Source organism: Aegilops tauschii, chromosome 3, assembly GCF_002575655.3.
Source record: "Aegilops tauschii subsp. strangulata cultivar AL8/78 chromosome 3, Aet v6.0, whole genome shotgun sequence".
Lineage (NCBI taxonomy): Eukaryota > Viridiplantae > Streptophyta > Magnoliopsida > Poales > Poaceae > Aegilops > Aegilops tauschii.
Window position 1 is genome coordinate 113,508,148 of NC_053037.3, and position 72,089 is coordinate 113,580,236.

At 45.4% G+C, this 72,089-nt stretch overlaps 1 pseudogene; it reads right to left on the reverse strand.

Annotated features, from left to right (window-relative positions):
• Window positions 1-30,235: 30,235 nt before the first annotated feature.
• LOC109749188 (uncharacterized) lies at window positions 30,236-32,142 on the reverse strand (annotated as a pseudogene).
• Between the last annotated feature and the right edge of the window lie 39,947 nt (window positions 32,143-72,089).

A 72,089-nucleotide genomic window follows, 5' to 3' on the forward strand; every position in this document is an offset into this window, starting at 1 on the left:
CCTCCATCGAGAGGGCCCGAACCTGGGTAAACATCGTGTCCCCCGCCTCCTGTTACCATCCGCCTTAGACGCACAGTTCGGGACCCCCTACCCGAGATCCGCCGGTTTTGACACCGACAACGCTCGTCACGCCGGATATACTAAAAGCAAATCCGGCCGGGCCGAACACAGCAAACAATACTCGTATGAACTGCGTCATGATATAGCCCGGCACAGAGGCGCCGCACACCCCCCATGCTTCACTGATGAAGTAATGGATCATGAATTCCCAGAATAATTTAAACCTGTGAACATTGAATCATATGATGGCACTACAGACCCCGCAGTATGGATAGAGGATTTCTTCCTCCACATTCACATGGCCAGCGGGGATGATCTACACGCCATCAAGTATCTCCCGCTAAAACTCAAAGGACCGGCTCGGCATTGGCTGAATAGCTTGCCAGCAAACTCCATCGGAAGTTGGGAGAACCTGGCAGACGCATTCCTGGACAACTTTCAGGGCATTTATGTGCGACCACCGGATGCTGACGATTTAAGTCACATAACACAACAACCCGGAGAGTCAGTCAGGAAACTCTGGACTCGGTTCCTAACTAAAAAGAACCAAGTTGTCGACTGTCCAGATGCCGAAGCCCTAGCGTCCTTTAAACATAACATCCGTGATGAGTGGCTCGCCAGACATCTCGGCCAAGAGAAGCCAAAATCCATGGCAGCCCTCACGACACTCATGACCCGCTTTTGCACGGGCGAAGATAGCTGGTTGGCCCGTGGCAACAACACAGCAAGCAACCCTGGCACATCAGAGGCCAGAGATAGCAACGGCAAACCCTGATGCAACAAACACAAGCGCCGCAAAAATGGTGAAAACGCCGAAGATACGGCAGTCAATGCCGGATTTAGTGGCTCTAAGTCCGGTCAGCGGAATGGGCCACTCAAAAATGACAATTTGGGTCCGTCCAGTCTGGACCGCATACTCGACCGCCCATGCCAAATCCATGGCACCCCAGGAACACTAGCCAATCATACCAACAGAGAATGCTGGGTCTTCAAACAAGCCGGCAGGTCAGGCGCCAATAACAAAGATAAGGGGTTCCAAAGCGATGATGGCGACGAGGAGCCCAGATCACCAAATACTGGAGGATAAAAGAAATTTCCCCCGCAAATCCAAACGGTGAACGTGGTAAAAAGCACTCCCAACCCGGACCGGATGCGCACCCTTAGGGATGTCGACTTAACGGAGCCAGTCGTCCCAAAATATAAACTAGGGCCGATCACCTTCAACCGCATGGATCGTCCGGTTAACAGGGCAATCCAGCCGCACTAGTCCTCGACCCAATAATTGACGGGTTCCACCTCACACGAGTCCTTATGGACGGAGGCAGCAGTCTAAACCTGCTTTGCCAGGACACAGTGCGCAAGATGGGCATATCCCTTTTTATCTCATTACTTGTACTCATACGCATCGACGTACTATTCAAATACAACATATGGATTTATATGACGCTTATCTGCTATTATTTCTTATTGAAATTCTTTTGTCAAGTGGCACCCGTACATCGCGATATGCCTTAAATATGCCAGGGGCTTCGTTTTACCCATAATACGGCAGTAAAGTCCGAACACCTTCATGGAAGTTCGGCACCCCGAACTTATAGCATTATATGCATCAGCTCCGAATCATGTCTTGGGTCAAATGTTGGGTTTGCCCGGCTCCCATGTTTTGCTGCCTTACGTTCCGCTATATTGGCTAAGGCGGCACAGGAAGAACTACTGCGATTGTGTCCCGGTTCTTCCGGACGAGCACCTCAGTAGAGAAAGCCGAAAACTGACTGTCATGATACGGCGAGAGCTGGTCAGCTATTCGAGAGGTTGTAAAATCTTTAAGGATTTCTCCCGCATAATGCAATAACCAATGCAGAGTGCGATGGATCGGCTTTTCTTCCGATCAGGTGCTTATAGAGCCCCTCGTGCGGTCTTCCGAACACCAGGGGCTGCGCCTACCTTCCTTTCCTAAAGCTCCTATGGCTAAGTGAGAGTGATAAAGCCCTATAGTCCGATTTCCTGGTTCGTTGTACTGAACACCTCCTTCGAAGGACCCAAACCTGGGATAAAGAGTGATCAGGTTTATCCCGAACACCCCCGTACGCAAAAGCCGACGACTGGCCAACTCTCAGGATTAATATATAAAACGGCCGCGCAGGAGGATAAACTTTCATATAACAGGCAATAAATAATAGAAATGACCTTGTTCAAACATTACAAAGGACAACATGATTTGCATTCATGGAAATATAACGTCCTTGGTGCATAGCTCCACTGCAAGGTAGGATCCTTTCAGGACACTTTCATAATATAATTCGGGCATGCGGTGCTCCTTCCCCTCTGGCGGTCCCTCGGTCATCAGCTTTTCAGCATCCATCTTCACCCAGTGCACCTTTGCACGGGCGAAGGCCATTCGCGCACCCTCTATACAGACCAACCGCTTGATGACATCAAGTCGAGGGCAGGCATTTACAAGCCGCTTCACGAGCCCGAAGTAGCTGCTTGGAATCGGCTCGGCAGGCCATAGCCGGATAATCAAATCCTTCATGGCTAGTTCCGCCGCCTTATGCAGTTCGATCAGCTGTTTCAGTTGATCGCCAAAAGGCACCGGATAATTCGGTGCCAGATACTGCGACCAGAAGAGCTTATCCGTAGTGTTCCTTTCTTCGGCTCGGTAGAATTGGGCGGCATCCGATATGCTGCGGGGCAGCTCCGCAAATACCCCTGGAGAAATCTGAATTCAAAATTAGAAACAGATTTTCTCCTCAAATACTTTCTTTACATGAAAAAAAGCCTTACCCGCCGCGATCTTACTTGCCTCTTGGATCTCCTGCAGGGTGCTTTGGGCTTCCCCCCGGGCATCGCTTGCGGCCTGATGAGCCTTGGTGAGTTCGGATTATTTCTCCGTTAAACTCTGCTCCAAGGCCTCGCATTTCTTCACGGCCTCTTGAAGCTCCTGCTCAGCTTCAATAACCCTGGCCTCGTGCTTCTCACGAAGAGCCTGCCTTGCGGCAGCCTTTCTTTCGGTCTCGGCCACAACCTTCTTAAGAGCCTCGACTTCGGTCATCATCCCTAGCGCAAATCATGAAACATATTTTATCATACTGGAAATTCGTTCGCAATAAACGCGAACAAGACTTGCGCATACCTTGTTTATCTCCCAACTGCCTTTTCAACTGGCCAAGTTCTTCTTTGGCCCGCTCCAGACTTCGATTCAGTCCGGTGACCTCCGCAGTATGAGAGGCAGCAGCCGCTACAGACGCCTGCTTATAAAAGAAGAGAGAGATATGTCATCAAGTGAGTCTTCCTACGAACATAAATTTGATCCTCTGTCCGGTTCTTTCTTTCACCGAACAGTGTATCAGGGGCTACTATCCATACCATGACACTCTTCGAAACCTCATAAAACATACCTCAAAGCCTCTCATAAGGCTGATATAGGCTTCATTCAGTCCACTCTCAGCAGACTGAATCTTCTCAATCACCGCACCCATAAGGGCACGATGTTCATCGACGATGGACGCGCTCTTCAGCGCCACCAACAAAGCATCCGGCACCTCTGGTTGGACAGAGATTGCCAGTGGAACAGGCACGCCTGCTTGATTCTGGAGCCGTGCTGGTCTCCAGAACTGCGTCCGGCTGAGGGCCGAATTCAAGATGGCCCCCGCCGTCGACTCCCATGGGAATCTTCTCCCCCCGTGTCTCCGGCCCCTGAAGTTTGACCTCCAGGCGCCGCCTTCACGATCTTTTCCTCCCCTCCTTGGCCGGGGTCCTTCTGGGATGAAGCCTCGGTGTTATTTACGTATTTGGGGGAAGGGGCCTTCGGGGGCGTCCCGCTCTCCATAGCATCCGAGCTCAGCAAATCCTCTGATGAGGATCGTTCGGTGCGGGACCTCGCCGGACTACAAAAAATATGGCTCAGGTTAAAGTACTATGCCATGATGAGTCTGGACGCATAAACGTGTTCGGATTTTATATACTCACGAGTTTACCAGGGGCTGGGCCCTGGGATCCCACGCCGTGCTGCTGTCGGCGGCAGTGGACTCTTCCGGAAAAGGAGCTTTTCCCCTTTTAGGCGACTCGGCCTCCAAGTGTACAGAGGCCGTCCTCTTCTTTCTTCCCCCCACTGGGGATTCGTCTTCCTCCTCCTCCTCATCCTCTTCGGAGGCAGAACGGGCATTGGAGCCTTCAGATATTGTGTCCGAAGTGCCGCGGCGACGAAGGCCGCCCCGGGTCTTTTTGGCCTCCTTCTCGGCCTTCCTCTTCGGCGCCTTGTAAGGTGCCGGGACCAGCATCTTTGTCAGAAGTGGGCCGGCCGGTTCTTCGGGCAGCGGGGCCGGACAGTGGATCCGCTCCGCCTTCTTCGTCCAGCCCTAGGAGAGTTGTGGAAAACACATTAAGCATTTCCCTTGGGTTATGCGGATAAAACATATGATGACTTAACGAGCTTGCAGGGCGGGACAGTTGGTGCCCGCGGTCCTCAGCTGAGTCCGGCCATGATTTGCCGGACTTGAGAAGCACCTTCCAGATGTCTTTGTGCGAGGAGCCAAAGAGCTCTCGTAGGGTCTGGTTCTTGGCCGGATCGAATTCCCATAGATTGCATGTCCGGTGTTGACAAGGCAGGATCCGGCGAACTAACATCACCTGGACTACATTGACAAGTTCGATGTTCTTGTCTTCCATATCTTTAACGCGCGTCTGGAGCACCGACAGTTCGTCGGACGAAGACCAGTTCAGGCCCTTCTTGGGCCAAGACGTAAGCCGCAAAGGGGCTCCGGATCGAAACTCAGGAGCAACGGCCCGTTCCGTGCCGCGCGGCTCAGTGATGTAGAACCACTGCTGTTGCCACTCTTTGATGGAATCATTAAAAGTACCTGTTGGCCATGTGACGTTGGGCATCTTGCTCACCATAGCGCCCCCACACTCAGCGTGCTCGCCACCCACTACCTTGGGCTTCACTTTAAAAATCTTCAGCCATAAGCCGAAGTGTGGCGAGATGCGGAGAAAAGCCTCGCACACGACAATGAATGTCGAGATATTGAGGAAGGAATTGGGGGATAGATCGTGAAAATCGATCCCATAATAATACATGATGCCGCGAACGAACGGGTGGAGGGGAAACCCTAGCCCGCGGACAAAGTGAGGGAGGAATACAACCCTCTCGTGGGATTCCGGAGTAGGGACGATCTGTCCCACCGTCGGGAGACATCGGCTAATTTTCTTGTCCAGATACCCGGCCTCCCGAAGCTTTTTGATATCCTTCTCCCGGACGGTAGAGGCCATCCACTTGCCTCCTGCTCCGGATCCGGACATTTTCGGAAGGCCTTTGTGGGCAGAGAAGACGAACGCTCGGGCGCTGGAGCTCGAGCAAAGGGGAATGGATCGGGAAGAAGAAAGCATGGGTGCGAAAGGGAGTCCTTATCCCCTTATAAAGGCAGCAGGGATTCTGCGCCTCCCCACTTGCCCGGTAAGCTCGCTTGTTCCCCAAGCGTCGTGGTCGATGGCGCGGTTGGGTTACCCACACCCGTATTGATGAGAATCCCGTGATAAGGGGACACGGTCTCTGCTTCGACAAGACGTGCCCAGAAAACTGCCTCGCGATATGTGCAGTGGCTGGTTGAGAAAAACGGTTTGAGTAATAACCGGGCCATGGCGTGGTTTCACGCTATGAAATTTGTTAGCAGATTAGATTTGTGGGATATTGTGCTCTCTACGGTGGTATGTGGATTTTGTTTTGCAGAGCCGGGCACGATCCTTGTGTTCAAAATCTTCTATGGAGTATTCGGAGGAGGAACCCGCCTTGCAATGCCGAAGACAATCTGCGCGCTGAACTCATCGTCATTGAAGCCTGGTTCAGGGGCTACTGAGGGAGTCCTGGATTAGGGGGTCCTCGGACTGCCGGACTATATACTTTGGCCGGACTGTTGGACTATGAAGATACAAGATTGAAGACTTTGTCCCATGTCCGGATGGGACTCTCCTTTGCGTGGAAGGCAAGCTTGGCAAATCGAATATGTAGATCTCCTCCCTTGTAACCGACTCTGTGTAACCCTAGCCCCCTCCAGTGTCTATATAAACCGGAGGGTCTAGTCCGTAGGACAAGAACAACCAGAATCATAGGCTAGCTTCTAGGGTTTAGCCTCTACGATCTCATGGTACATCAACTCTTGTAATACTCATATCATCAAGATCAATCAAGCAGGAAGTAGGGTATTACCTCCATCGAGAGGGCCCGAACCTGGGTAAACATTGTGTCCCCCTCCTCCTGTTACCATCCGCCTTAGACGCACAGTTTGGGACCCCCTACCCGAGATCCGCCGGTTTTGACACCGACACCCGTTGTCTCAGTTAAAATAGGAGATCACTGTTATCATGGTTTATGCGACATAGGTGCTAGAGTAAGTGCTATTCCTTACACCTTATATCAAGAAATTATGAATGACATAGCACCCGCAGAGATAGAAGACATAGATGTTACTATTAAACTTGCTAATGGAGATACGATTTCACCAATTGGGATTGTTAGAGATGTTGAAGTCTTGTGTGGGAAAATAAAATACCTTACTGATTTTCTTGTTCTTGGTTCCCCACAAGATGACTTCTGTCCCATTATCTTTGGTAGACCTTTCTTGAACGCCGTTAGTGCTAAAATAGATTGTAAGAAACAAACTGTCGGTGTCAATTTTGGTGATGAGTCTCATGAGTTTAATTTTTCCAAGTTTAGTAGAAAGCTTCATGAAAAAGAATTGCCTAGTAAGGATGAAATAATTGGTCTTGCTTCTATTGCCGTGCCTCCTATAGATCCTTTAGAACAATATTTGTTAAACCATGAAAATGATTTACATATGCATGAAAGAAATGAAATAGATAAGATTTTCTTTGAACAACGTCCTCTGCTCAAACACAATTTGCCTATTGAAACTCTAGGAGGTCCTCCTCCACCTAAAGGTGATCATGTGTTTGAATTAAAACAATTGCCAGACACTTTGAAATATGCTTATCTTGATGAAAAGATGATATATCCTGTTATTATTAGTGCTAACCTTTCAGGACATGAAGAAGAAAGATTATTGAAAGTTCTAAGGAAGCACCGAGCGGCTATTGGATATACTCTTGATGATTTAAAGGGCATTAGTCTCACTCTATGTCAGCACAAGATTAATATGGAACCTGATGCTAAACCCGTTGTTGATCACCAACGTCGGTTAAATCCGAAGATGAAAGAAGTGGTAAGAACGGAAATATTAAAACTTCTGGAAGCAGGTACAATTTATCCTATAGCTGATAGTAGGTGGGTAAGTCATGTTCATTGTGTTCCTAAAAAAGGAGGTATTACTTTTGTTCCTTATGATAAGAATGAACTTATTCCACAAAGAATTGTTATAGGCTAAAGAATGGTAATTGATTTTAGAAAATTAAACAAAGCAACTAGAAAAGATCATTACCCTCTGCCTTTTATTGATCAAATGCTAGAATGATTATCTAAGCACACACACTGTTGCTTCCTTGATGGATATTCTGGTTTTTCGCAAATACCTGTTTCTCAACCTGATCAAGAAAAAACCACTTTCACTTGTACCTTTGGAACTTATGCTTATAGACGTATCCCTTTCGGTTTATGCAATGCACCTGCTACCTTTCAAAGATGTATGACTGCTATATTCTCTGACTTTTGTGAAAAGATTGTTGAGGTTTTCATGGATGACTTCTCTGTTTATGGGAAGTCTTTTGATGAATGTTTAGGCAATCTTGATCGAGTTTTGCAGAGATGCGAGCAAACAAATCTTGTCTTGAATTGGGAGAAGTGCCACTTTATGGTTAATGATGGTATTGTTCTGGGCCATAAAAATTTTGAAAGAGGTATTGAAGTGGACAAAGCTAAGGTTGATGCAATTGACAAAATGCCATGTCCTAAAGATATCAAAGGTATTCGTAGTTTCCTAGGTCATGCTGGTTTCTATAGGAGATTTATCAAAGACTTCTCTAAATTTCTAGGCCTCTTACGAATCTTTTGCAAAAGGATGTTCCTTTTGTTTTTGATGATGATTGTTTAGAAGCCTTCAAAACACTCAAGAAAGCCTTAATTTCTGCACCTATTGTTCAACCACCTGATTGGAACTTGCCTTCTGAAATTATATGTGATGCTAGTGATTATGTTGTTGGTGTTGTTCTAGGACAAAGAGTTGACAAGAAACTGAATGTTATTCATTATGCTGGTAAAACTCTAGACAGTGCACAACGGATTATGCAACTATTGAAAAAGAATTTCTAGCAATGGTGTTTGCTTGTGATAGATTTAGATCATATATTATTGATTCAAAAGTAATTGTTCACACCGATCATGCTGCTATTAAATATCTTATGGAAAATAAAGATGTTCAACCTAGACTTATTCGATGGGTTCTCTTGCTACAAGAATTTGATTTACATATTACTGATAGGAAAGGAGCTGAGAACCCCGTAGTTGATAACTTGTCTAGGCTTGAAAATGTGCTTGATGACCCACTACCAATTGATGATAGTTTTCCTGTTGAACAGCTAGCTGCAATAAATGTTTCTCGTAACACTCGTTGGTATGCTGACTATGCTAATTACATTGTTGCTAAAAATTTACCACCTAGCTTTACTTACCAACAAAAGAAAAAATTCTTATATGGTTTAAGACATTACTTTTGGGATGACCCACATCTTTATAAAGAAGAAGTAGATGGTATTATTAGACGTTGTGTACCTGAGCATGAACAGGGGCAAATCCTACGGAAATGTCACTCCGAAGCTATAGAGGGCATCATGCTGGAGACAGAACTGCTCACAAGGTATTGCAGTCCGGATTTTATTGGCCTACTCTCTTCAAAGATGCCCGTAAGTTCGTCTTATCATGTGATGAATGTCAAAGAATAGGTAATATCGATAAGCGTCAATAAATGCCTATGAATTATTCACTTGTTGTTGAACCATTTGATGTTTGGGGATTTGATTACATGGGACCTTTTCCTTCCTCTAATGGGTATACACATATTTTGGTTGATGTTGATTATGTTACTAAATGGATAGAGGCTATTCGAACCAGTAGTGCTGATCACAAAACCTCTATTAAAAAGAGTCCTTTTGGAACACTCCAGAATCGGGAAAAATAGGAGGTACGTGATACGGTAAGTAAACGGACTCCAAAAAATTCGCAAAATTTTTTTTTGTCAGTTTTGGAATATTTAGAAAATTAGGAAAATAAGAACCTACCGGGAAAGTGACCCTGGCTTGCCAGGCACGCCCAGGTGGGTTGTGCCCACCTGGGGCACCTTCCGGACTCCGTTTTTCTCACGTTTGCTTGTTTCCCAAGATAAAAGATCTTTTTATACCCCCCGAACCTATTGACCACCGTATCGCGGAGAAATCTTCTGTTTTCTTTTCTTGTTGTTTCCTTGATAGATCTGAAAATATGTCATCCCAAGACTCTCAGTGTGAGAGCTATGTTGCTGATTTCATCGCAAACCCCAAGTCTTATGGGGATGCAGAGCACTATAGCTGGACCTCTGAGGAGGATGAAGACGAAACAGTTCCTCCCCGTTTCAAAAACGAAAGCATGGAGGCATTATGCAAGAGGATAATAAAGCTCGAGATGGAGAACTATGAGTTGAGAGTAGATAACTTTATCGTTCGGGGTAAGTTGGAGGAAAAGAAGGGCAAACTCTTTACTTCTTCATCACCACCACCTCCTTCTTCATCACCAAAAGAAAACTGAGTTTCGGGTATGGGCACTCCCCTTGGCTTCCGCCAAGCTTGGGGGAGGTGCCTCGGTATCGTATAATAATGCTTTTTGGAGTAATTCTAATGCCTTTTCTCTCATAATATGCAAGGTACACACAAAGAGGGAGAATTCCGGCAGCTGGAAATCTGGACCTGGAAAAGCTACGTCAGGCCACCTATTCTACACAACTCCAAACAAGCTGAAACTTTACACAGATTTATTATGGAATATTCGAATAATACTGGATCAAATAAGTACCAGAGGGGGCCCACCAGGTGGGCACAACCCACCTGGGCGCGCCAGGGAGCCCAGGCGTGCTCTGGTGGGTTGTGCTCACCCAGGCCCACCTCCGGTGCCCATCTTCTGGTATATAAGTCATTTTGACCTAGAAAAAATGAGGAAAAGACTTTCGGGATGGAGCGCCGCCGTCTCGAGGCGGAACGTGGGTAGGAGCACTTTCCGCTGGGGGAACTTCCCTCCCGGAGGGGGAAATCATCATCATCACCAACAACTCTCCCATCTTGGGGAGGGCAATCTCCATCTACATCTTCAACAGCACCATCTCATCTCAAACCCTGGTTCATCTCTTGTGTTCAACCTTTGTACTGGAACTATAGATTGGTGCTTGTGGGTGACTAGTAGTGTTGATCACATCTTGTAGTTGATTACTATATGGTTTATTTGGTGGAAGATTATATGTTCAGATCCAATATGCTATTTAATACCCCTCTGATCTTGAGCAGGATTATCATTTGTGAGTAGTTACTTCTGTTCTTGAGGTCACGGGAGAAATCATGTTGCAAGTAATCATGTGAACTTGATATGTGTTCGATATTTTGATAGTATGTATGTTGTGATTCCCTTAGTGGTGTCATGTGAACGTCGACTACATGAAACTTCACCATATTTGGGCCTAAAAGAATGCATTGTGGAGTAGTTATTAGATGATGGGCTGCGAGAGTGACAGAAGCTTAAACCCTAGTTTATGCGCTATTCTGTAAGGGACCGAAGGGATCCAAAAGTTTAATGCTGTGGTGAGAATTTGTTCTTAATACTTTTCGCGTAGTTGCGGATGCTTGCGAGGGGGTAATCATAAGTAGGAGGTTTGTTCAAGTAAGAACAGCACCTAAGCACCGGTCCACCCACATATCAAATTATCAAAGTAGCGAACACAAATCGAATCAACATGATGAAAGTGACTAGATGAAATTCCCGTGTACACTCAAGAACACTTTGCTTATTATAAGAGACCGTTTTGGCCTGTCCTTTTCCTCAAAAGGATTGGGCTATCTTGCTGCACTTTTTTTACTATTTTCGTTACTTGCTCGTTACAAATTATCTTGCTATCAAACTACTATGTTACTTACAATTTCAGCACTTGCAGACATTACCTTGCTGAAAACCACTTGTCATTTCCTTCTGCTCCTTCTTGGGTTCGACACTCTTACTTATCGAAAAGAGCTACAATTGATCCCATATACTTGTGGGTCATCAGATACATACGTGTCGGTTCCCCTTCTATCACTGGGATCAAGCACTATAAGATTGAACCCATCACAAAGCACCTCTTCCCATTGCAAGATAAATAGATCAAGTTAGCCAAACAAAACCCAAATATCGGAGAAGAAATACGAGGCTATAAGTAATCATGCATATAAGAGATCAAAGAAGACTCAAATAACTTTCATGGATAAAAAGATAGATCTGATCATAAACTCAAAGTTCATCGGATCCCAACAAACACACCGCAAAAGGAGTTGCATCATATGGATCTCCAAGAGACCACTGTATTGAGAATCGAAAGAGAGAGAGGAAGCCATCTAGCTACTAACTACGAACCCATAGGTCTACAAAAGACTACTCACGCATCATCGGAGAGGCACCAATGGACATGATGAACCCCTCAGTGATGGTGTCTAGATTGGATCTGGTGGTTCTGGAACTTGCGGCGGCTGGAATTGATTTTCATTGACTCCCCTATGGTTTCTGGAATATTGGGGTATATATAGAGTAAACGGCGGTTCGGGAGGCACCCGAGGTGGGCACAACCCACCAAGGCGCGCTTGGGCCTCCAGACGCGCCCTGGTGGGTTGTGCTCCCGTTGGAGCACCCCCCCAGGTGCTTCTCCGGCCGACTAGATGTCTTCTGGTCCAAAAAATCCACAAAAAGTTTTGTTGTGTTTGGACTCCATTTGGTATTGATTTCCTGTGATGTAGAAAACATGCAGAAAACAGCAACTGGCACTTAGCACTATGTCAATAGGTTAAGACCAAAAAATGATATAAAATGACTATAAAATGATTGTAAAACATCCAAGAATGATAATATAGCAGCATGGAACAATCAAAGATTATACATACGTTGGAGACATATCAGCATCCCCAAGCTTAATTCCTGCTCGTCCTCGAGTAGGTAAATCATAAAAACAAAATTTTTGTTGTGGAATGCTGCCTAACATATTCATCTCATATTCTTTTCTTTGTAGCATGGACATTTGGACTTTTATATGGTTCAAAGCAATAGTCTAGTTTTGACATGAGACTTAAATACTCAGGCATATCAACAAGCAACTAGGTCTTTCAAAATATCAACGCTAAAATAAGCTATCCCTAGCCCATCATGCTCAATCATTGATCCATTCATGAAACACATTCGCATGTTAGCTACACCCAATGCTCAAGTATGATCGTAGTGCCCCTTCATTGGTGCTTTATAAGAGAAGATGGAGACTCAAATTAAAAATAAAAATTGCATAAAGTAAAAGAAAGGCCCTTCGCAGAGGGAAGTAGGGATTTGTAGAGGTGCTAGAGCTCAAAGCGAAAAAACATAGAGATAAAAACATTTTGGGAGGCATGCTTTTCCTATCAACGAGAACGATCGAGAAGTTCCCAATACTTTCCATGCTAGATATATCATAGGCGGTTCCCAAACAGAAATTAAAGTTTATTCCTTTTTCAACCATATTTTCACTTTCCATGGCTAGCCGTATCCACCGGTGCCTTCCATACCAACACTTTCCAAGGAATTTATTATTTGACAACATAAAGTAAATTCATTTTTGATTTCGGGACTGGGCATCCCTAATACCTTTGCCTTACTCTCGTGCAATGACAAGTGAATAAACACTCATCGTGAGAATAACATATCTAGCATGGAAATATATTAGCCACCCCCAACTGCTTCATGAGCGGTACGAGCACACAAAAGAGAAGTTATTTTGAAAATTAGAGATGGCACATACAAATTTTCTTAGAACAATAGAAGAATACCGCATATAGGTAGGTATGGTGGACTCATGGGGCAAAACTGGTTTAAAGGATTTTGGATGCACAAGTAGTGATCATACTTAGTGCAAAATGAAGGCTAGCAAAAGATTGAGAAGCGACTAACCAAGAAACGATAATCTCATAAGCGAGCATTGAGCATAATTAACACCGAATAATGCACCACAAGTAGGATGTAATTTCATTGCATAACTATTTACTTTCGTGCTTGCATAGGGAATCACAAACCTTAACACCAATATTCTTACTAAAGCATAATTACTCATCAACATGACTCACATATCACATCATCATATCTCAAAACTATTACAAGATATCAAGTTTATTTTGTCCAATGATCTTCATGAAAGTTTTTATTATATCCTCCTTGGATATCTATCACTTTGGGACTAATTTTCGTGTGTTGCTTTTGATAAGCTCAAACAAATATAAGTGAAGATCATGAGCATAATATTTCTTTCTCTCAAATTAATTTAAGTGAAGCGAGAGAGAATTTCTTAAAGAAATTAATAACTATCAAATAAATCTAAGTGAAGCATGAGAGCATTTCTTCAAAAATACTAAAGCACACCGTGCTCAAAAAGATATAAGTGAAGTACTAGAGCAATTCCATAGCTCATAAAAATTTAAGTGAAGCATAGTGAGCAATTCTAACAAGTCATGGCATAATTTTGGCTCTCTCAAGTAAGTGTGTCCAGCAAGGATTAAAAACTTAAAATAAAAAGCAAAACAAGCAAAGAATCATATCATACAAGATGCTCCAAGCAAAACTCATAGTATGTGACGAATAAAAATATAGTTCTGAGTAAAATACCGATGGTCGTTAGAAGAAAGAGGGGATGCCACTCGGGCATCCCCAAACTTAGTTTCTTGCTTCTCTTTGTATAATAGCTTGGGATGCCATGGGCATCCCCAAGCTTAGGCTCTTCTTAATCCTTATTCCTTCATCCATCGTAACATCACCCAAAACTTGAAAACTTCAATCACACAAAACTCAACAAAACCTTCGTGAGATCCGTTAGTATAAGAAAACAAATCACTACTATAAGTATTGTAGCAAACCAATTCATATTTTATTCTTGCATTATATCTACTACGTTCCAACTTTTCTATGGCAAAAACTCATCAAAGAAAACCATAGAATCATCAAAACAAGCACACAACGCAAAGAAAACAGAATCTCTCAAAAACAGAACAGTCTTTAGCAATTTGGATATTTTGAATACTTCTGTAACTCCAAAAATTCTGAAACATTAGGGGAACGTAGACAATTTGTATATTAATCTTGTGTAAAAAAATCAGAATTTTTCGTCGCTTCTGTGATTTTTAACAATTGTTTTTCTGAATGCAAAAGTTTCTGTTTTTCAACTAGATCAAAGCAACTATCACCCAACATGATCGTAAAGGCTTTGCTTGGCACAAACACTAATTAAAACACAAAAAACACAATCATAATATTAGCATAATTGTGCAAACACTCAAGAACAGAGAGCAAAAAGCAAAAATAAATTTTATTCATTGGGTTGCCTCCCAACAAGCGCTATCGTTTTACGCCCCTAGCTAGGCATAAAGCAAGGATCTAAGTTTTGTCATCCATATTGGCAACTTTTGTAAGGGCTTTCTAAAACCCGGGAGGCTCTTTGCGCTTCCCTAAATTCTCAGAAAAATATACCATCTTTAGATCTAAAATATCCAATTGCTTATTACAAAGAGTAATCAAGGTATTCATGCGATTGATACTACCATTAAGATGTTTGAGGGGTTCGTTATGTTTTTGCAATTCAACCATATGTTCATGTAAATCACCAAGTTTGTCCAACATTTGAACTCCCTCTGGGGTGAAAGAAAACCCCTTCTTTGGAGGTGGAACCCCCAAAATTCCTTCTAGGATTTCATAGGCAGCATTAGCATCAAGCTCAATAAAATTCCCTTTAGCGGCAAAATCTAAGAGTTGTCTATGATGCAAATCCAATCCTATGTAAAAATTATGAAGCAAAATCTTAGCGTCCCCCTTTAAGTTGCAAACACGACATGATTCCATTAGCCTATACCAAGCATCTTTCAAATTTTCTCCTTGTCGTTGCTTGAAGTATAAAACTTCAAAATCTGGTGATAAAGGAGGAGTAGACACGCTAGCCATTATGACTAGAAAGCAAGAACACGGATAGATCCGGCAAGAAAACGGCGAACGGAAAAAAAGGGTGAATAAAACGGTAAATTTTTGTGAAGTGGGGGAGAGGAAAACGAGAGGCAAATGGCAAATAATGTAAATTGCGAGGAGATGAGATTTGTGATTAGGAACCTGGTAGATGTTGATGATGTCTCCTCAGCAACGGCGCCATAAATTCCTTTTGATGTCTGCTAGAACTACGTCGGTATTTCCCCAAAGAGGAAGCGATGATGCAGCACAACAACGGTAGGTATTTCCCTCAGTGATGAGAGCAAGGTTATCGAACCAGTAGGAGAACCAAGCAACACTACATAAACAGCACCTGCACACAAATAACAACCACTCGCAACCCGACGTGTTAAAGGGGTTGTCAATCCCTTTCGGGTAACGGCGCCAGAAATTGGCACAAGGACGTGAGAAAGTTGTAATAAATTGATAGATCGAACGCCAAATAAAATAAAGTGCAGCAAGTATTTTTTTATTTTTGGTTTAATAGATCTGAAAATAATAGAAAATAAAAATAGATCGCAAAGGCAAATATAATAAAGAAGAGACCCGGGGGCCGTAGATTTCACTAGTGGCTTCTCTCGAGAAAAATAGCAAACGGTGGGTAAACGAATTACTGTTGGGCAATTGATAATACTTCAAATAATCATGACGATGTCCATGCAATGATCATTATATAGGCATCACGTCCAAGATTAGTAGACCGACTCCCGCCTGCATCTACTACTATTACTCCACACATCGACCGCTATCCAGCATGCATCTAGTGTATTAAGTTCATGAAAAAACGGAGTAATGCAATAAGAACAATGACATGATGTAGACAAGATATATTCATGTAGAAATAGACCCCATCTTGTTATCCTTAATAGCAACGATACATACGTATCGGTTCCCCTTCTGTTACTGGGATCAAGCATCGTAAGATTGAACCCATCACAAAGCACCTCTTCCCATTGCAAGGGACCGAAGGGATCCAAAAGTTGAATGCTATGGTTAGAATTTATTCTTAATACTTTTCTCGTAGTTGCGGATGCTTGCGAGGGGGTTAATCATAAGTAGGAAGTTTTGGCATGATGAAAGTGACTAGATGAAATTCCCGTGTACACTCAAGAACACTTTGCTTATTATAAGAGACCGTTTTGGCATGTCCTTTGCCTCAAAAGGATTGGGCTATCTTTCTGCACTTTTGTTACTATTATCGTTACTTGCTCGTTACAAATTATCTTTCTATCAAACTACTCTGTTACTTACAATTTCAGCACTTGCAGACATTACCTTGCTGAAAACCACTTGTCATTTCCTTCTGCTCCTCGTTGGGTTCGACACTCTTACTTATCGAAAAGAGCTACAATTGATCCCCTATACTTGTGGGTCATCAGATACATACGTGTCAGTCCCTCTTCTATCACTGGGATCAAGCACCGTAAGATCGAACCCATCACAAAGCACCTCTTCCCATTGCAAGATAAATAGATCAAGTTGGCCAAACAAAACCCAAATATCGGAGAAGAAATTCGAGGCTATAAGCAATCATGTATATAAGAGATCAAAGAAGACTCAAATAACTTTCATGGATAAAACGATAGATCTGATCATAAACTCAAAGTTCATCGGATCCCAACAAACACACCGCAAAAAGAGTTACATCATATGGATCTCCAAGAGACCATTGTATTGAGAATCAAAAGAGAGAGAGGAAGCCATCTAGATACTAACTACGGACCCGTAGGTCTACAAAAGACTACTCACACATCATCGGAGAGGCACCAATGGACATGATGAACCCCTCAATGATGGTGTCTAGATTGGATCTGGTGGTTCTGGAACTTGCGGCGGATGGAATTGATTTTCGTCGACTCCCCTAGGGTTTCTGGAGTATTTGGGTATTTATAGAGTTAAGAGGTGGTTCGGGAGGCACCCGAGGTGGGCACAACCCACCAGGGTGCGCCTCCAAGCGCGCCCTGGTGGGTTGTGCTCCCCTCAGAGCACCCCCCAGGTGCTTCTCCGGCCCACTGGATGTCTTCTGGTCCAAAAAAGCCATGAAAAGTTTCGTTGCTTTGGACTCTGTTTGGTATTAATTTCCTGTGATGTAGAAAACATGCAGAAAACAGCAATTGTCACTTGGCACTATGTCAATAGGTTAGTACCAAAAAATGATATAAAATGATTGTAAAACATCCAGGAATGATAATATAATAGCATGGAGCAATCAAAAATTATAGATACGTTGGAGACGTATCACCCTCCTCCTCCTTCCTCCTCCAGCCCCAGCCGCCAGGGCACAAAGCTTTCCCCTCCAAAATGGCAATGTGAGCAGATGCAGGGGACTGATTTGCTCAAAGAACGCAAGGAGAAACGGAGAGGAGAAAGAGAAGAGAAGCTATACATGGATGCAGGAAGACATCAGAGGGGACAAAGCACTCACCAGGGTATGCACCCCTCTCCAGATCTAGTTTTCTTCTTTCTGTCCTTGAACTATCTTGCCCTTTGATTCTTCAGTGTTTCTGTTCTGAAAACACATGGGGAAAACGGAGAATAATAAGCATATAGAACAACCCTCATAGCTGCAATTTCACAAAAAGACATGGAGCTCTCTCTCTAGGTGATGCATCCTTCATATACCTGACAAAAAAAGTCTTGACCTTGATTGCAACTATTTTTTATGCTTATGGAGCTTCTCTATTTAGTTCTTAGGTTAGTTCCTGCAAAAAAAAGAATGAAATTTCAATGGACATCTGAATCTTGCTTGTACTATTCTGGTTATTTGCTTACAGAAAAAGAGAATATGATTAAATTTGACATATGATCTGTTGTACTATTCTGTGGGAAAAATAAAAAACAGGGGGGGGCAAAATAGCCAGCAACAGCAGTGGCTGAATTCTGGTGCTTGGAACGAGGGGATGCATCATACACATCCCTGGATGCAAAATCAAATGCTCCCTCCTGCTACTATTAACACAACACATGGGAATGCCCTAAACATTCCAGTGAGTGCAACGATGTATGGTAGCTTCAATAATGTTGGCAATAAACATGTATTTCTGGTGTCTTGGAAAAAAATCGTTTCCTTTTGATATTCTCAGTTGACATTTTTTTTTAAACAACAAAGGAAAATGCAAAAAAGAAAGAGCAAAAACAATTAAAATGACATCCTATGAATGTTAAAAGTTCTTTGTGCAGGTGAACTTGCCTGTAAACCTGGGTGCACATACTTCAGTGGGTGAGTCCAACCAAGTGTCTGCGCCGCTCCAACCCCCTCTAGGATGTAAGTGTTTTCTGTTGGAAAAAAAACACTTTCAGTTTAGAGAGAAAGGGAAGAAAAAAGAGATATTTTACTATGAATGTTTTAAAATAAATTGGAAAAAATAACAATGCAGGTAAACAATGTCGCTTATGAAGCCCCTACGTCATATATGCAACTGCTACTTGCTGCCGAAGAAGAGGTTCTCTACTAACATACTCATGTTGGCTTGGTTTATAGGGAAAAACTGTATTGTCTTACAAATAAACCCAAAAGAAAACACATCAAATAAAGAACTAACTAGTGTTGTTTTACTTTTCAGGGTGCTAGATATGCATCCTCACAATCACAAGAAGATCGCTTTGTTCATACTGAGGTATGTTTTTTCTGCTTAAACTCGTGTCTGTGTCACATGAACAAAGAATGTTTGCCTGCTGTCTAAAATTATTAAAAACTCTCTCTACAGAATGATATGTACATGATAACTGGGCGATACAGTAGATCATCAGAAGATCCGTTGCAAGCACACACTAGGGGTGGAGCTCAGCGTACATCTGAAGTCGATAACCAGCATGATACAAAGCTTGAACCTTTTGTTGACAACCGTTTTTCAGAAAGCTTGAATGATTTGAACTGGGACAATGATATGCAGATCGATGCATGAGGAAACAAAAACTGCTCTATGGTGTCAACTGAGATTGCTTCTGACAATGATTCTGATTCTGAGGATGGTGTTTCTCCAGCGTTGTTGCAAAAAGCCTCTGATATTATTATTACAACTGCTGGACAACAAGAGAACAGTGGTGCAGCTGACGAAGTTGAACAATTGACACAGGAAGATATACTGATATTCCTTGAAAATGACAGTATAGTTGCTGCCCAGAGTTCTAGCCAAGAAGTGCGTAGCCATCATGTACCCCATGTGGACATGGTCTTTGATACGGATGATGCAGCTTACAACTTTTACAATGAGTATGCCTCAATTGCTGGTTTTTCTGTGAAGAAGGCAGCTCGCTTTTGTGGCAAGAAACAAAGAGGCAGTGCACCAACTTGGGTAACTTTCAAGTTCAATCGGTCAGGAGGAGTAATTGACGAAGAAGAACAAGAGAACAGGAGGAAGAAACGACGTGACACAAGGCAACAGAAGACAGGACAAGAGCCCTATCAGAACGCGAGGAAGAAAAAAGCAAACACCATTGCAATAACAGGGTGTAAAGCTCAACTCATTGTCACCAAGAAGGATGAGAAGTGGGTGATAACAACCATAAACCTAGAACACAACCATGATTTGAGTCCTCACATAGAAGTGAAATACCTTCGTTCTCATAAGCACAGGACAGAGGAAGAGAAGCTCCTAATCCGAACATTCAATGTTGTGAAGCTACCAACATGAAAAATAATGGCAATCCCTAAGTTACTTGAGAGGCGGAAATACTCCTTATACCAAAAAGCATGTCAGCAATGTTAGGATAGCCATTGGCAAAAAGAGCAATCAAAATGACATGATGCAGGTGCTAATAAGGATGGCAATTTTACCCATGGGTATGGGTACCCGCGGATACCGTACCCGCATGGGTAGGGTATGGGCATGATTTTATACCCACGGTAGTACCCACACCCTACCCGTTAAGTCGTGGGTAGGGCACGGGTACAGACTTTTACCCATGGATATACCCATACCCTACTCGTTTATACTGGCATGTGAACTTTACCCGTGATTCACAAGTGTACCTATGTTAAAGTTGTGTCGTGAGCTTGTGAACCTATGTTAAAGTTGTCACCAATTGTCAATTTGAATTGAGATAATTGTCATGTATTTATATATCTGTTATTGAGTTGAGATCAATGTTTTTTTGTCAAATATGTTATGATGAATGTGACATTGCGAATAACTTGTGTACTATTTGATCTACCCGTTGGGTACCCAATGGGTATGGGTACGGGTAAAGTTTCATACCCATGGGTACGGGTATGTGTAGAATTTTGTACCCATTAACTACACGGGTATGGGTATGGTATTTCTCTACCCGCCCCATACCCTACCCATTGCCATCCTTAGGTGCTAACATATTTCAGGAAGAGACAAGCTGAAGATCCACAATTTTACTATGCGTTCAAGACAACTAAAGTCTCTGATGAAGCAAGTAAAGTTTTCTGCATTTTCTGGGCTGACGAGTATTCTAGGAAAATGTACGAGTTGTACGGAGACTGCCTCAGCTTTGACACAACATTTAAGACAAACAGATACAACCTTCCATTTGCTCCCTTTGTTGGAATCACATGACATGGCCAAAACTGTTTGTTTGCTTGCTCTATCATTGAGAATGAAATAGCTGACACCTTCCAATGGTTGTTTGAGACGTTCTTGCATTGCATGGGTGGAAAATCTCCATCCATAATCATCACGGATGAGGATCCTGGGATGAAGACAGCTATCCCTCTAGTTTTCCCCCATATCTGCCACAGACGCTATTTGTTTCATATTAAAAAGAAGGCTGAGGAAAAACGTACTAGGACTTTTGCGGCAAATAAAACATGCATGATGATTTCACTGACATCATAGAGAACTCTCTCACGGTGGCTGAGTTTGAGAACTTGTGGACAGAGATGTTGCAGAAATACAACATTGGGCATGTGAAGTATTTCCAAATCATGTGGAAGAAAAGGAAAAGGTTTGTCCCTATGTATTTCAAGAAGAACTTCTTCCCCTTCATTCCCTCTACTACACGTAGTGAAGGCACCAATGCCATTTTCAAGGACAACATCGCGTCAACTCACAACGTGATAAGCTTCCTACAAGAGTACTAGAAGATTTCATAAACTATACAAGATAAGGAGCGGGAGCAAGACTCTATCACTAGAACAACTTCGCCAACATTGTGGGCACGAAGTGAACTTGAGTTGGAAGCAGCAAAAATGTACAACCGGAAGATATTCTACAGATTCCAACAACATATAAAGTTTGTGTTGAATTATCATGTTGAAGAGGTTGAGAGAAATATGCAATATGAAGTTTACAAGACACCAATGCTAGCTGAAAAAGATTTCAGAACAAGAAGATATGTTGTGATTGTGAACATGCAGCAATAGGAATTCAGTTGTATCTGTGGGAAATTTTAGAAGGATGGCATTGTGTGCTGCCATGTCTTGAGAGTACTTTCTCATCTCAACATGTCAACGCTGCCAGAGAAATATTACATAGACAGATGGAGGCCAAAAAATACAAAGGACATACGGGACATCCGTTTCAATGTTCCTTTGGAACTGACTGCTGGAAGTCAGCACCTAGGGTATACCCTGCTATCCAACAGGCTCAATGACTTGGCCTCAGATGATGCATCAACAAACAGAAAATATCTATATGTTGTAGGAGAGAGTGAAAGGGTGCAACAAAGGCTGGATGAGATGACTAAATAAGATAAACTTGCATAAGTGCAACAAGCAAATGTTGACAAGGACACAACGGAGTCTGATGCAGCACGGCATCCTGATGGCTATGGACACAAACTTGAGGATCCTGATGTTGCAGTGTCAAAAGGGCGCCCACGAAAAGGACGTTACAAAACTTTCATGGAAGGGTTAGCATCTAAACAGAAAGTCACATGCAGTCGGTGTGGGGGGCCTGATCATTATAGAAATTCTTGTACTGCAAAACCTGAAGATATCAATTTGGCTCAGAAAGAAAAAGTAAGCCGCAAACATATCTCAGGTTTTGCATCAAAAACTTTTTCTTTTGGGTGTACAATGGACTTCTACTTCAATTTATTCATTTTGATGAAATGTTTGTGGCCTAAAATTTTTTTGCAGCCTCAGCTGGGACATCCACAGACAAGCAGCCAGCTCATGCAAAACCGAGGAAGAAGGCAAGAAAAGAAAACTGAAAATTTGGGTGCTAGAAGTTCAAGAATGCAAAATGTGCCTGTGATGACTGAAAAAATATAAATTGACTCAAGTTTGGTCGTTGTTGTGCCACTTAACAAAAAAACAAAAAGACCTATGATTGTTCATGGATGATATCACTTTTGCAGCTGTTTTAAGACTGTTTTAAAGAATGCAGATGTTATAAAATTCAGTTGTACCGGTAGATAAAAACCCGGAAAAAATGCTTCCAGTTGGGGTAGAGACACTGACCTTAACCCAATTGGTTCCTTGAATTTTTCCGTCCACTTTTTCGCTTATGTTGTATACCTAGCTTCTGTGCGGAAAGAATTTCGAAATCCTGCACAAAAGAAAGGATGGGGGAAAGATAGAAACAAAAGAACAAGGACAAGAAAAAATGTTCTCGTTAGTGTCGCTACCGATGACATAAAAATGTTAGAAAGGATGGATACTGAGAATAATCGAACTTAAATTTTTTTTAAAAGAACGTTTAAAAACTAATATTGTGATATTCATCTGAAAGCAAAATGACACATTTGGAATTGTCTCTGGTTAATGAACAGTTTGTACGACACTGCTTTACATCTTGGATTCTCTTTCAAGAAAAGAGAAAAAAAATCATTATCGTTCCTCCATGTACACCGGACATTTTGTGGTCTCCTTAACTTTTGCGATTGTTTTTGATCATCTTGCTAAAAACCTTCTTGTAGTGCTCCTCCATGCTTGACATAAAAAATGTTGTAGTTAATTTGCCTGCTTGACCATCTGAATAAGTACAAAAAAAGAAACTAGTTAGTAACCTCAAATGAGAGACAATAACAAAAGGAACGTTGTTTACAGTAGCAAATGCAAAAGAAAATACGCACAGATGGAAAGACAGGGGAAAAAGATATACAGTTTTGTATCATAAGTCAAAAGAAAGAAAAACTGTGCTTGAGTGGAAGAAGTAAACATACCAGTCTACCATGCGAAGTTCCTGACGAGTCTTTTGCCTTCTTCCTTAGCGTCTGGTAGGTCGTTCATCGTGAACTGTGGCTACAGAGGATTCCGTGAAGCCCAAGTTTGCATCCAGTTAAGCGCAAAAATCCCACACGCGTCTCTGTGTTTTTTGTAGAAAAATTAACAAAAAAAGTTAAAGAAAGATCAATCATAAAAGGCAAAAAAAAATAGTAGTTTCTAAATTTATGTTTACACAAATTAGCTTGTTTTTACCTTCTGATTTGCTTTGGCATGTTTGTGTACTCTACACCAAACTTTCCAAGGAAGACCGATGGAAAACCAAAAAGTCAAAAATGACGTTTAAAAGCCGAAAACGCGTGCGGAAAAATTAAAAAACAAAATCAGGAGAAAGTGCTCAGATCACGACACGTGGCGGCGGCTGACAGCGCGCAAAGTGGCGCTGATTGTTGTGACGCTCCCGAAGGAGCGCTCGTCAACTAGTTGCTCCCTGGATCTCCCGGATAAACGCTACCAACAAATGAGTTAGGGCCATGTTCGTCGAATACATTAGGGCGTGTCCTACTTAAGGGAATAGATCCGGATTTTCATAAGGTTTCCCTTTTTTGGGGTTTTTCACATTTTTTCTTCGTTCTTTCTCCAATTTTACAGTTTTTATGTTCTTTCTTTTTCTTTGGTTTTATTTCATTCCTTTTCACCATTCCCATTGTTTTGTTTTGGTTTTCTTTGTTTCTTTCTTGGATTTCAATTCCTTTCTCCTTTTCTTTCCTTTTTCTTTATTTTCTTTGTTTTTCTTGGTTTTTCCCTTGGTTTTACATTGTTTTTCTATACACATTTTTATGATATATCTAACACATTTTATAATACATGTTTAACATTTTTCAAACACAATTTTAACCTTTTTTTAAGTCATGGTCAACGTTTTTTCTATACACATTTTTAAACCCTTCATTAACATTTTCCGGATACAAGATCAAAAAAATTAAATGCTCGATTACCTTTTTCGAATACAAGATTAACTTCTTTTAATACACGGTCAACATTTTTTAAACACATTTTCAAACTTTGTCATATGTTTGATTAACATTTTCTAATACATGATCAACATTTTTTCTACCAACATTTTACATGTTTCCAAATGCTTGATTAATATTTTCGAAATGCAATATTAACATTTTTTTGACACCTGATCAACATTTTTCTATACATATTTAATATTTTCAAATGCTTGATTAACATTTTTAATATATTTGTTCAACATTTTTATTTCAAATGCTTGATTAACATTTTTATATACATGATCAAAAAATTTATCCTTCTCTTAATAAGTGTTCAACATTTTTTGTATACATGTTCAACATTGTCGGAACGCTTGTTCAACATTTTTCAAATACTTATTCAACATTTTTTCAAATACTTGTTCAACATTATTTAAACACTCGTTCAATATTTTTTAATACTGATTCATCATTTTTGAAATACTTCTTCAACATTTTCTAAACACTTGTTCAACATTTTTCATATACATGGTCAACATTTTTCCTTATACGCACTTAACATTTTTGAATGCATAATTAACAGTTTTCAAAACATTGTGTAAAGTATATTTTTTAATATATATGTTTATAATTTTTGGAAGTATAAACAAAAGTAAAAAAACGAAACAAGAAACGGGAAAAAAATAGAACTAAAACAAGGATGTACCCTCTAGCGCACCTAGGCCGGCCCATCTAAAGTTGCACTGACGCGAGGGTTTTCCTAGGTCTCCCTTAAAGCGAGACATAGGGGCGTCCCACATGCCCAGGGTGCCCGAACGGTAGAATCACCATGGGCTTATCATTTTCTTTGTCTAAAATTTGGGCATGTCTTACAATCTGTTACATTGGATGGGGCGCAAGAGGGCTTCAAGCGGCGATCTCAACGAAATCATTAATTGAGAAGTACTCTCTGAAAAGATCACTCCCATTTCCCAGGTTGCGACAAGCGTCGCACTGCATGTGTGTCACTTGTCGCAACCTGTGAATTTTCTCTTTTTTCGTAGCTTCATTTATTCAAAACGTTTTATCTCTTAATCAGGTGTCCAAATCTTGAACCGTTTTCACCGCTAGATTTCCCGCGTCGACATCTTCAAAACTAGATCTCATGTTGATAGATTTTGACAAACTTTTTTCACAAAAAATCCGAACGAAAATTACCGAACCGGGAGCACATTTTTTCCCTTTCCGAGAGGCACGGCTGTGCCTCTCGCAGATGCAAAACCGTGCCTCCTCGAGAAGTAAATGCCTCTCACGGAATATGCATGAATCGGGAAAGTTGCAACTTGATCATACTTTGTCCTATACTTTTGAAATATGCATGAACTCTCTAACTTTCATGGTATGCATGTTTTATTAAAAAAATCGTTAAGTATTATTGTTAGCTAGGGCCTTAGCTTCATATTTGTAGCTATGCTTGGCCACGCTTGCACAAATGGGTGGGTTGAAATTCAAACAAGTTTTAAACATTAAATTTGCTCTCTTCTGGAGCAACATTTTGTGAAAAACATTTGAAAACAAAATTACATGTTATTTTACTTACTCTCTAGGCGAATAGGTATGACAAGAGCGTCTACAAGTGATTGTGTCCATCACGGTCTTGCAGTGAATGCGCCCGATTGGGATTTTGCACACAGGTTTTTGGTGGGGACCGTCGTCCAAGGGACTGAGATCTTCCAAGTATAGTTTGATGCAGTTTCCAATACAGCCACATGCTACTATGGCTCTGGCTTAGCTTGGTACTAACAGGAAACCCTTACCTAGGACAACCATCGGAGAGGGGCTTCCATTGCCTAAGTTGCGGGCGGCTTGGTTAGGTATAGGGACTGTTACGAAAAGGCTTCGTCACAATCTCCTCCTAATCGTACACCCAAGTGTGTAACGATAAACGGGGTTGGTAGTGTCATGTGGGTAACGTGTACGACCTCTGCAGAGAGTTTAACCTAACCGATTATTTGTGCCCCGGTTACGAGCAAATTTGAGCAACTGAAGACTTGGACCGAAGAAAAATCTCCCCTTTTCTTTTCTAAAAATATGTTTTAAGGGTATAGGTGTGGATTGAGCACATGGCATGTGTTTCACTTCAACTCTATGTATGTTTTCCCAAATTCGGAGAATGAGCTTTGGTGTGTGTATCCAACTGTCTCACTCCTATCTTTTATGCTAGAAAATATTTTTGGATTCAGAGAAAGTTTATAAAAAGATAGTATGGGAGAAAATTGGCTTTATACAAAACCAAACCTCCAACAATACTAACCCTGCATATATAGATTCTGTTATACCTTCCTTTGCAACTTTTGAGTACATTCCATGTACTCTATGCACATGTGATGTGCAAATCTCCACAGATTAAGAGACGATATGGTTACAGTCTACGCTCAATGAGCCCAATGGCGTTGATGGAGCCCTAACATAGTAGCTACATATGTTTCCGTTGTATTAATGACCATCTTGAGCTATGCCTAAGCTATGTATTTAAATAATTCTAGATCTATCATTGTAGTAAGATGATGTATGCTTTACTGATATTCACACTTGTTACTGTGTGTACTAATTACCATTCAGGGATAGCATAGTAAGCACAAAGACTTAGATCCTACCAAATCTGGGTCGTTACACATGAAGATCTGCCTTAGGACTCAACCACCTGCGACAAGGCAACGCAGCTCTGACTCTAACGAAAAACTGTGAAGGAGAACCAAACACGTCTAGCGCCGTAGAAGATCATTGAACGAACCACCTGTTGTGTTGCCTGTCATCGTACGCCACTGGGCCCCGCCACTGCAGTTTCGACTTCACAGCAGTAGCAAACCAGCCGAGGCAATCCCATAAAAACATCGGAGAAGATCCGACTACCGCAATCATTGCTATGTCTCCGACAGCTCCACCACCATCTTTGCCACATAGGCCTTGACGCCAACACCGACATCGTGAGCAACCTCATTGCTCACACGACGAGGTCAAGCGCTCTCAAGGCCGCCGAAATCTCAAGGCCACTGCTCCGACTTCCAATCACCATGCCCTGCGCGGCCACCAACACCACCTTGGGGGCCGCCGTCCCGACAGGCCACCACCCGCGCTTGAGCTCCAACACCACACAACCCGATGCCCGCAGCCCACGCTGCTCAGGGCAGCCGCACGCAAACCACGAACGTCGCACCATATACGAGGCCACCGCCACGACATGCCACCGCTCGCTCTTGATATGCAACGCCGAACAAACTGGATGCCTGCAGCTCACACTCCACAGGACAGCCACACACAGACCACGAACGCCACATCACATCCGGGGCCGCTTCCTCGACGTACCGTTCGACCGTCCGCGTTGGGGCGCATGGACCGAGCCGACGTACCAGTGAAAACGCCGAGTTGGGGCTCGCGTTTCTCCCCAAGGAGATCGATGACGCGCTCCTTAGCATGAAACCTGACACGGCGCCTGGCCCGGACGGGTGGCCGGTGGCGATGTTCAAGCATTTCCGGCCTTTGCTTCGCGAGTCCATATTTGAGGTGTGCAACGGTTTTATGCGTGGCTCGGTTGACATAGCTAGGCTTAACTACGGCGTGCTTTCGCTTATCCCCAAAGTGGCCGGGGCGGACAACATCCGCCAGTACAGACCCATTGCGCTAATCAACGTTCCATTCAAGATCTGTGCTAAAGCATGCTCCATGCGCCTCGTCCCGATCGCTCATCGTACCATCAGCCGATCGCAATCGGCCTTCATTCATGGACGCCACATCCTGGAGGGCCCGCTGGCCCTTCAAGAAACCCTACATGAACTTAAACGCACAAACGAACCGGCCATCCTTCTCAAACTAGATTTCGAAAAAGCGTATGACCGGGTAAACTGGGATTTTTTGCGCCAAGTTCTCATCAGCCGGGGTTTCTCGGCGGTTTGGGTTCACCGAGTAATGCAGCTGGTCTCGGGGGGCCAAACTGCGATCTCGGTCAACGGAGAAGTAGGGCACTTCTTTCGGAACAAGCATGGACTCCGTCAGGGTGACCCCATGTCCCCGATCTTGTTCAACTTCGTAGTCGACGCGTTGGCTGCAATGCTGCGGAGAGCCACCGAGGCTGGTCACATCAAAGATGTAATGGGACACCTCATCCCAGGGGGGATCTCCCACTTGCAGTACGCGGACGACACGTTATTGATGTTCCAGCCGGATCTCCACAGGCTGGCCACGGTCAAAGCCCTTCTTCTTAGCTTCGAGCTCATGCCAGGGCTCAAAATTAACTTTCACAAGTGTGAAATTCTGCCCATGGGCTTGGAAGCGGAAGAAGGCACGCGCATCGCGGACTTGCTCAACTGTAAAGTTGGCAAGCTTCCTTTTACATACCTTGGTTTGCCATTAGATGCCAAACGCATCATGATAGATGGTTGGGCACCGCTATGGACCAAGGTGGGGGGACGGGTTTGTCCGTGGAGGGGCAAATTTCTCTCCTCCGCAGCCAGGCTAGTGCTTACGAACTCGAGCCTATCCTCCCTGCCCTAGTTTGCGATGGGCCTCTTCCTCCTGGCAGAGGGTGTTCACGCCAAAATGGACACGCCCCGATCGCGTTTCTTCTGGGAAGGTTCGGGCCTGAAGCGCAAATACCACATGGTAAAATGGGTCGCGGTCTGTCGCCCCAAGGACTTGGGGGGCCTCGGGATCACCAACACTAGAATCCTCAACATTGCACTAATGTGCAAATGGATTTGGAAGATATCCCAAGGGGCGACCGGCCTGTGGGTTGGCCTGTTGCGTGCCAAGTATTTCCCGAACTGGAATTTCTTCGATGGTGCAGCTAGGGGCTCACCTTTCTGGAACGACCTCCAAGCCATCCGCCCGGCATTTGCCATGGGGGCTAAGTTTACCATTGGAGACGGCATATCGGCCAGGTTCTGGCTCGATTTTTGGGTCGGCTCACAACCTCTCTGGTCGGAATTCCAGGACTTATACGCTCTTGTCGTAGACCCGGACCTGTCCGTGGCCTCGGCCCTTGCCTCCCCCCCCCCCCCCCCCCCCCCGCGATCTACTTCCGCCGGGAGCTTAACGGTCAAGAATAGGCGAACTTTGCGACGATGCTTGCGCTAATAAGCCCAGTTGTGTTGTCCACAACCGCGGACTCGGTGACTTGGGCTCTCACCGCGTCCGGCAAGTTTTCGGTCAAACCCCTATACCGTAAACTCTGCCAGGGGCCGACCCTGCCAATGGCGAAGGGGCTATGGAAAGCGCGCCTCCCGCTCAAAATCAAGGTGTTTTGCTGGCAGCTGTTTAGGAACAGATTGCCCACCTCTGAAAACGTGGCGAAAAGGCAAGGGCCGTCGACTGGCATGTGTGCGATCTGTAACGTGGCCGAGGACGCGGACCATGTATTCTTTCGGTGCCCGCTGGCCAGGTTTGCCTAGAGCGCGGTCCGGACCGCGGCTGGCGTTTCCTGGGACCCGAGGTCATCCAGCGATCTTGCGACTATCCTTGACTCGGTCCAGGGGAGCAACAATCGTGTGTTGTGGAGCTGTGTTGGGGCACTATTCTGGGCGCTGTGGTTAACTAGGAATAAAATAGCTATCGAGGGGATCTTCCCGACGCACCCGGCTAATATCATCTACAAATGCAACTTATTCTTGTAGTAGTGGAGTCCATTGGCGAAGCGCAAGGATGCTGAGAAGATGAAGCAAGCTCAAGACCGTCTACGCCAGGTGTAAGTCTTGGCTAGGGAGCCAGCCGCCACTTCTTGACTTGAAATGGCCCTTGTGTGAGCCTGCATGCTCAATGATCTGGCCTTCGCGCCATGTAACTCTCGGCTCGCGCTCTTTTGGCCGTTAAATCTAAACTCTCAGCGTTTGTATGGCTTGAGTACTTCGGTGTTATGTAAGGTGACTTAGTTGATACGCTGCCTATGTTGTTGACTTTATTAATTTAAAGTCAGACGCTCCTAGCGTCTTCGTTCGAAAAAAAAATGGACCGAGCCGACAACCCTACCACAAGTGTCCCAAGATTGGCATCCAAGCGAAGGCCGAGCCGCTGCCCCGTCCTATGGAGCCGCGTGAAGCATCGCTTTCCAAGGCGGCCGCCTCAACGCACATCAGCCGTCCGGGGCCGCAGCCCCGGCATCCACCAAACCGGACGCAGGGGAGAAGCAGACGTACCAAGCACAAGCTAAGCTAGCTCCCCCATTACATTACCACAATTACCCGACGCAATGGTACACTAACGAGATCCTGACATTCTAACGAGATCCTGACGCTACCATAAGCAAGTCAGTGTATGTCGCTCCATGTTGACCCAAACGCCAGGCTTGTCCTCGTCAGGAGCTTCGCGCTTCGGAAGCGGATCGCCTGACGTGCCGTGGCGTCCACTGGCATGTGGCCCCGGGCCCACACGTCAGTGGGGCAACGTCAGTGGGACGTACGTCGGGCTTCAGGCTTCAGCTACACCGAATCGCCGAAGCAACTTGAAGAGGCCGCGGAGGGGATTGTTTGGATGACATTCATTTTTAGGAGAAATCAGGTACAAGGACGAGCGGTGGATGTAGAAGCTGCGAAACAAACAAAAATTTAGCGTCAATAAGTACAGGAAATACAAGTAGCAACCATGTTCAGAGATATTCAGAGCCGTTACCTGACATACAGCAACACCTCCTGCATCAGCCTGAGCTCCATCATCGGAAACACCATCTTCCCCTGGATCATAACCTTGGAAGAACTCACCAGCGGGGCAAGGCACCTCGCCCACTCGGGAGACAACTTCCCGATCTACAGTTAGTTGCCATCAAATAATCGATCAGTATTCAGATACTATTCCTGAACAGATATGATGTATATATGTGCATTAGAAGCAAAAGCAGAGTGAAGTGGGAACCTCTCCAGATCGGTTTGTCGAGAAGCGCACGATCTCTGCCAACGCCACCGCCTGCCTGTACGGCACCCTGATCCTGCCTTCGTGCGAAGGGAAGGCGAAGTGGACGACCTCGCCGGCGTCCAGCCACTTCCTCCCGCGACAAGTCGACAGCCCGGTGGCGTAGGACTTTGTGAAGAAGACCCATTCGCGGTGGTCCGGTGGGTACTCGTCCAGCTCCGCCGGCTGCGGCGCCACAACCATCTTCCAATCGCTCACTGCCTCACTGGCGTGGCGCCCGGCGGCGGCATTCCCCGGAGGGGCTTTGGGTTCAGGTAAGGCGCCGGGCGGGACGTCGTGAGATCGATGAAGACCACGTCGTCGTCATCCTCGCGGTTTCTCTTCTTGGACTTCGGCGGGGGATCAATGATCTCCACCTCGTCGTCACTAGAGTCGTCGTCCTCTTCCTCCTCCTTTACATGGCGCGGCGACGCAGTTTTGCGTTGTTCCTCCTTTACCGGGACCTTGATCTCGTCGGGTTGCTCCTCCTTCTTGACCCGGCCATGCTTGATGTCGGCATCGATGGGCTCCCTCTTGATCTTGGCCTCGACCACGGAGGGAGATTCAAGCTTCACCTTGTCGGAGTCCGCATCGATTGGCTCCCTCTTTACCTCGACCTCGCCGGCGGCTTCAACCTTCACCTCGCCGTGGTCGGCATGGATTCGCTCCCTCTTGACCTCGACCTCACCGTGGGCCTCGACCTTCACAATCACCTCGTCGGAGTCGGCATGGAAAGGCGGCAGCGTCGGGGTAACACCGCCGACGGGGCACTCTTCCTCGTCGCCCACGGGACGGTGGAAAGCGCGCGGGGGGGGGGGGGGGGGGGGGGGGGGGGGTTGATTGGGAAGGAGGCAAGGGGATAGGGGAGGGTTCCGGCCTTTGAGATGCTTGGCTCTCATTTTGGCGGGGAATGGGCAAAAAAACGAGGGAAGGGGAGGTAATTGTTTTGGTTTTGGCGGGACAGGCAGGAGGGAGATGGAAAAAAGTTGAGGTGGTGAAGGGGAGTGAAATGTTCTTCTCATTTCTTTCTTTTTCGATCGATGAGGTTGAAGTAAATATATGGCAATCCGAAACTCATTCTTTTCCAAAATCGAGTATTCGAACAAGACCTTTGTGCTGCTTGCGAAGTTGAATGTGCATATGATGTGTGGTTTTTATTGTTTTTGGGAATATGATATGAGGTTAATTTGAAGATCATACAAAATGTCTAACGTCTATTCAGTCAGCCTGCTTCGACTATTTTCTTAGGTTGTCCCCCTAAATGAATTTCATTTATTCAATGCTTGCAGTCGTCAGTAAGTGGTCTATGAATATGGATCTGTGTTATTTTTTGTTACTTCTCGTGTTCTTTGTACCGTCATGATATGGAATGAATAGATTGTATTGCGTTTGTTTTTATCATGCATATTTATCAATGACAGACGATGATGATTGTTTCTAATGTCCTTCTTTGGTCGGCTAGGGCAACCAAACAGCTGGGTCGATAGAAAGGAGATCCATTACTCATTGGCGTAAAGACCAACTGCAGCCGGGAAGTTAAGCAAGCCATGGGCAACACGTATAGTAGACTGAAATTGCATCTAATCCCCTGTGTGGTTTTGAGAATGCATGCAACATATATATGATTAAACTAATGCCTGCTCAAAGCTCATTTCAGGAAAAGTTCATTTAGATACAACATGGGAGATGGAACTGGACCCCCCCCCCCCCCCACACACACACACACAAAACACTAAGGACAAGTGTTGGATCAAGCCTCAAGACTCACCCCCTTTATATTGATTGGGAAGGAGGCAAGGGGATAGGGGGGGTGTTGATTGGGAAGGAGGCAAGGGGATAGGGGAGGGTTCAGGCCTTTGAGATGCTTGGCTCTCATTTTGGCGGGGAATGGGCAAAAAAACGAGGGAAGGGGAGGTAATTGTTTTGGTTTTGGCGGGACAGGCAGGAGGGAGATGGAAAAAAGTTGAGGTGGTGAAGGGGAGTGAAATGTTCTTCTCATTTCTTTCTTTTTCGATCGATGAGGTTGAAGTAAATATACGGCAATCCGAAACTCATTCTTTTCCAAAATCGAGTATTCGAACAAGACCTTTGTGCTGCTTGCGAAGTTGAATGTGCATATGATGTGTGGTTTTTATTGTTTTTGGGAATATGATGTGAGGTTAATTTGAAGATCATACAAAATGTCTAACGTCTATTCAGTCAGCCTGCTTCGACTATTTTCTTAGGTTGTCCCCCTAAATGAATTTCATTTATTCAATGCTTGCAGTCGTCAGTAAGTGGTCTATGAATATGGATCTGTGTTATTTTTTGTTACTTCTCGTGTTCTTTGTACCGTCATGATATGGAATGAATAGATTGTATTGCGTTTGTTTTTATCATGCATATTTATCAATGACAGACGATGATGATTGTTTCTAATGTCCTTCTTTGGTCGGCTAGGGCAACCAAACAGCTGGGTCGATAGAAAGGAGATCCATTACTCATTGGCGTAAAGACAACTGCAGCCGGGAAGTTAAGCAAGCCATGGGCAACACGTATAGTAGACTGAAATTGCATCTAATCCCCTGTGTGGTTTTGAGAATGCATGCAACATATATATGATTAAACTAATGCCTGCTCAAAGCTCATTTCAAGAAAAGTTCATTTAGATACAACATGGGAGATGGAACTGGACCCCCCCCCCCCCCACACACACACACACAAAACACTAAGGACAAGTGTTGGATCAAGCCTCAAGACTCACCCCCTTTATATTGAACTGATCAAATATCACATTGAGTCCATGGACATGCTGATAATATCAAAAGAGGGTGAGGTTGAGAAGATGAGTTCATTGCTCAAGTGTTTAGAGATCAAACTCCAAAAATCTTAGATACTTTCACAATGGCCACTATATCAAACCCAAAACTCCACTCAAACTCACTAATACATATCCTACCATAGTCACTGATCAAACAGATATGCCTGTTGTCCTAAAATCCTAATTGATTTGGTCTTACTGAGATGTTCATTCGGACTCACCGAAGCACCTATGCGAACCTTCCGTCATCAACTGAAATTCGCTTAGAATTTCTCATGAGTTTCAGCTGGTGACACCTAAGTGTTCAAAAGTGCTTAGGTCATCACATCTCAAAGCCACCGATCAATTTCACCCAGTGTGACTGAACGATCCAAAGTTGCCACCTTTTGTGCATATCGGTCTGGCCGAGTAACTCAATCAATCTCACTGATGTGTGGAAAAGTGTGTGTAACAGTTAGACTTTTGGTCATCCCTATATATATACCCCCACCCACTTCACCATTGTCTCTCAAATCAAACACAGCTCATATGCATTTTCTGAGAGTGAAAGCTCCACTTCGGTGTACGGATTTCAAAGGGATTCCACTCCAACCATCTATTCCTTGAGATCAAGTCACCTCATTGCTTTCCACCCAAATCCTCTCCTACCAAAAACAAAAATATGTGAGAGTAAGTGTTGAGGAGATTATCTTTTGAAGCACAAGAGCAAATTGTTCAAAATCAACAACAATATCTATAACCTTTTGGAGGGTGGTGCATCCTAAATTTCCTAGTTGTGCTTGGAAGTCTCCACCTGTTGTGTCGAAGCCAAGAAGTTTTTGAGGGCTTGGAGAACGCCTACTTCATGAAGATCTACCTGAGTGAGGCTAGTCCTTCATGGGTATAAGTCATGGTGGAATATGTGAGGTTGCTACTTTATGGGTGTGAGCCCTTCATGGACTTGATTCCTCTGTGGAATATCACAACTGAGATCTTCATGATCTTAGATCCTCCGTGGATCGAAGCCTCTATCAACACGGACATACGATAGCACCACCTATCAAAACCACGGGTCAAAAATCTTCACATTGTCAACTTGCGTTTGTGATTCTCTCGAACTCTACGCTCTACATTACTTGCACTTGCATGTCTTTACTTTTCGCTGCCCATACTCTACACTTGCATGTCTAGGGTACTCTTGAATTGCTAGCTAATTAAGTCAAAAGTCTGCCAAGAAGTAAAATTAGAAAATAGTTCTTTAAATTTTGCTAGTAGTCTATTCACCTCGGCCCCCTCTAGACATACCCTTGATCCAACAAGTGGTATCATAACTTTGGTCTTCATTGCTTTTGCTTAATCCCCTTTGGAGAGTATGCCGTCTAGGGAGGGTACTTATCATCATAGAGTTCCTTATTTTGATGGCACAAACTTTGCTAGTTGGAAGTATAAAATGAAAATGCATATCCTTGACATAATTTTGTCTTTTGAGTTATTGTTCGTGTTGGCTTGCAAGGTGATTTCTTTGAAGATGGAAGAGAACCAGATCATGAAGCAACCACCGAAGAGTTGAAAATGGTGCAATATGATACGTCTCCAATGTATCTATAATTTATGAAGTATTCATGCCATGTTTACAATAGTTCTACATGGTTTTGGTGCACTTTTATATTATGTTTATGGCCTAACTTATTAATCTAGTGCCCAGTGCTAGTTCCTATTTTTTGCATGTTTTTTGTTTCGTGGAAAGAGCATACCAAACGAAGTCCAAATATAATAAATTTTTATGGAGATTTATTTTGGAGTATATATGATTTTTGGGAGGAAGAATCAACGCAAGACGGTGCTCGAGGGCCCCACAAGGCAACATGGCGTGTCCTACCCCCTGGCCGTGCCCCCTTGCCTTGTGGGCACCTCGTAGGTTGGTTGGAGCCCTTCTTTAGCCACAAGAAAGATAATTTCCCGAGAAAAATCTCCTCAAAATTTTAGCCCAATCGGAGTTACAGATCTCCGGAATATAATAAACGGTTTTCGGACAGAAACAAGCTAGGTTGTGTAATAGAAGAGAAACAGAGGGAGAGATCCAACCTTGGAGGGGCGACTGCCCTCCGAAAGCCATGACAGCCAAGGACCAGAGGGTAAACCCTCATCCCATCTAGGGGGGAGGCAAGGAAGAAGAAGAAGGAGGGGGCTCTCTCCCCCTCTTTCCCGGCGCCGGAACACCGTCGGGGGAACCATCGTGACGGCAACCTACACCAACAAATTCGCCCCCGTCATCACCAACTCTCTCCCCCTCTATCCAGCGTTGTAACACCTCTTCTCCCCGCTGTAATCTCTACCTAAACATGGTGCTTAATGCTATATATTATTATCCAATGATGTGTGTCAATCCTATGTTGTTTGAGTAGATTCTTTATGTCATATGGGTTGATTGATGATCGTCATTGGTTTGAGTTGTATGTTTTATTTTCGTGCTGTCCTATGGTGCCCTCCGTGTGGGATTGCCGCCGTAGGGTGTTGCAATACGTTAATAATTCGCTTATAGTGGGTTGCGTGAGTGACGAAATGACAAACCCGAGTAAGGGGGTTGTTCCGTATGAGAGTAAAGAGGACTGCCACTTAATGCTATGGGTGGGTTTTACCTTAATGATCTTTAGTAGTCGCGGATGCTTGCTAGAGTTCCAATCATAAGTGAGTGTGATCCAAGTACGGAAAGTATGTTAGCTCATGCCTCTCCCTCATATAAAATTGCAATAATGATTACCGGTCTAGTTATAAATTACCTACGGACAAATCATTCTCTTGTGTTACAAAAAGCTTTCTACTAAACAACTAACTTTTATTATCTTGCAAATTACGCGTAGTTTTATTCCCTCTAAGTATTTCTAGTTTTATTCTTGCAAACTTATCCCACTACCCCTACAAAGTACCACTAATGCAGGATGCTACTAACGCGCACTACGATCAGAGACCCTTCGACAAAACTGTGTGCGATGCAATAATCGCAACTGGTGGTGTAAAAAATCGTCAAAAAGGTGCAAAACGTTAGCGATGACCGATGCATGAAACACGGTTCGGATTTTAGTTGCGTGTGCAATGCAGGGCATACGGTTCAGTTCAATTAACTATTTGCGATGAGGAGGAACAAAAGAAATGGGCAGCCAGATGGAGGTGTGTGCGATATACAACATACGGTTCACTCGGATGAACTGTTTGTGATTAGGCAACGCAAAAGAAACGGTCAGCCAGATCAAGGTGTGTGCGATATACGGCATGCGGTTCACTCGGATGTACTGTTTGCGTTGAGACAAGAGAACAGAAACGGTTAGCCAGATGAAGGTGTGTGCGATGTACATCATACGGTTCACTCGGATGAACTGTTTGTGATTAGGCAACACAAAAGAAACGGTCAGCCAGATCAAGGTGTGTGCGATATACGGCATGCGGTTCACTCGGCCTTGTCGTCAGTGTGTGACCTCTGTGGAAACCGGTCGCTCCCCACTAGCCTCTTCTTGTAATGGAAACCGTCCACCGCCTCTTCGCCTTTCCCTCTTGATTTGGAACTATTGTCGCACGCTCTTCCTCCCTCCATCTGCCTTCACCCTTCCTTCTGCCATTGTTCGATCATCTTCTCCATGTAGGGAACAGGCCGGAAACGACCCCGTTATTCTTGCCCCGGTCTGAAAGATGACGTGGTGGAGGAACTCATTGATCGGTGCGACGTCATCACCTCGGCTAGCATGGCAGGTTCGTTCAAGACCACTATCGACTCAACTAATAACACCATTACAAGGAACCCAAGGGTCCAGGAGCGGTTTGATCTCCCCTATATCTTGTTCGCCGTGACCTTGCTGACTGGCGCGGGGACGACGGAAGCCTCGCCTTGTACAAGTTGATGCTGCTTGATAATGATACGTGTGATGTTAAGATGCCATCGCTTGAGGGCAAGGCTTGGGTAGGCGCAAATGGAGATTGGGTTGTTTATATTGGGTACAACTACGAGTGGGAACTTGTGAATGTGTACACTCGTCACCGGGTTCCACTTCCAAAAATCTCAGACTGCCCAGAGGTTGAGTACACTGGTATTCTACGTGAGTTCAAATATGATCATGGTGACTGTCATCTACGAAAGATAGCAATTTGTCGAGTTCCCAACCGCTCTTGGGATTACACGAACTATGAAGTTGTTGCTATCTTCGACAAGCTTGTTGCCTTCCTTACTTCCACGCCTCGATGGATATTGCTCAAAAATCAATTTCTGTACACGGATGAGTACTGTGATGTAATTCAATACGAGGGTCTTGTGTTTGCTGCCACCACTCGTGGCACTGTTTTTGCATGGAATCCTGATGCTATCGGTACGTTTGTCTTCCATCGTAATTATAATTGTTTCATCCACATGCATGCGGGTTAGCTAGTTTCCCTTTAATAATTAACCTTCTTGTGTTTCCAAGGTCCTGTGAACATTCCACCACCTATACTTGAAAATTTTTATAACCAAGGGGGAGATGACGATGCTGATGATCACGAGCATGAGGACCCATATACTCAGTGGCACCTCGCAACTTATTCCGATGGATCACCTCTTCTTGTCTGTATACATGGCACTACTGACGTTACTAAGGAAGCAGGTGTTGTCTCGCATGGTCGCACTCTCCGGACCTATTCCAACATCCGTTGCAGGGTATTCGGGATGGATACTAGTGTACTAGCGCCAACACCTTCTCCCTGGTTCAGTATTGAAAGTCTTGGAGGAAACTCGCTCTTCCTTGGACAAAACTATCCAATGATGGTGGAAGGCAATCCAGCTGCTGTTGACACAACGTTACTACCATTTATCAGAAGCAACTGTATCTATACCTCGGACATTGCTATGCTTCCCTACCATCCCAATATGGGTCCTGACATAGGCCGCTTCAGCCTGGATGATCAGTCTTGCATTGGTCTCGAGATTGACAGTAGTTGGCCCTTCCTAGAGAATCACTTCTGGTTCAAAGCAAGCGTTTCCAATGCCGACGAGTGGTTGAGCTGAATTTCATTTTATCGCTTTGTTATTTGTTGTGTGAGAAAAACTTTACTTTACTAGAATGTTTTGTTGGAAATGATCTATAATCCAACGTGTATCCTCGTTGTCGTTGTGGGTTGATGACTTGTTGTATGTAATCAATGGTACATTTGCATATGCGTCCATCAACTCACTCCTGCTAGTGGTGTCCATATGAACAGTGCTAGTGATTTTAGTTGCAAAAATTAGATAGTGCTAGAGATTTTTAGCTGCATATTTTGACAAATCGCGGTGTTACAAGGTTGACAAATGGCAATGTTACTAGATAAACAAATGTCAATCTTTCCAGTTTGACAAATGGCAACATACCCAAAATGACAGATGCAAATCTTACCCAATTGTTTCTACGTGCTTGCACACGGGTCATGCAAAACAATAGTTTGCGTTGAAGGGATGCAGAAATCCTGCTCGGCACATTTTCCCTTGGCTTCCTGGGGAAGCTATCGGTTTGCATCCGGGTGTTCTAACTAAAACGTTTGCGATGAGTGTTTTATATTTAAAAACCATTGACATTTTTTTCAAAAGAAAACCGTTTGATAAGTCTGTACATTACGAGAGAAAAACGCAAGTTCGTTCAGACCATATCTTTCATTCAGTCACACTGCGAATTTATATTCATATGATCGAGAATTCGAGATACATTATTAAACCCCAAAAAAACTATTTCCAGTGGCGGCGGAGGCGGCGTGCCGCGCCGTCGTTGTCGTCCTCCGGGACGCCGTTGCTGAAGTCTTCAAGGCAGCACAAAATCTTATTCACTTGAAAATCAAACATCATGTCGTCGCGCGATCGACAGGCGAGGCATGGGAGGACGACAAGTGGCGCCGCTGAGAGGTAGCGGTCGACGGCAGCGTGATACGTCTCCAACGTATCTATAATTTTTGATTGTTCCATGCTATTATATTATCCATCTTGGATGTTATATATATATTTATATGTTGTTTTATATGATTTTTGGGACTAACCTATTAACCTAGAGCCCAGTGCCAGTTTCTACATTTTCCTTGTTTTTGAGTTTTACAGAAAAGGAATACCAAACGGAGTCCAATTGACGTGCCAATTTTTGATGATTTTTTATGGACCAAAAGAAGCCCCGAGAGTAAAAGAGTTGGGCTAGAAGAGTCCCGAGCCATCCACGAGGGTGGAGGGCGCGCCCTACCCCCTGGGCGCGCCCCCCTATCTCGTGGATGACTCGGAGACCCCCCCTGATGTGAGACCGATGCCAAAAATTCCTATAAATACAGAAACCCCCAGAACGAAACCTAGATCGGGAGTTCCGCCGCCGCAAGCCTCTGTCGCCACCAAAAACCAACCGGGACCCTGTTCCGGCACCCTGCCGGAGGGGGGATCCATCACCGGTGGCCATCTTCATCATCCCGGCGCTCTCCATGATGAGGAGGGAGTAGTTCACCCTCGGGGCTGAGGGTATGTACCAGTAGCTATGTGTTTGATCTCTCTCTCTCTCGTGTTCTTGATTTGGCACGATCTTGATGTACCGCGAGCTTTGCTATTATTGTTGGATCTTATGATGTTTCTCCTCCTCTACTCGCTTGTAATGGATTGAGTTTTCCCTTCGAAGTTATCTTATCGGATTGAGTCTTTAAGGATTTGAGAACACTTGATGTATGTCTTGCATGGGATACCCGTGGTGACAATGGGGTATTCTATTGATTCACTTGATGTATGTTTTGGTGATCAACTTGCGGGTTCCGTGACCTTGGGAATCTATGCATAGGGGTTGGCACACGTTTTTGTCTTGACTCTCCGGTAGAAACTTTAGGGCACTCTTTGAAGTTCTTTGTGTTGGTTGAATAGATGAATCTGAGATTGTGTGATGCATATCGTATAATCATACCCGCGGATACTTGAGGTGACATTGGAGTATCTAGGTGACATTAGGGTTTTGGTTGATGTGTGTCTTAAGGTGTTATTTTACTATGAACTCTAGGGTTGTTTGTGAAACTTATAGGAATAGCCCAATGGATTGATCGGAAAGAATAACTTTGAGGTGGTTTCGTACCCTACAATAATCTCTTCGTTTGTTCCACTACAAAAAAAACACACTTCCGTGATGATACGTGTTTGTCACAGTAGGTCGCGTTTTCTGTCATGCATGTACATCCATGACAAATTTATGACAGAATCAAGATAGTCATACCTGTGCTGTCGTAGAAGTGTTCCATGACATTGCCAAAATTATCATCACGGAAGTGCCCACTTCCATGACGATAAATCGCGCGTCACAGAAGTGCATTCGTCAAGGGTGACCGACACGTGGCATCCACCATAAACGAATGCCGTTAAGCTATTGGGTCGGATTTTGGATCCGATAACCCGTTAACAGCCCTGACTAATGGGAAATTTCCACGTGTAAAATTCTGATTGGCCGAAGGGAACATCTGTCAGCTCGTCAGTGGGCCAGATGTCGCCCGTCCATTGGAGGAGACATGCCTATGATGCGTCGACATGTGGCTGGGCCCAACAGAGCCCCATATAGGTTAAAAAGGCCGGCCCAGTCAAAGGCCTGTAGAACTTAATCAGGTACTAGTGGGCCAGCCCAATAACGGCCTGCTTAATAAAGGCCCATTTATGGCCCGAAGCCAGATCTGGCCCGTTAATTGTTCGCCCAATATTTGGGCCCATTTACGGCCCAAAGCCAAATCTGGCCCGTTAATAGTTCGCCCAATATTTGGGCCCATTTGCGGCCCGAAGCCAGATCTGGCCCGTTAATTGTTCGCCGAATATTTGGGCCCAACTACAGCCCAGTGACTTTCTGCCTGTTAGAGGCCTGATGTAGACATGGGCCCATTTCAGCCCGGTGTGACTTTCGGCCTGGGAATGGCCCGTGCTACCGATGGGCCATATATGGTCCGACGGGACATCGGGCCCACTAACGGCCCGTGCTAAAGGTGGCAACAGTTAAGCCCAACGTGACTTTGGGCCTATTAAAGGCCTGTCACGTAATTCGACTCGTTGATGCCTATGCTAAGCTTTCGGCCTCTTAAAGGCCCATGATATCAGTGGGCCAACTAAGGCCCGAGATATGTTTCGGCCTGGTAACGGCCCGTGAGCTAACTGGGCCCAAAATGGCCCGGTCTACATTTCGGCCTACTGAAGGCCCGTCGATGACTAGTGAAAATTGAGGGCCAACATGCATTTTGGCCTGCTAAAGGCCCGTTGTTTCATCTCGGCCGTAACAGGCCAGTACAATATTCAGCCTGTTAATGGCCCAACGCTACCTGGGCCAAACTAAGCGCTGGGTCGACAAAAGGCCCAACTAAAATATAGGCTGATGTAAGTTTGGGCCTGGCGCAATGTGTGAAGGCCCCAATCATTCGGGCCCAAGAAAGACGCAGGCCGGCCCAATTGTGGCCCGCTAAAAACCTGGCCCGTTAGAGTCGAATGTTTCGGTCCGGTCGACTACATCTGATTTTTTCAGATAGCGAATGATGGCAGTAACTAGTAGGAATTAAGAACAAACCTACTCTATACAATAAAGAAATTACGGCATAGTAACTAAGAATAAACCTACACTATACAATAAAGGATTTAAGGTATATTACATCCACTGGGCATCGAAGTTCGCCACCAGTGATCATAAAGTGCAACGAAGAAGCAGATTACAAAAACTGGGCACCATTGCAGCGTAACAAAATAATACTGAACCGAGACCACTTCCAAGACAGTTCAAGAAAGGTTAGCCTTGCGGGGGAACTGCTGCGCAAGCTGCTGAGGAAGGCTGTGAGACCGGCCTAGCATGTCGGTCATAGCTTCCAGGTGTAGCTGTTTAGTGATGATGTTCTCATTGGTGTTCTCCGCAATCTTTCTTAGAGATAGGACTTCAAGTAGAAGTTGAGTTGCAGAATGCCTTTCTGCTAGAACTTGGGACTGAAGAAGTCGAACTGATTCAGACAACGAATTCTGTGAGCTTGTCTGACTGTTAGTCTCAAGTAACTTGAACACTGCATCAAGACAAGACTTTGGGGTTGTCTCGCTATCTTCAAGATGTTTTGCCTTCTTTGCTGCAATATATGTTGGGTTTGTCTCACAGCCTTCAGCAGACTTGTGCATGCCATCAGGCATATCACCCTGAAACAAAGCAGAGAGATGACATGTTTTGCACGTGTATAAACAAAGATGACAACTGTTCTGTCAATTCTATCAAATTTCAAATTAGAAAATAAAGAGTAAGTTCAAAATATCAATAGCATAATTTGGCATTGTTCATAATGCGGGGAGCTTCACCACACTACTGGATTATCATGTCAACATAACAAGCATAGATGAAGGGCAAAGAAAATCATTGTATCTATTTTGGATAATGTGCATGGCATGTTGTTCATATCATCAGCCACATCAGTAAGATAAAACAGGAGATGACAAGGTGCAAACGTGGGCTGCTTCACCACACACTGGATTATAGATCCACAAAAACAAGCATACATATAGGGAGTATTAAGTAATGTGCATGGTATGAATAAGGAATTTGGTTTTACAAGTAAAACTTAGAACTTACGGTTCTTACGAACATGCATTTTGGTAGAAATAGCAAACTAAACAGCAGTAAACGATAGGGAGTATGAGCAAATTAAACAGCAGTTGAGGATAAAGGCTTTAGAAGGACTGACTTACATTAACAGTTAACACCGGCTTTATAATGCCCTTCTCCGTGTCAAGGGAAGGATAACTCAAGAATTTCAGCACAGAATCTTCTTCATAAGCATTGCCTGTACTCTACATTTTGTAGAGAGTAATTATAGATATGATAATACTGGAAGGGATAGAGGATAATGAAGATAAGATGCAGATTGATGCTACATAATCAACTACCAATCCCTGGGAGTACAAGCGTTACAGGACAAAATGTACTGACAAGAGCAATGGGCTACACTTCTGCACTGGCATTGTCTGTGTATTCTACTTGTTGGTAAGATTAAATATAGATCTGATCCTTTTTAGTAAATGGTGGGTGAGGGAGATAAGATGCAGAATGCTACAAAATGAACCAATCCCTCTTCCCATAATACAAGAGTGTTTTGAACACTGGTGTACTGTACAAAACGTTCTTATATTATGGGACGGAGGGAGTAGCTGTTAATGTAAGTACAGTGATAGACCACGTTCACTCCTTACAAGAGGACTGCAGAGCTAAACCTCTTCAAAAGCATTGGGTTGATTCTAAATTTATGTAATAGTCCATACAGATCTTATAATGTCCAGCAAATGGACGATTACGAGGCTAACATGTGCAGTGATGCTACATAATCAAACAACTATGAAAGTAAGTATGGTCATACAGGGCAAGAGGTACTCACAAGAGCAATGCAGTGTGCAGTATAGTTGCGAGATTCTGTGGTCCCTTGAGAACGAATGTTCTTCTGCTAACAGTTTTCGTACAAGTGAGACATTAAGGCAAATGCAGAAATGTAGTTCAAATTGTGATGTGATATCATAGACAGTACCTTACGCTGCAGCCGAGACCAATGTGTAACAAGATTATTCCAGTCACCGTCGGATAAATGTAGCACTGGAGACTTTACAGAAATTTCGTTCAGAGGCTTGCCATCGAAGTGCGCGTGCCTCAGGTAGGAACGATACTTCATCAATGAGTGCTTGAAAAGCGCAACCAACCCTTGCTCGTCATCACAATCCAGTTTGCTCCTCGCCTATTTAAAAGAATGAAATCTTGTGTCTTCTGTCAGCAGAAACATATGCAATAATGACCATGAATAACATTAGTACATTACTTACGCGTAAGTTGCGGAGGAAGACTGGAAAATGTTCTGTGTCTGCGGTATAATCTTTCCATGAAGGAAAGATGCGCACAAAGTTCCTGACAACAACATAAGCTTCGTCTTCTAAACTGGGAAGAAATGGAACAGGGGTCCTATTTGCTGCAATTGGGGCTCTCTCTGGTTCGAAAAGGGATTTGGCAACTGGATTTGGTGTAATCTTTGCTGGAATGGGGGTTTTGCGTCGTACAGCTGGTGCTATGTCAACTGGCATAATCATACTGTTTGCTGCAGTTGGGGTCTGCTGAGTTGGGGCATCAGAAATGACCAGTGTAGTAGGGCTAGAGTCTGCTAGAGTTGGGGTATTTTGTGGGTCAGGTGATATTGCAACTACACCTAATGGGCTATTTGATTTATCAGGTGCCACTACCTTTTCCAAATACTTTGCTTGTGCTCCTCCACGATCAGCAATCGCCCTCTTCCCTTTGAACGTCTGATACACAAGAACAACATTTGAATGGATAAATATGGTATGATGACAGATGTAATAAGTACTGAAAATGGATAGGCAGGGTGTATTCACATACACGATGTGTAAACTAAGCTAATGGCAGTTCAACAAAGTAGAAGCAATGCAAAGCATCAGTTGCAAGATATGTGCGAGCAATGTAACCTTGGAAAGTTAGAGCAAGTACCTTGATGGGTGAATAAGATAGGGCATCTTCCTCTGACTCCTCCACTAGGGAGCTACATTGACTTAGGTCTCCCTCTAGCTCAGAATCACTGCTAGGATCATATTCTGAGCATGAATCTGTAGGTGGAGAGCGTTTGCATTGCATTGCATCCAGACGTGATTTCAGTCCCTTAATGCCAAGTTTGACAGCCATGGCATTGTTCTGCTTTATTCTTTTCATGCGCGCAAGCTCATAATCATTATGATGCTGTTCAGAATCTGAGATTCATGAAAACATAAAAAGTAGTCAGATTATCTATGGAATGCATTGCAGATTCAACTCGGAGAGTGTCTCCCTATAAACCCCTGCATATGCAAAGTTCACCTCCCCAACCGTGCTGACCAGACCACACACAGAAATACAAACCCCTTATGTCTCTATAACAGGCAGGCACACATTTCAAAACTGAAGTAGGAACATTAGAATCATATGAAATTCGTATTTGAACAAATAAACTAAGCAATTATGAGTGGCGTAATGTTTAGCTTCAAGGGTGGAGTGTAGGTAGTGCGACACAAAGCAAGTCGGCAGATTGTATTCCATGTAAAAGATCAAAACCTATGTAAAAGCTGGAAATGACACTTTCTTTCTATACAATGCAGTGTTCGTTACCCACACATGATGGAAGAGATCACATAGAGAAATACTATTCACTCATGTCTACGGTTCCAGTATTTAGAAACAGGGTGGTCCACCCTAAAAGAATATTGACAACAAATATGACAAGGCAAGCATAGATGTAGTGAATCAATCATTTACTTGTGAGCTTACTAGGACAAGTATGCAGAATTGTAACTGCAGTAAGAGACCGTCCAAAATCTGAATGAAGAAGTTTGTCTGGCACTTATTGTTTGCAACTAATCGACGTGAATAATTGGATATTATATCGAATGAGTAAGAAAGACAAGTAAAATTGTCAACAAACCTGGCTTGCAGTAGTAATCTGGGTCAAAGTCACTACGACCAACAATCCAAAATGACTAGTTTCTGTTCCGAGGGCCGGAATTTTGAAAACCCTGTGAACTTTAGAGGTACTAAAGATTACCGAAATACATCTGAACCATTAAGTGTAGGTAGCACTGAGCACACAACAAACCCTAATGACAGTCCTGCCTAATGAGTAATGAATCAATTAGAAAATGGGTGATGAGGAGTGGCTGCTGAGTGTTGAGGACGTATCTCAGGATAAATCGGGTTGGCTAGGTGGATGCTGCACGCCTGAGCCCTGAACGGACTGGGAAGGTAGGCACGGCGGCGCGCCCGGGCAACGGTGACGCTGTTGGGCGAGCGGCTCCTGGCCTCCTGTTAGTCCGTCGTCTCCTCCTAGAGTCATGCCGTCCGGGGACGGCAAGTCACCGGCGAGGCAGGCGGCTGGGGGCGAGTAGAGATCGGAAGCGCGCAGCAGAACAGAGGGGAATCGGGGCCTGGGACGACCCAAAATCCCAGGGTGGGCCGGCCCACCGTGGGCACCCTGTAGAGATACACACCCGAGCGGCGAACATGCATTTTCGAAACTAATTTAGGAACATTTAGCTGACCAATTAAACAACTCTGTTTTAATAATATCAGATTCATATTTGAACAACTAAGCTTGTTTAGCTTGATGGGTGGAGCAGTGTTATTATGACACGAAGCACGTATTCTGATCATATAGTGATCATAAAAGGGGGAAACTCTAAGCATATTTTTTTTAGCAAAAGAGGGTTTCCCCTCCGATTTCTATTAAAGAAACCACCATGGAACCAACATGATCAATTAAACCCTAAGCATGATCAATTAAACCGTATTATGGCTGTGCCATGGCAGATTTGAAGCTGCAAACCGGAGAAATGATATTTAGCATCCATTGTTTGCTTCGAACTAAGAACTAAATTCTAAGAGCTGAAAAGAAAGTAGAGTAACCAAGTTAAGATCTATTTTCTGGTTGAGATCAAAAAGTTGAGGAGATATGAAGTACCACCTCTCTTGCGGCGCCGTGTAGGCATCGGGGGTGCGATGGCTGTCGGTGGCGTTGAAGCAGATCTGCGACGGTAGATGGGTGCATCGGGGGATAAGTCCCGTTGCGGTGGAAGAGAAGGTCGTATGAGCGGCCCCGGCAAAGAGGACGACGGCACCGATGAAGCGAGAGGACGCGATGCAAGGCTATTGGTCCGTCGCCGTGGATGAGAAACGTCCATCTCTAGCAGTGGACGACGCGGTCTTGGTAGGCGCTCCGGCATGGTGGAGGACGGTGGCGATGGATGTGGTAGAGGACGGCCGCGATGGATGGGGTGGCAGACGGAGGCTGGTGTGGGGATGGGGTGTTCTAGCGCGGATGGTGTATGAATGGGAAAATGAAGGGAGAGGTATGGGGAACCATGTTTTTGGGACGCGCCTGTCTGAAATCTGGGAAAGTTACGAACTTAGCCCCCGTTTAAAATTTGGACGTCTCGTCGGTTGGAGATAGGACGGTAATCTCGCATCTCGCCTATATTTGCCCAGAGCGATTTCGGGCGAGGAGAGGGTGGTTGGCGCCCATGGTTGGCACCCACGGTGTATGAACGGGGCTGACAGGTAGGGCGGTTGTGTCACGTCTGAGTGAAGTTACAAACCTGCCCCTATTGACGGTGTATGAACGGGGCTGACAGGTAGGGCGGTTGTGTCATGTCTGAGTGAAGTTACAAACCTGCCCCTATTGAAAATATTTGCCTACATCGATTTCGGCCGAGTCGAGTTTGTTTTGCCGCCCACCGTGTATGAATGGGGAATGGAGGGAGAAACAGAGGTCTTTCGGACGAGCTTGAATCAAATGAGTTTTGCCGCCCATGTTTGACGCTCACCGTGTCGGAATGGGCTCAGAGGCGGTCGTGTCACGTCTAATTGAAGTTACTAACCTACCCCTATTTAGAGCAGTGGAAATCGGGCCGATGGATTGTCCGTGTAATGGGTAGACAGTAATTTCCATCTCCCAAACACTTGGCTTCGGGCAGCCGACGTGGGAGTGGACATTTTGCTGCTTCTTTCGAATTTTGGGACAATAAGCATCCACGTTTACCCTGGCAACTAAATTCGAATCCATTTTGTATTCCTATATGAATCTTTATAAATCATTCTATGTGTTTTTATATATATTCAAAAGGACGAAAAGATGTATTCCACTATCATATATGAATATGGTTTACAAATGCCGATACTCAAATTCAGAAACTAGAATCCAGTTTAAGGTGAATTCGAATATTTGGAACACTTCATGTCCAACTCAAATGTCACACGCAACATAATGTGTACTCCCATTTAGATATGTAGACAAGCGATGTATCAAGATTCAAATACCGAGTCAATCAACCAAGAATGTACAGAACTAACAGACATATAAACACTTATAGAGTATATGGATCAATAATATCAACTAACATACATAAGCCAGGCCGTTGTACTTTATTTTGGCTACAACAGCATCCTTTTTTAGCCAGCATCTTGGCCCTTTCCGATGCGTGCCACTTATGGTCCATCTATACTACTACTATTGCTGAATGCACATTCAGCCCGATTGGCATATTTGTAGGTCTGGCACAGCAATCCAAATGAATGTCTCCGAGTCTTATCAATTAATACAGACTTGTGCTCAAATAAAATTACAAACCAAAAACAAAACAAAACAATTATTACATGATCTCTAAAACAAATGGTTTGATTGATTACATGAACAGACAACACAAAGGTTATTCAACTATGGAAAGAACATTTCACCTATGATTTACCAAGTAGGAATTTAATTTCCTTTTTTTCCTTCAGGACCTTAACAATCTGGTCAGTCTCAGCTTGCTTCGTTTTGAAATCCACCAAATATTTAATGGTTGTCTTGAGTACTGCTTGTGATTGTGTTGTTTGCTTCCTCAACATGTCAACTTCATCTCTAAGTGCAGAAGCAGAATCTCTTTCTACCACTAGTTTAGCCTCTAGAGCATCAGCAGTTGGCAATTCATAATGCACGATTGGGCCGGTGCCACTGCTGTGGGATGATGCAACGTCCATGGGGACCTCGCTCTTTGATCTTGGGCTAACCTGTTTTGCCATTAAAGTTCCGATTGGATTCAGAAAAGTTGAAGTTAGCAAAACATCTCAACTGGGAGTTATAACAGCAAACCAGTTAAACAAACAAGGAATTAAAGAGTTTCAATTGGATGCTGAAAAGTAGTTATTAACATCATTGTAACCCGCTGTTGCAGCAGCAAAGCAGTTAAACAAACAAGTAGATATTTAAGTTAAGGCAAACAGGTAATTCTTAACAGTAAGTATCAAACACATAGATAGGCGCAGTCTACAATATGATTAACAGGCTGTGCCATTATGTAATCAGTAGCAAACTAAATTAAGCCAAGCAACGTAATTGAACAATTTTGCAATAAGTGGCTAACTAAAATTCCGAGAAGCAGGTAACTGAACTTACGCTAGTTCTTTGTACACGCACACTGCAACTTCTTTTTCGCTTACAAGGTTGTACGAAGGAGTCCATGGCATCAATTGCTTGGATACACAGTCCCAATACTTCTTTCTTCCCACACTGCATGGGTAAGTCGAATGGTTAATATGGTAAGATGGTGCGTCCTTGATATGTTATATGAGGACGTGTAGTCAGACTAGTTGTAGCCAAACACATCACACTGGCTTTTACTATATATTTCATGCGGTTACTTTTGGCATATCGAGATCTAAGCAATCTACAATAGGATGAAAAGACTGGCATCCTTCACATTATTGGCGAACTCAGTTCATAGAAACAAGCAATTCAACCATTCTGTGGGTAAATCAAAAGCGTCACTGGAATATTTTCACTATCCAATCATACACGCAAAAAGGGGCGACGCCACCATAGGGGCTGGTATGGGCGGCCGCCTCAGGTGGCTGGAAAGTGTGCACCTAGTTTGAGTCGTCCAGGTTGGCCCATGCTAGTTTTGTTCGTCCCAACGCACGTGCAGGCAATGTAAAAAATGAAGAAAAATGTTTCAATTTGGATGGGCCAATAACATAAGTGCAAGGCAGGCCCTATAGCAGGCTCGCGGCCCAAACGAGTGCCTCCCATATCGATCGACAGCAGGAAAAATCCCAATTCATTCGCTCCAGCCTCCAGTCTGGTTCGCTCCTAACCTAGCCGCCGCTGGACAGACCGACATAGCACTTCCTCGCGCCCTCGTTGGAGGGCAGTCGCTGGGCTTCAAGCGAACAGAAGGACAAGAAGATGAAGATCCAACCCTGGGTGTAGCCTGCGTGGGAGGCAGCGGCGGCAGCACGGGCATGGCATCGAGCTTGCGCAAATGGACAGTCGCAGCTTGCAAGAGTAGCATGCGCAACGAGCAGGTACATCACATCCCTGATTATATCTAATTCAACTCTTCAATTTCTGGCCAATAGTTAAACCTGACGGTGTTGTAAAACTGCTTGTATGTAGGGAATCTATGAGAAAATGAAACCAATTTCTACTTATTTTATAACTCCCCCAATCAATACTGAACTGACTGAATCTGATGTATCTAATCAAGTTTCCGGTGCAAACATACAAGCTCATGTTGTTCTTGAGCCTGAAGTGTCTAATGAACAGACTGCTAATGAAGGATTTGATGCAAACATTGTACATGCTCTTGGTGATGAACATATAGTGTCTAATGAGGGATCTAATGCAAGCATTTTGCAAGCTCATTGAAGGATCGAGTGTCTAATGATGATCTACTATGTTGAGAGAGACAGAGATTTGCAGGCATTGATGACCAGCAAATTATAGTGCATTTTCATAGCTTGAGGAAACGTCGAGGCCATCTACCAGAAAGTCCCCGTATCATGACAACATAGCATAAATACTTTTCTAATCTATTGTTTGAAACTATTGGCATACTTGTGCAGGATAGATATATTGATATGCAGTTTGCGCACTGGTTATACGTGCAATTACACTTCGATATTTTCAGCCAGAGAACGAATAATTCAAGCAGGTACAGACCATGTTTGTAGTCCTTGTACACCATGTTGCATTTTGTGTTTTTGGTGCTTGCATCATTTAGTGTTTATAATCTGAACTACTTTGGACCATTAGCTGGTTTTCAAAGTGCATGTAGCTTCACATTTCTCAAGTTATGTTGATTTCCGGAGTGCAAGTGCCTTCGTATTTTTTAAGTTAAATGTTCGCCCCTAGTAACTTGAATTCGTGGATTAGCCACTGCACACAAATCATACACGAATGCCAGTACGAAATTAAATGAAATGTAGGGACTTACGCTAGCTCGTTGTACAGGCTCACTGCAGCTCTGCTTGCGCTTGGGATGTTCCATGTACAAGTCCATGTTACCACTTGCTTGGATGTGGAGGCCTTGTGCTCCTTGCATCCCCCTCTGCATTTTTGACACGGCGAATGGTTGATCAAATAAGAGGAATCGACCTTGATGTTGTACCGGAAGACAAATACTTACAAGGTTATACGGGTGTGCAGGATGTGTACCAGATCCCGTAGCGCCGTCATGCTTTGCTAAAAATGGATTTGCTTGTTTCAGATGATATCTCCAGAAGAAATAAGAGTTAAAGTCAGAGTTGCATAGGCGTGTAAGCTAAGAGAGCAGTGAAAGGATATCCAAACATCGTCGGAACAGTGCACAAGGGAGTGATGTGTGGATACCTAGTTCGGGCCGGCGTTTGGGCATGCTCGCCTAGCTAGAGTGCGGGTCACTTCAGAGCCGTTGAGGGTGATGCGCTGGCATTGGCTGGCCGCACACGGATGCAGATCTTGATGGCAGCGGAGCGCTACGATGCGGTGGACGAGACTGTTGGTGAAGCCCCAACGGCCTCGGGGGGCGGAGGTGCGACGATGTGCTCGGTGAAGTAGCCCCGGTGAGCTGGGAGACGGCGTCGGTGAAGCGCACCTGATGCGGTGGAACTCGGTGTCTGTGAGGCACGTCGGTTGCGGCGGCCGAGGTTGTCAGTGGACCACCCGGTGCGGTGGACGAGGGCATAGATGAGGCAGCTCCGGTGCGGTGGTGAAGCGCGACCGTCGTCTTCATCATCGTCGTCCGGCACAGAGGTGGGGAACGGTGGGGAAAGAGACAAGACGAGGGGCGATTCGAGGGTTGGCGGGGAATTAGGGATTTGAGCAATCTGGGCGCGGAAGGGGACGGTGGAGAAGAGAGATTTTGCAGGGCTGGAATTGGCGCCGCCAGATATTTCAGTCCGAAACGTGGAAGCGCGAACTTATATTGTCGTCGTCCTTTTTTTGGGGGGGAGGGGGGTGGGTGGCTGGGTGCTACGTGTCCGTCCGACACACGCGACCACCCCGACAGGACTATGCTTCGGTGCCTTAATGCACCTGCCTTTGTGTCCATGACATGTGGGCCCAACAGGTGGCTGGCCCACATGTCAGTGACCCAAAGGCAGTTGCCTTTAAGGAACCGAAGCAGCGTCCACCTCGACACGACCCTGGTCTGCCTGGTGCGCCTACATTTGAGGATGCAAACGTATCTTCTTTCATTTGCAAACGAACCTGTATGTATTACCATGCCCGTGTTTTCCTTGCAATAATTAGTCATTCGAAACGAGATACTCCATCCGTTCACTTTTGTAAGTCGTTTCAGACAACTTAAAATGAACTGTTTTGCACATTGTCTGAAATGTCTTCGAGGTCTTATAAAATTGAACAGAGGGAGTACTATAAATTAATTAATGAGGAGTTATTTGAAAAAAAAATCGAAACGGTACCCATGCTAATGTGGATTAGAGTGTGTCACATAATTAGTTATTTGAATTAGAGTGTGTGTCACGTAGTTAGTTATTTGAATTAGAGTGTGTGTCACGTAGCGATCTCCAATTCTAACGTGGATTTCGCATTTCACTGTATCCATGCTACTTTTTTAATACAAATTCATATGTATATGATGAACACCATGGTAGTGAGAAAACTTTTGGATGGATTCAAACATATGACCTACAAAATAGCACAACAAACTGAGTCAATGTCAACTTTTCGAAACTTAGTATGGCACGAATTCGAAATAATTACCCGTATGCCTGGTCCTCGGTTCAAATCTTACAATGTACACCGAATTGAAACATCAATATTAAGTCTCGTACTATGTACATTCAAATGTTGTTTTTAGCCCCCCCCCCCCCCGCACAAACGCTACATACTTCCTGTATCGGTCAATCTTCCTCTCCTAACCACCTTAGGAAGCTATCGGTTTCCAACACACGTTCATTCTTTCTCTCCATGTTTCGATCTCTAAGTCTCTCAACTATACAACCCCTTTTTCCACTCTGTTACCAAATTTACCTCACACACCCGCCATTGCACCCCATGCCGAGCTCTCTCTCTCTCCCCCTCTCCCTCTCACGCTAAATACATGTATTGCCTACCTAGCCCCCCAACCTCTCGTGCGCACGCACGCACGTTGTATATCTAGGTCACTCCCTCGAGACTGTCTCACTCTTTCTTCCGCACGGCGGGCCACACTCGCTCAATCTCGCTCTCTTTATCTGAGTCTCGTTTAACCTCGTTTTCTTTCACACACAAATGATATATCTCCCTGTTCGGGCCTCGATCGACATACTCTATACTCTCTCACGCAGATTGTCTATCTAGGTCAGTCCATCCAAGCTGCCACCACTCTTTCGACCTCATGGTGGGCCACGCTCACTCAATCTCTCTCTCTCTCTCTCTCCGTATGTCTCGATTGACCTCGCTCTTTCTCGGACAAAAACGATATATCACCATGTTTGAGCCCAATTCGACCTATTCACATTGTATACTCTCTCACGCACATCGTCTATCTAGGTCACTCTCTCCAACCCGTCTCACTCTTTCGATCGCACGGCGACCCTATGTGATCGGTTGACCTTGCTTCCTCCCACGCACAAAATATATCTACACGTCTGTGACTGGATCATCTCTCAAGCTCTATCTTACAGCCCTCACCCTTGCCAAAAAGTTCAATCAGACAATATCTCTCCAGAGCATATATATTTGTTCAATGAATGTCGGACCACACTCACTTTGTCTCTCTATCTATATGTCTCTCGATTGACCTCGCTTTCTCACACCGTATCTTCCACGCGTTGAAGCTACTACCTCTCCATCCCTCGCAAAGCCGGAGCTATTTATATTGCGAGGGGCACTCCAACCTTGGATTAATTTGTGTAGGCATTTATTCCAGTCGGTTTAGATTATATTTTCGTAGCATTCGGCCCACAACTACTCCAAACACCGTTGCAACCCACGCAACTCCCCTAGTTGATTTCCCTCTGGCTCGGTTATCGCTCTCTCGCACGTCCTTTCTCGCCTTCAACGTCGCACCATGGTATTATTGAAAAAACTATGTTGTTCTCTTTAATTATTACAAATAAGCTACAAAACTACACACCGATAGTCCGCTTGGAATGGAACAAATTTCGACCCACAAATTAAAGTGCTACAAACTACACAACGAGGGGCCCACATGTCATGAAACAAATTTGGACCCATATACAAATTAAAAAATAAAGGACGAGGATCGAACATGCGACCGGGCCTTCAAGCCGCACGTCAATAGGCAACATACGTAGAATAGCAATGTTTGTTGTACCCCCTTTGTTCACATAATGTTTTTATATTACCACAGCCTAATTAATAGATAACATGTAATATTATTTTTAGTACTATTCGCCTTCACTTACTGGTGGGTTCCATGTGTGCTCTCTCTCTCCTCCCCTTCTGCGTTTAGACGCACGGGCAAACAGGAAGAACTCGCGGGCGATGTTGCCGTTGACCATATCTGGACGCGTTCACAAGTCACGGCACCAGTTTCACGTACTAGCAGCACTAGTCAGTGTGTACGTGCAATGCACGTTAATTTGGAAGTATATTAAGTGCATGCGGATATTAACTACTAGGATATTATTTGCGTGTTGTCATGTGATTAGCACTATTTTTGGCATGAAATTAACTGCACGCTAAACATGTTGAGCGCTCGACATTGAAGCAGTCTAGGTCGTTGGATGACAAGGAATACATGTGGCTTGATGACGTTTTATATTTAATTTGATACGGCTCTAGCAGAACATTCAATCGATCAAACCATACATTTCGTTCAGTCAGACTCCGACTTTAAATTATACGACGATCGATATAAAATAAACGGAAATGATAAACGTTCGGATTTTAAGCATGGCAATCCGAACGTTTTTCATGGCAAATTTAGATTACGCGGCGGTGGCGGGGGCGTCTCGTGGTGGGAAGCGGCTCCTCTACCGTGCTCTGTGTGTCGTCGGGCAACTGACCGACGGCGACGTCTTGCGCCATTGTTGGCGTACTCCTGGACGTTGGCCTAGCTTCAAGGAAGGCCAAAATGTTCTGGACTTCGGAGCGAGTCAATTGGCGGGAGGAGGCGACTAGCGTTGGTGCAAGGAAGCAGTGGACGGCGGCCATCCATGCCGCTGAGGGGGGCACTAGCACCCGCGCGGGGACAGGCGCTGTCAACGGCGCAGCGGAGACATTCGTGTGCACGGGCACCGGCACGGGCGCGCATGTCAGTGCACGCGCTGGCAGGTGCACGGGCACCGGCATGGGCGTGCGCGTCAATGCACGCGCAGGCGCATGCGCTGGCAGGTGCACGGGCGCGTGAAAGTCAGCGAGGACCTCGTGGAACCCCGTGGGATCAAGCTCGGCGACAATGTGCGGCTCCCAGCCCATCAATGCCATGGGGATGGGCACTGGCGCAGTCGGGGCGACGAGAGCCGGAACGGGAGCGGGGACAGGCGCGGCGTCTTCCCGCAAGGCCAGTTCAAGCTCATCCCAAAGCGTCTTATGTTCTTGAGACTCCGGCTAGGTGTCTTCCTCAGGAAACTGGAACACTAAGGGCAGACCATCGTGATGCAGCATGGCGTACGTTTAGGTCAAGCTAGTTGGAGGTAGACGACAGGAGAATCGGAGAGGAAGAGAGAGGATTATAGCGATACCGGGTAGTGCGGGGTTGATTTTAAACTGCGGCGCCGGCGACATTGAAAGTGGGAGCAGTTGGGACGACGGTGGGCGACGGAGCCTGGTCACAGGGCTCGCCTCCCGGTGAGCCTGCACACCGCTCTGCTCGCACGCCTCCCTGACAGCCGGCGTAGCGGTCTGCTCGCACGCCTCCCGTCGACTCACAAGCTTGCTTGGACGGCACGTGCCGATGAGAAGTGGGGACTCGTGGTGGCACATAAACGCCCACGGTTTCAATAGTGAAAGTGTTCGCCTTAACGTGACAGGTCTTTGTTCCAAAATACCTTGGCTCTTCATTTGTGCAACTTGTCATAAGCAGCTTGTCTCAAATTGAAGAAAAAACTTACGAAGTAATATTTGTGCCATATCACGTGACCATGCTTAGTTTCAAGAATTTATGCTCACTTTTGGATTTTCTGAAATTTAAGATCCAGGATTCGAAACAATATCATAACCTGCATCATGCAATAAATTTTCAAGCCGTACATCTATCCTGTTTTATTTCTTAAGAAAGGATTTGGTCAAACATTTTGCTTAGTTAGACTTCAGACAAGTTATATATGCAGAGTAAAAGGATAATCCCTCCGTACCAGTGCATTGCCTGATATATTAACTCAAGTACTAGGCACGAACAAACGGGCTCAATTATGTGCTCATCCTCGTGTAGTAGTAGTAGTACTAGGCAATGCAGTTGACGGGTGACCTTGACGAGCGGCGACCGAGGGAATTGAACCGTGCTCGGCACGGTAGGTAACGTTGTCTAGTTACTAAAGCATCCCTCCGTTGTTCATCGGTAGTCATTATGGACCGGGGACATGAGGGGAATTTCCTAGGGCTGGAATTCTGGCCGCCAGATATTTCGACTTGAAACGCCGAGGCTCGACTGGTTGGGGTTGCCTAATGTGTGTACCACGCACGCCACCGAAGGACACGTGCCCGGTTTGTTTTAGGATCAACATGAGCCAAGGTCTGGCTGGTACGCCGTTGGGTCCTACCATTCGAGAATACGAAAGGAACCTTTTAAATTGCCGAACGAATCTATGTGTATTACAATACCCGTATTTTCCTTGCAAATACTAATCTCAACGTGGTAATTGATTTATGACGAGTTGTTGAATTAGAGTGAGTTTGTGATATAGTGATCTCAACGTGGATTTCACATTTCATGGTATCCCTAGTAAGTTTTCCAATGCAAATTCAAATTTAAAAGATGAACAATATGGAGGTGAGAAAACTTTGTATGTATCAAGCATATGACCACACACACACACACACACACAGACACACGAACACAACAACAATCCAATAAGTATAGTGCATCTATTTTTCCAAACCATGCATGTATGACACGAATTCAAAAATACTCCTTCTATTCCTAAATATTAGTCTTTTAGAGAGTTCAACAAGTGACTACATACGAGCAAAATGAGTGAATCTAGACTCTAAAATATGTCTATATACATCCGTATGTGCCAGTCCATTTGAAGCCTCTAAAAAGACTAATATTTAGGAACGAAGGGAGTAAAATGTAAGACATCCATGGTCCTCAGTTTAATATTTAAAATGAACATGAAACTGAAACATGAATATTAAGTCTAGTACTACAGTACATGCAAATGTTGTGTTTAGGCGGAGCTATGATTGTCGGGGGTCAACCCCTCAACCTTAGATAAAATTGTGGAGCTCTGTTTAGGGTTGTTTAGATTATATTTGTCCCCACCCTCCCAACCACCGATTGGTTGTGCACCCCCACCCCTCCTCCCCGGGAGAATATCATGTGCCCCCATACCTTAGATGCTATATGCCGATACGAGTTGCTTGGAGCTTGTAGATCTGAGATATAGCAGCTCACATGATGTGTCCTAATATTTTTGCAGGAAACCTTAATGAGTTTGAGAATTGCACACAATTTGTACAAAAACTACTTAGATGCCCTTTGATCCCATATCCAACGACCTCGAAGCTCGTATCACCGTAGCATCTAAGATGAAGGAGGACATCATATTATCCTGTATGTAAGAATATCATGTGCTACCACACCTTAGATGCTTTTGTGATACAAGCTCTTCGGAGGCGTTGGATTTGTGACCCAACACCTCCTCGGTGGTTCGAATGGTTTATTGCAGAAAAGCCCCAAAAGAGTTCGGCCACTGCTTACAAGCACAAAGACTGCTCAGATGCCATTGGATCTCAGATCAAACGACCTCCAAGCTCGTATCACCGTAGCATCCAAGCTGCGATAGCACCTTATGTTTTCTCGCACGGGAGAGTATGAGGTGCTCCCGCACCGTAGAATCTATGGTGATACGAGTTCACTAAGATCTAACGGCCCACAGTAGGAGGTTTGAATGTTTTTGCAATATATGGCTGATAGAGTTCGGGAAATGCGCAGAAAGTACAAGTACTACGCATGTGCCATCTGATCACTGATCATACGACCTAGATGCTCATATCACCGTAGCGGGTAATTAAGCTACGGGGAGCACCTAATATGAGCACCGGGGAGCCGTTGGATCAAAGATGCATCAGCACACACGAGGCCTGAATGTTTTATTTGCAAAAAAAACCTTTGGAGAGTTTGGAAATTGCGCATAATTACAAAGACTACTCCCAACCCATTGGATCTCACTTCCAACGGTGTAAAAACTCGTATCACCATATTATCTAAGCTGCGGGGTGGATGTGATATTCTATGCCGTTGTCATTTTGTTCGTAAACTTGCAAAATACGTGTAACTCGTGCCGTTACTTGTCTAACCGCGCAAAGTGTTTGTTCAAAAAAACCATCCTACACTGAAATATCGGAACAACACACGGGGGTCCCACTTGTCATTAATCAAATTTGGACCTAAAACTAACAAATCTGAAAGACGAGATTCGAACTGGCAACCTGGACTACAAAGCGTAAGTCGATAGCCTGAAAAAACGAACGGTTGTTGGCTTTGTCCCATAACTTGATTTTATATAGTACTTGCGTTGAGTAGAGTAGGGGGAGTGCCTCGTCAACACGTGCATGACCGTTGTCTCACTTACTGGTGGGTCCCAGGTCTGCGATCTCAATCTCTCTTCTCTCCATTGTCTAACCTTTGCACGGGCACACACGAAGAGCGGCGCTAGCTTGCCGTGGTGTTATTACAACTAAAAAAAAGCTTGGAAAATAGAAGAATCACCTAGAACAAGAGACGTTGTGGCTGGTCGAGACGGAGCTAACCACATCTATCCTCCGTGCCACGTTTGCATGATGAAGCTGTGTGGCTAGTGGGGTGTTTTCGACCGACTGGCTGGGTCCCGAGGTCGATCCATAGGTACTACGTCTGATACAGTATATTTTTACACGCACATTTTTCCTCCGTGCCGAGACATGGCACACCCTACCGCGCGGTTTCGGGGTCCTCCCGGGTGGTGCACGCATATATTCTTCCTGACGTGGGACGCCCTACCGCGCGTTTTCTGGGTCCTCCTCGGTCATAGCGCCGAAGCAAGTAAATGAGTCATCAAATCACGAAAGACCACCTTTCCCGCCGAGTACATCAGTGAAGCACGGTGGCTAGCTAGTTGGGCTAGTTCGACCGATTAGCTAGGCCGCCGCCACATTTGTTTTTTCACCCCTTTTTTTATCTACTTGCCGGCAGGTAAATTTAAATATCCACCGCGGCGTTGCTCTGGTGTTTGGGTGCGGCAGGATTTTTAATTTTTTGATTGACGGGAGCAGGCGCGGCAGGATTTTTAATGTTTTGATTGACGGGAGCAGGCGCAGCAACAATTAGTCACGATGACTCCGCCTGTAAAAGCCCATTGCTCCCTGATGTGAGAAGTCGTCGACTGGTGTTTTACCGTGGTGAAAACCAAAAGATTCCCCGCTCCCTCCGCCTTCCCGTAGATTGCATTGCCTTTCAGCCGTTTCGCCCCCTTTGCTTCCTCTCCCCATTGCTTCTACCTGGTGCCATGGCGGCGCAGCAGATCACGGAGTCCGAGGTGAGGCGCCTGACACAGGAGCTCCATGCCAAGGATGCGGAGCTCAGGGCCAAGGACGTGGAGCTCCGTGAGCTCAAGGAGGAGAGGAGTGCCATGCTCCTCCGTTATGTGCGGGAGTTCACGGAGCTTCAAAAGCGGCAGGCGTCCACCACAAAGATGCTCGAGGCGTCGGCGGCGTTGCTGCAGAAAGCGGGAGATACGATAGGCCGTCAGGGGAGCCGGCTGGAGCGTGAGCGGGCCGATCGTGAAGAGGTCCAGGATCGCCTCAGCCACTTGGTGAACCAAGTTGCCACACACGTGTTGCGGCTGCGCGATGCCTACCGTCGTACCAGCGCGACGATGCCGGCCGTCGGGCTAAACCCGTTCGACCACCCGGTCGACTTCAACGAGCTGCGACTTCCTGACCTGGTCTCCTTCTTCACCCATATCTCCGAGGAGCTGAGCCGTCTCCGCGCGATGGTGGGGGCTGAGCTGGACAAGGAGGGGTTGCGGGCTGCCGTCGCCGTTGCCGGGCGAATCCTTTCAGGGCTCCGTCACCGGAATCCATTCGTGCCATTGGACGCCGTCTTTGACGAGCTGGCTCCCGTCGACCGGGAGCGGGCTCTGCGGGCGGTTGCACCCTGCATCACCAACGTCGTGCGCCTCGAGAAGCAGAGGGATTCGGTGGTGTTTAGGCGCCCTCTGCATGGGCATGTCCATGTCTCGGCGCAACATGACCGTTGGATCAAACTCAGACGGGGCAGATCAGTCACTGTAGCACAAAGCGTGTGGGTGTGTTTGGTTGCATTCTCATCTCAATATAGTTGTTTCCTCTTCGTGTATTTTTGTCAACCTACTAGTGTGGACTCATGCACCCTTCATGCACTCTGCCAAACACCCAAAAGTGGGTCGAGAAGGGAACTTTTGCTCCCATCCTGTGCACCCTTCATACACCCTGCCTAACACTATTCGTGCTTCATATGGTTCATGTTTCGTGGAGTACTGTAGCACTGTACTCTCCGTGCGCTGTGGACCTAGTTCTGTTAACATTGATCTCACCGTTCATTCTCGACCGGACAGTCGAAAAAGCGGTACTATGTTACATATAGGAGTAGTTGACATGCGCACAACATCATTTGTTATCGTCATATCTTAATACACTAGCAACAAGATTGTGTAGTACTGACGTATGAACCACTGCACATGCCTAGTAGTAGGAGCACTGTGTATGTTCAACTGGCTGCCGTGTTTCGCGCTCCTCCGTCGTAAGAGTGGAAACGCTTGCTGTAATCATTTTTTTCTTCAGAAAAACAGTGGACACGCTCTACCGTGTGGATCCTCCTCCAGCCATGCACTAAATTACTCACTTTCGCCGACGTGTGGGTTAGCCAGCACCTGGGTCCACCAGCCATGCACTAAATTACTCCGTAGTAGAGTGACGGTAGACTACCTAGATCGAACCGCCGCAGTAATGCCCAATGAGCCGTCAAATCACAAAACCCCCTCCTTTCCAGCAGTAAGTTGGACGGACGAAGCAACCATCATTTCACTCTTCTCTCTCAGCTTCCTCTCTTGAAGAAAACCCCCACCCGCTTCGCTTCTCCCTCATCTCATTCCTCCTTTCACTCTTCTCTCTCAGCTTCCTCTCTTGGATGGACGCCGGAGCACCGGCCGACGTGATGTCTATGGCTCTGGCCAAAACCGTCGAGGCTCATGGTACGAAGAAGCGCAAGCACCCCGCCGAGACTACCGCAGACAAGCTCAAAGCCATTTCCCTGTCCAAGCCCCCCTCTTCGGGATCCCTCATTAAGCAAGTCCAGGTAATGTCTCTTGTTGACGATCTTTTTCTCGATCTTGATCGTGTTTTTTCATCTAACACGTAGTACTAGTACTGGTAGTACAACTTTTTGGGTGATCTTGCATGTGATTTTAGTGTGCCAAATGACGGTTCTAAATTCCTCTTTTGACCAAAACATGTGAGAGGTTGACACTGATTTCTTATAGATTACTTTCAACTACTCCCTCTGTCCCAAATTTCTTGTCTTATATTTGTCTAGATACGGATGTATCTAATACTAAAATGTAACTTGATACATCCGTATCTAGACAAATCTAAGACAAGAATTTTGGGACGGAGGGAGTACTTTATGAACATCAATGCTACCTTTTAAGAGGGTATATTTGCCTCAGTAACTTGTGTTATGGATATTGCATGTAATCCCTCTGCTCTCATGCCTTCGAAGACATGTTCTAGTGTCTTTGTTCACTCATTTCTGTGCGTATATGTAGTCATATATGGAGTATAATATCGAAAATCATCTTATATTTCTGAACAGAGGTAGTAATAAAATATGGTTTCTGTTTGAATTAGAACCAGGTCCGCGGTGGAGATGAAGTTCTCAAAGTCATGCCGTGTGAACTGGAAGACCTGATGATGAGTTCTACTGCTGAATTATCCAGCTGCTGTGTCCTTGTCGCCACGTGTCCTGAACTAGTGTTTTCCTGTAGCATTGTTGTCAGGCGTGTTCTCGAGGCTGTACTTGACCACAACAATTTCCTAGCTGTGCCTCTGATTACGAAGGGTGTGGTTCTTGTAAAGCTTCCCAACAAATCTGATGCGGCCTGTCTTCATCATCATGTTTATGAGTGGAAAGACCACTCTGTTAGGTTCTCCAAGGTTGACAAGATGGTGATGGTGCATGTAGACATCTCACACGAAGTCCATGGCCTAGTCAGTTATGCGGGGTTCATCCCGTAGGTCGGTGGCAAGAAATAGTCTGCAGAGTTTAGTTAGTGCAACTTTGCTTGTCTGTAGCAAGTACTGTTGTTCAGTACTTGATTTGTGTTTGTGAACCCTGTATTGTTTATTAGTACTTCCGCTTTTGGTGTGTGAATGGTCTATGTTAATGTCTATGTTAATGTCTGTCCACTCAATTCAGTCTGTATATTTTGAAGTATCCAGATCATATTTTTTGTGAGGACGGTTTATCGGTTATGGTTACACTCCAATATCTGTATGCATTGCAGGGTTTATCGCACCCACCAGGATTTCCAGTCCCATGGATGTTTGGTCCATACGATTTGTCACGACCTTTGGACTGTCCTGCTTGTGGGAGTAGGCGGGGCCCCTGCATGCCACGCGTAGTTGGACGATCAATCTTCTGTTTAGTACTTCAACATAGTGATTTCCTGGTAAGGATTCACTCGTGTCACATCAAGTAAATCTTATTGATTTACTGTCTAAATCTTATTGATTTAATGTCATGTTTTCTTTCTTTTCCTGCAATTTTACGATGTAGGTTTTGCCATGTGACATTCATCACAGAATAAACCGTTTGGTTTGCTCTACTATGACTATTTTTGCAGGTTTCACTTCTTATGTCGTGTCAGTAACGAAGGCACTGTCCATCACGTATATTACTGGAAAAAATTGGATCAGTCTGTTGTCTGAGTACAAGCTGAATCCCTATGATGAACTACAGTTTAGTTTAACAAAAACGCCACAATTAGTCCTTCTCGCGTTTAAAAGAAATGAAGAAAAAAACTGGATCACGGTCACGGATCCTAGTCAAGTTAGAAAGCTGATCATAACAGACCAGACACGATCGCCGCTGTCTGACACAGATCGAGCACCGGCAGTTTCTCTAGCACTGACAGCGGCAGCAGCTCAGTCTGATCCAGCTGAGGATTGGGCACCGACCGCGTTAGCGGATCAGTCTGATCTACCAGAGGATCGGGCATCGACACCGGCACCTGCTCTGACACCGGCACCAGCTCTACAAGGAGCACCATCTCCGGCAGCAGCAGCGGCTTCGGCACCTGCACCAACACTTGCACTTGCATCTGCTCCGGCCCGTGCAGTTGCACCGGCAACAGACTGGGCTGCAGTTCACACTTCATATACCAAAGTCCTTACAAAAACCGACATGTCCACCTTCTTGGTAAGCATTGGCCGCCCAAGTGCTTCGTTCTTTTTTCTTTCCATGTTGTTTCACATGATTCACTGTGTTGATCTAACTGTTTGGGTATGTCTTCTTGTTTGCAAACAGAGAATTCCTAGAGCAACGAGGGAGTCGTTCAACAATCCGGGCGACCGCGGCCAAGTTTCTCTTACCATGCGCAGCCTTGGTGTGAATGAACCTGCTCAATATACCGTAAGTACAAAGGATGGTCACATGATGATTGATGCTAAAGGATGGTTAAGGTTCAAATCTAAATCATATCTTGCGGTAGGGGATGATGTCAAAATCGAACTTTCTCGGCAAGGAGAGCTGGTCCAAATCAACTTTGAAATTCTTCAGTAGCAGCACGCAACTGTCGAACTGATCTATCCTCCGAGAGATTTTGATGTAATAATCTGGCATTGTGAAACAAGTGTCCTGTGTGTATAAGTAGTACGACAGTATTATTTATCACATGGTATATCGTTGATAGAATTGCAACTTTGATTGCTGGTTAGGAACCGTCGTTCGATTTCATTCCAACAGCTGCCGTGCTTTATTCAATTTTGTGTATTCGCCTTGCAACAGCATCTAAAACCAGCGCCGTACCGATCGCCTGCAATATGAAAAGCGCTGAGGTAGAACACATGGGCCCCCAAACATGCAGGGTCGGCCTGCGGCCCAAAGTCCAGAACCGTGAGCCTATCTGAGTATTATATTCTCAACTGAACCCCCATAAAAAATGCTGAACCCCCATAATGCCCGTGCGTTGCAGAGGGAGTATATTTCTCGGCAAGGTGAGCCTGTGATATAAAAGATTTGTATATTTCTTTACAGAGGGAGTATCTCTCTGTCAAAAAATATATTTATGTGTAACTAGTTACTCCTGTCTTTCTACTTCCTTTCGCTGATATGTGGGGCAACCGGCAACGGGGTCCACGTGCCATATGCACAAATTAGAGTGCACAACTTCACGGTAGACACACCCCGGTCGTAGCGCCGCAGTAATGCCCAATGAGCCGTCAAATCACAACCCCCCTTTCCAGCTTTAGCGGTAAGCTGGACGGACGAAGCGGCAATATTTCACTGGGCTTGAATCCCCTTCTCCCTCGTCTGCTTGTTCAGAGAAAACCCCCTCTCGGCGATTGCATAGGGTTTTCTCATGGAGAACCATGTATGAATTCTTCATCCATCCCCGATAAATCCAAGTCCCTTGGTCGCAGGTAATCCTAGGATGGCAGCCGCCACCGTTGATGCATTTTTCTTCCTACTGAATCTAGTGTGTTTCATTTGTAGTGCCCAAAGTGCAAGTACCCTACAGGTTTCTGCGCCCTCGGCGAGACGCCACACTTGTTCCTTCTCATCCTAACACAACATTTTGAAACGCGCACAATATGTTCCTAGAATCCTCTTTTCTATCCGGGAGGGTGGGGTTTTTTTGAACATGCTGTGTTCTCATATTATTTTTCGTGCAGTGTATTATTTGCTCTGCCAGAACACATGTACTCAAGATGCTCGGCCTTGCCATAACTGAATACACTAGTTTAATGGTCACAGTGAAGACAAGCCATGGATATAAGTTCCGAGTTGGGTTCATGAACCAAGAAGATCGCTGCTTTTTTTATGGCCGAACTTGGATAAACTTTCTCAAGTGTTATGGACTGAAAGTTGGCGCACGAATGTTGATGGAAATAGCAGAACCTGGTCTCATCTTCACTGCGATCTTCCACCCCGACGTCGTTCCAATTGTTCATCCATGTTAGTTTTGTATCTGGTTCTTGCTTGTTGCCTCGATTACTTCTTAATCCACCTATTCTGTCTAACTAATCACAATTTAACTTTAGAAGTAGCAACGAATCTCTCACGAAGATGCTACTTCTAACTAATATTTTATTATAATTGGTGGCACGTGTAGGTTTTTTCAGAGTTAAGCAGTCTGCTCGTTTGTTACTCTGTAATAACTCGGCTGTTACTAATGGCACTGAAGTTGACTGGATCGACATCCACAAGTTCCTACACTTTATTGATCGTCTTGAGGTCCTTGTGGGGCGTTTCAATGGTGGAAGGCCACGTGGGATATGTGTGCCACTGCTGCACTCGTTGAACAGGTCCAACTGTGTCGAGAAACTTATGGTACGAGCTGTTTTCTGTTATATATGTTGTTCATAAACTATTGCTTATACACAGTTTTACAGCTGTGATCTTCTTGAAACAGGAACTGCCGAGTTCTATTGTTCCTATACAGATGCCTGACCATGGTCGGGTCAGACTTGCGCTTGGTCACAACATGATGTTTATGTTGACCTACTCAATTCCCCTTGGAGGTGAAAAGATACTTATTCATGGGTGGTCTCAAATAATGAAGGCCCGTCCATCTTGGAGAATAGGATAGAAGATTATGTTCATGCTTTTCCATGGCTCTAAAGCGAATATCCTATTTATTGACCATGTTGCAAGATGAAGCCGCTTTCAGAAGGTTGTGGATGCGCGGGGTGGCGCCTGGGCCTTGTCCTGGGGCTTGGCGGCCTCACCCTTGGTTAATTGTAGGCAAAGTAGCACTGTTCGAGGCGTGCTTTGTACGGTTGAACCTGTATAAGTACTCATACTGCTTTCAGCTTTGGTTGTTCAGTGCCCCTGCTGGTTTCAGTTAAGGTTGTTAAGTACTCCTGCTGCTTTTACAGTCTGTCGTGTTTCTTCAGTCCTGTCTTCCTCCAGCCGCCAAAACCAAACCAGCGCCGGCGGGGCCGCTTGCTTCCGCCTCCCACGGCTGGCTGCGCCTCAGCGCACGCATCGCCACCCCACCGTCTCCTAAATCGTTAACGCCGACGTCCTCCACGCGCTTTGATGCGCTCGCCGCGGCGCCGCCCTCTCGCGTTGTCAACATGGTCAACAAACAACAGGAATCGGCAGAAGTACGTGGAGAGGATGACAGTAGGGGCCCACCACATCAGCGTATGGAAAAATAAAATGCTTCCTCCTAGTGTTTTCCTGACATCTGGGACCCATGACATTGTGAGCGTATATAGTCAATAGACAAGAGAACAACACAAGATCGGCTGACACCTGGCACGTAGCTACTCGAGTAGTATTTTTTTGTTTGGTATTGTTGAGATGGAGCAGGGTTTGAACTGGGCTGTGGCCCGTCTAGCCCAGGCTTATATTTTATGTTCACCATGTGACCAGCCCAGCTATTTTTTCTTTGTGAAAATGAGCCCAGTTTATTTTTTCTGAAGAATAACCAATACAGGCCTACTTATTTTTCTACGCCCTGAGGGGCTGCAACTCTTTCAAGACGCCTGCAAATCTTGAAAGTAATATGAAATGGGTTGTAAATATAAAAACAGATGATAAATTGGCAATTACTTTATAATTTCTGATTTTTTTCACATTTTCAGATTCCTATTTCACTGGGCATTAACCTAATTTAAATATATCTTCAAAGTACTTTAAATCTGGCTCGACATTTCGGTATTAAAAATAGTTTGGAACCCACAGAAATATGCGAAATTGGCCCTGGCCAACCAAAAAACGACTGCAATAAATTGCATAAGAAGTTGCCATGAGCTATATATAAATTATTAAAAAAAGAGGGAGTGGTCTGACTTGTGGGCCTGTTTAGTTGACGCGTATGCAAGATTTTTTTAGTTATTATATACGTCAACAAACGATTCTAGCAGACGTAACCGTTGGATGTCAATCCAACGTCCGTCGTGTTTTTTCAATCTCTGATCTTCTTGCTCCAGCTGCCAAAGCAGCGCCGGCGGGACCGCCTACTCCCGCCTCCCGTGGCCGGCTGTGCTGCCGCGCAGGCCTCAGCGCCCCCTACTACTCCCACCGCTGGCCAGGGCATCCCTCTACTCACCCACACCCCCTGTTATTCTGCGGCGACGGCAGCCTCACACCGCAGCCGAACCAGTGAACCCTCGTACTCCTCTCCACGCGGGCTTCCACTGCCACGTCTTCCCCGGCACCGCGTCGTCCCCTTCCTAGGCCTCGCCGTCGTCCACCGCCGTGGTGCTCTCAGCGCGGCGTGGTCAATGTGGTCAACGACCGACTTCCATCGGAAGAGTACTGTACGTGGAGAGGCTGACAGCTGGGTCCACGGCAGCCGCAAGGAAGTGCCTCCTTATTACGCAGAAAATAATTATTCCTCCACCTGACAGCGGGGACCCACCGGACGGGCCACCAGTATTTTGCGAAAAAAATCATTTCCCCTTGACTGCTGGGACCCACCGTACGGGCCACCGTATTTCACGAAAAAACGTTCCCCCGCTGTCAGCTCGGACCCACCGGAAGTGCCTCCTTATTACGCACAAAAATATGAATACTCCCCCGGCTAGCTGGGACCCACCTTGGTGGGAGGCTGACTTGTGGGCCTACTAAGTTGACGGGGACGAATGGCTTTGTGAACTTAGTCAATATGAACGATTCTAGCTCCAGTGACCGTACGATGTCCATCCAACGGCCATAGTGCTTCTTCAACCTCTGGTCTTCTTGCTCCAGCCGCCCAAAGCAGCGCCGGTCGTGCCGCATGCTCCTGCCTCCCGAGGCCGGCTGTGCCGCCGCAGAGGTCTCACCGCCCCTACTATTCCCACCGCTGGCCAGGCCCTGCGGCGACGACAGCCTCACACCGCAGCTGAACCAGTGAACCCTCGTACTCCTCTCCGCGCGGGCTTCCACTGCCGCGTCTTCCCCGGCTCCGCGTCGTCCCCTTCCTAGGCCTCGCCGTCCTCCACCGCCGTGGTGCTCTCCGCGCGGCGTGGTCAACGTGGTCAAGGAACGACTTCCATCGGAAGAGTATTGTACGTGGAGAGGCTGACAGCTGGGTCCACGGCCACAGCCCAGTTTTTTTGTGATTTGCCAAGTAAGTCGCTTTGTCAGGCCTGTTGGGCTGCAAATCTTTCAAGACGAGCAGAGCTTTCATTCGGCTGGCCGAGAAAATGGCCCATCAGTAATGAGAAATGGGCTGTACATTTTTAAAACACATCAAACCGGCAATTAGTTTCAAATATATTTTTTTCATTTCAAGATTTTAAATTACATTAATTTTTATGCGTGGAGAATTTGTTGGATTTTATATTGATATACATTTATTTTTAAAATCAGTTTGAATGTGAGTCAAAATTTTGAGATTAAAAACAGTTCGGACCGCACCGAAATATGCAAAATTTCGTATAATTTTTTAACCGTGGGCACAATATGGGCTATAATGCTAACAAAAAGAATATGGGCTCCAAAAAAACCTTAAGAATTAGCAAATGGGCTGTAAATTATTAGAAATAATGGCAGATGGGTTGTATGCTGTTTTCCACAGATTTGAGGCTTTCCTAAAAAAAAGGTTGACGCACAAGCACTGACTGTTGGATGTCCATCCAACGGCCGTCGTGCTTCTTCAATCTCTGCTCTTCCTGCTCCAGCCGCTCAAACAAGCGCCGACGGGACTGCCTGCTCCCTCCTTCCCGCGGCCGGCTGTGCTGCCGTGCAGGCCTCACCGCCCCACCGTACTCCCATCGCTGGCCTAGCCATCCCTCTACTCATCCACACCTGATGTTATTCTCCAGCGACGGCAGACGAACCAGTAAACCCTCGTAGAGTCGTACTCCCCTCCGCGTGGGAAACAACTGCCGAGTCTTCCCTGCCTCCGTGTCGTCCCCTTCCTAGGCCTCGCCGTCGTCCACCGCCATGGTGCTCTCGGCGCGGTGTGGTCAATGTGGTCAACGACCGACTTCCATCGAAAGAGTACTGTGCGTGGAGACGCTGACAGCTGGGTCCACGGCCGCAGCAAGGAAGTGCCTCCTTATTACGCGCAAAATAATTATTCCTCCACCTGACAGCGGGGACCCATTGGATGGGCCACCGTATTTCGTGAAAAAACGTTTCCCCCCTGACTGCTCGGACCCACCAGCTACACCTTCGCACGCAAGGAAGTGCGTCCGGGGAAAAAAACAAAACGATTCGCCCCCCTGACTGCTGGGACCCACCAGCTACATCTTCGCACGCAAGGAAGTGCCTGACAGTCGGGACCCACCTGGTCGAAGCGTACGTAGCGTTGTCATTCTGGTCGTGAACGTGTACGTACATATATACTTGTGGATGTAGAGGCGCGCACGTGTTGTAGTAGAGGCACGCACGTAGCATGTACACGTACGTACAACGGCCAGGGTGCAAGAAAGAAAATACGGCCACGTATGTGTACATACGGGCGGGGTCTCAAACAACTACTCGCGCATACGTACGGCGAGGGCTCGTTGACATGGCTGGGTCAGAACGGAGAAACAACGTCGTCGTCGTGTTCATGGGGAGGCAACGAAATGCGTCGTGTTCATGGGGAGGCAACGGAATGCGTCGTGTTCATGGGGAGGCAACGGAACGCGTGGGAGCCAACCGGCTGGGTCGGAATGGAATGCATGGTCGTGTTCATCGGGAGGGCTTGGACGGAACAGGCGATGGAAACGAGGCCTGGCGTACCGCAGAACGGAGGAAACGGCGTTGTGTTCGACCGGCCACGTTCGAAACGGAATCCTGTTCATCGGGAGGGGTCTGGCATACCGCAAAACGGGACTCCACGGGATACTGTTCATCTCCACCGTCGACCTCCTCCAGCCTCCACGGGCTCCTGTTCATCCAGCCTCCACCGCGCGCTACTCCACCGGCTACTGTTCAACCACCCCTCCACGGGCACCCCTCCACCGTCTACTGTTCATCCAGCCCTCCACACCACGGGGTCCTGTTCAACCACCCCTCCACGGGCACCCCTCCACCATCTACTGTTCATCCAGCCCTCCACCACACCACGGGGTCCTATTCATCCAGAGGCAACGCCACCGCTCACTGTTCATCCAAACCCCCCGCAACGCCCACTGTTCATCCCAGAGGCATCATCGATCGGCTTCAGTTAGCAGCAGTAGCGAAGGAATCGCTCGATCGGGTTCAGTTAACAGCCATCGATCGATCGCTCGGGTTCAGTAACGCGTAGCCTGCAGTGCAATCGCTCGGGTTCAGTTAGAGCCAACGCCTCGCACACACGCGCGTACGTGTACGAGAGAAACGCACATCGCTCGGGCCCCGACCTCCCGCCGTAATCGGGAACTCCCCGAAATTTTCCTCGCCCTCGCTTCTACCATGGTTTTTTCCGTCATGGATGGCCCAAAGAATGTCATGCAGCTGCGTCTCCGGCCCGCCCAGGACGAAAAGCCCATTTTCTGTCATGATTTTTGGTCATAGAAGTAGGAGCCCACCACATCTATGATGATACCGGGTTTTGTCACAATTATCATCATAGAAGTGTCATATGTATGACAGAAAAAAATTCGTTCGGCGCAAAATGTCACGGATGTGTCTTTTTTTACTAGTGTTCTCCGCTATTAGTGACATTGGAGTGACTCTTTGTTGCATGTTGAGGGATTGTTATATGATCCAATTATGTTATTATTGTTGACAGAACTTGCACTAGTGAAAGTATGAACCCTAGGCCTTGTTTCCTAGCATTGCAATACCGTTTACGCTCACTTTTACCACTTTGCTACCTTGCTGTTTTATATTTTCAGATTACAAAACCTATATCTACCATCCATATTGCACCTGTATCACCATCTCTTCGCCGAACTAGTGCACCTATACAATTTACCATTGTATTGGGTGTGTTGGGGACACAAGAGACTCTTTGTTATTTGGTT